Below are 68445 nucleotides of genomic sequence, written 5' to 3'. Positions count from 1 at the left end.
TAAAAAAATACGCCTCAATGTATGCAATCGGAACGACAACGTGTATTCGTTCGGAGGCGGCTAGTGTTGTGCATAGTAAATCTTTTGAGAAGAGTTATTAGCGAGGAGTCATTCGAATCCGGAATCGACTCTTAAAAGATTCAAGAACCATCAGAGCAGTTGTGAACCGAGGAGGGCGGGAAGTTCAGCGGTGGACAATCTTCATGGAGATCATCAATCTTGGATGATTCATGAATCCTCTAAGATTCATTCTGTAATTAATTCGGAGATTCTTTGGAATTCAAATTCACTCATTCAAAGATTAATTCAGAGTCATGAATTTGAATCAGATTTACCCAACACTGGAAGTGTCAAAAGGCAATTAAAAAAACCACAGAAAGGCACCGATCCGAAGATGCAGCAGGACTCCGAAGACTTACAAATATTATGAAAGTCCAACTGCTTCTTCAAGATCAAAAAGCATTATCATAATCAGCTGCTGTTAAAAAAAAAGAAATCGTTTTGATTAGCAAGTCGATGCAAAACATTTAGGATAACGAAACCCTTTAAAGGAAATCCAAAGTACGTATCATAAAGGAACAATTTATAACAATATTCCACAAATTGGAGAATATTCCAATCATGTTCCTTTAGTATCGATCCCGGATCCATCATCTCCAATCGATCCTTAATGGTTCGTTTAGCATCAATCCTTCGCCTTCTACAGCGTGCGCCATCATCGCCACCCACAAAACGTGGTCTTGCGTGGAGGCGTCACAATCGATGAGAAGAAGCGGAAACCCGATCGATAATGTCTAAATTTCACACTTCACACGCTCGCACACTCATACACGCCCCGTCTTCTGTGAGAAAAAAAAAACCACTAGAAGAAACATAAAATACAATCTTGCCCTGCTTGTTTCGTTCTGGTTCGGTCCCTTCGTCAAAATAGTAGAGCCTTCGAAAGGGAAAAGGCAATCATAAAACCTTCGACCGAGAGCTGTTAAAAATCTCAAGGTGGAACCGAACGAGGGGTGACCGGGGGGACGTTTGGTGGTGGAGAGACGGCAGAAGTAGCCGAGGAGACAGTAAAAAGCGGCGCCTTCGCAGGGAAATTCCCTCACATACCAACCACAACGACGTGTGCATAACGAAATGCAGACACAATTTGGCTTCGAGCGGAGGTGGACGAAGCCAATGTAAAGGATGGAACGGGCGGAGGTGCCAAACCAAAGGGCGATACATCTTTGAGAAGATGCAACACATAAAAGCCGGGCAGAATGCAATCGCGATGGAAGGCAGAAGATTATTTACTCCTTGCCCGGCCCACCTCCCAACAGTGCCCCCTTCCTTTTCCAGTATTTCAGAAAGAAATGGGTAGAAAAGGGGGAAACAAATCGTACAAACAACAACAAAACCTTCGCCCTGGCTCCTCGCACGTTTTTTCTTATCGATCTTCGTGGTCCAAGATGTCGCTCGAAGTTAAGGCTCCGGGGCTGCGTCACTAAAGTCACCCTTTATCTCCCTCGAACGCACTCGAGAGAGCCTTCCATTGTTTGAGCGCACGTCACATTGGCCGCTCACGAGGAGCTAATCATAAATTTTTATGCATTCCCATAAACCGTCCAACGATTTGATGAACGCGTCCGCCGGCCGTAGGCTTTCTGTCGGTGCTGTGGTGTTGTGGGGCGTTATATGTGAGCCCGGTTTATGACGGGTGCCGTGGGTGGGCTGTTTATGGACGCCGGTGAGCTGAAGGAATGCGTGCCTTTTGCCGGTAAACGATGACATCCTGCCGACCGTACTCTCCAATTTCGATTTGTCTGCGGGCTATTTTCGATAACAGGTACGAGCGACAGAAGACAGATGGACACATGGAACGAATATATAACCCGGGATAATCCCAACACTGTATGCACAGAACTTTGTATAATATTGCATTTAAGATAGGTCGATCGATAAAATCGATAACAAACCGGAGCTGGTTCTGAACGAATTCAAAACATTTCAAACCCAGTTCCGGAAAGTAGGTTCAATTAGAACTGTTGGAACCGCCTGTGAACGCTCTTTTGGAATCGGTCGGAATCATCGAAATTGTCTGGAATCGCTGGAATCGACTTAAAGTGATTATCGATCAATTTCGATCGAAATGCCGATGATTTATTCGATTCTCTAGTCGATTGAGAAGTAGAGATGGGAAATTAAATTCTTTTTAAGGATTTAAACACGAATTAAAGAGTTAGAATGAGATGGGGAGGGGGGTTTGTTGCTGCCTTCGTATCATGATTTAATTCTTCACAGCAACCTTTAACTCACGATTTAAATCGCGAGTTAACTGGAAGTTTACCAATTCTTTGAGAATGAGTTAAATCGCAAAGAGTTCAAAATACTCTTGTTCAAGATTAGAATTAACTCACTCCCTAAAAAGTGTCAAGCCATTCATTCATTCTGAATCATTGTGCACATCACTATTGCGAAGATTCTAACGGTTCTGGTCAACTCCAAGAGGTCCTGGGCGATTCCGACAATTCCGGACAATTCCGGACGATTCCAGACGATTCCAGACGATTCCGGACGATTCCAGACGATTCCACATTTTTCCAGGCGCAACTGGCAGTTCGTTTTCTCCGGAATTGGAACCAGATTCACGCTAGCTGGAACAGGATCGGAACCATTTGGAGGATGGAACCATTAGCTGGAACCATTTGTTCATTTTTTTACAATATCTCCGAACTTCCAATGCCGTGCCCCCAATCGGTTTGATACGATTATTAAAATATTTGTCTGATTTTGGTAAGGAAACCATTATCGGGCAGTTATATGGGTTGTTGACACTGCTACGCATTTGATAAGATTTGACAGGACTTATGTTATGTACTATAAACCAAAAATATAAACTGATATGGTATATCAAAGAGCAGTGTTATGACTTTCGAAAAGTATTTAAGCTGCTCGTAGTAACCTGTTCGTTTACGAAAAAAGCATCCGAATTTCGATGCATTGTTCCCCATATATGCATTCTCAGCCCCAAGTTACGCCACTCTCGGACTACGTGCCCGTTTGCACACATCTTCACCGAAGCTTTCCTATGCGCAAGTGAAAGACCCGCTGGTAGAGTCGCAAGAATTCAAGATGAACAGATCTCGAACGAGAGAATGCGATCGAGGAAAGGCAGCACACCACAGGAGGAACAACACGGGGCTGGAAAAAAGTAAACAAAATATCTTAAAATATTCCAACGTCTTGATACGTTCCCCGCTCGAGAGGCGAACAGTGCGTTGGCGAACGAAGCTGTGAGGCTGCGGCAAACGATGTGCACAGTGGAACAGGCAAAGCCAATGGCAATCCACCCAGAACCGCCAGACAGATTTCCAGGAAGGACAGATTTAGCTTTGGCCGCGGTGGCGGCAGCGGCATCCGCTTTGGAGAGGCCACTTTATCACCGTCATGTGTGCGCCCCCTTCTGCAGCACTCGTTCTCGGCGAGTCCTTTTACGCTTACGTCTTCCTGTCTGGCCGACTGCCGATCCTCCGCTCCGGTGTCTCTCCCGGCAGCAGTGTCCTGTAAAGCCTAGCGGGCGCGCAAGAGTAACACACACACAAACGGCAACAACTGCTGCTGCTTATGTTCGCACCGGTTTTCCCTTATGCCCTTGTCCTTCGGCCCACTGCTTTTTTTTGTCTCATTTTCCTCCCGTCCGGTCACTAAGCGGAGAGAATACGGTGCGAGATGTGAAACGAGAATCAAACATCGCGGCAGGTACACAACAAGATGATGCTGCACACACGTTCCTCTTCCTTTCTCATCTGTTTTCGGTCTGCTGCTTCGTCTGGAGAGGTTTCTCCCTATCGCCATCTCGCCTTTTTACTGCTCGGCCTAACCGAGTCAATCGTGGATGGTGAAGGTGAACGGAGGCCCGTGCATGCTCCTGTGTCCGCAGCGCCATTTTTTTCCCACCGAATCAACACATACCGCCGCCACACAGCAAGACTGTAAATATGCCCAACATTTCTCATGCGAAACGGTGGCGAGACGGCGGAGCGGGGCGTGCTGGACGGGATGGTGAGTTTATACAGTGCATTCCAAAAAACCAGTTACCTTGCCCGTGTGCTTTCGCCGGGCCAGAAGCGTTGAGCATGGTTCTGCTTCTGGGAGTTCCCAAAACCGGTGCGCCTTCTTCCCGTGTCGACTGTGCCTCAGTGAAACGTGCCTCAGCATATTCTGGCATCAAACGAAGGTAAGGAACCTACTTCAGGTTTCGGTAAGAAGTGAATTCCATTTTCCTTTTTTCAAAAGTTGAGAACCCCCGAATTTTCTATGTAATGCTATTTTCGATAAATTAGACTCAGTAATTGCATTAATAAATTAACAACATTTATCAGAGTAGAGTGTTGTTAGAGTATAAGAAATGGGTGTCCAGTGCTTTTAAAACCATAAAAGCCTACACCTTAGATAACCTCCTAGTATATACTATTACTACAGGAAGTAAAAGGCACTGAAATGTCCATCAGCTAGTAGCTAAAAATAAATCCCTTGTTCGAATACACCTTTACCTCACGACATCACCACCCATCGCTTGAAGGACATTAATCTTCATCTCCAGACGCGAGATAGAAGCACACATCAAACGCCAACCGGCCGCCACCTTCAAGCGACCGGGAGGACGTGTAGGGACGATGAAGAATAAGCCACCATCGTCATCCCACAAACAATAAACCCCAGGGTCAGTGAAGAGAGACAGAAAGACAGCGGCAAACGAACGAAACAGGCCGGTCAAAATATCGATCAACAGATCAGCAGTATTCGATCGAAAACGATCATAAAAACTTGAACCTTAACCGGCGATTAAGGCATCCCCCTCCTCCCCCCACACTTCCAACGTCCAGGGCACAAAAGGTACATGGACTGCTTGTTGGTAGAGAAAACACCTCTAAAAGGGCGTGCTGCGATCGGTAATGGATCATCGGATTTCGTTGCGATAAATCGAACCGTCTTTCACGTTTGTGACTGTTCGCTGGGTAGCCTATACACGGCGTTCTAGGGTGATGCAGTTTTTTTTCTCCTTCGCTCTCTCCAGCCCGGAATTTCCCGGCGTAGTGATCGATAAATGGTCACTGTTCCAAGAATCTGGATGGTGGCCACCCGAACCAACACATTCTTTTACCGCTTTTATCGCATCTGACGAATGACCCGGGAAAAGATCATCAATCGATCGTAAAATAAGCGATCGAAGGGTGAGGAGTAATTAACCGGAGAATTCCCATTCTGACGTTTATCGGCGGAACTTCTCCTATGTCTAGAGGGGGGGGCTGCTATTGTGGAAATCGCCTACAGGGGAACAACAATCTGGAAAGGTTTCCTCTTTTATGGACGGGCAAAAGGGTTTCTGAAGAAACATTCTGATAAGAATGCATTTAACGATTCATGGAATGAGAATTCTCCCTGCATCGTGTTACGATTCCTACGACATCACAATAAACTTGCACCGGCTTGCAATTAATGGCTCAATTTAAAGTATAAAAATCCCTTCGTTTATATTCGTTTTAATGCTCAGATTTCCATCGTACAAGCAGCATCCTCATACAAGCAGCTACACCTGACCTGATCGTTTGCAGAAAAAAAGGCTATATTCTTGCCTGAACCTGAACGAAATTCAGGTCTCCTAACGGATCATCCGTTCGAGTTTCGGCATTGCAAACGGCCTGCCTGCACACACCGCTCGACACATCGTCGTTTGCCCCAATATAGAAGAATGCTTCGAACACACACGATCGAGGTGACATTTAATGCAATCTGTGTGTTTGTTTTTGTATCCTTTACTGTTTCTTTGCAATGCAATGCCTTGTGCGCATTCGCTTCCTCTGCAAGTTAACCACTTTTTCATCTTTTATCCAATATTCCGACCGATCGCCGATGAACGGGAAACGACGCGAATGGCGATCGCGATTCGTACGCAGCGCGCGAATCGCTCGGTGCACATGCACTTGGCAGACCGCTTCCAGTGACGGTTACTTGTTTGCCTCTCTTACGCCCCGAAGTGCCTTGTTGGCGCATGATCTTTCCAAGAAACGCGGCGTGTTTTGCTATGCAATTTTTTTTTTTTTTGTAAAGGGTACTCGAGCAGGGGGTTTTCCCTTCTATTTTATACACGGCCACCATTTGAAAGCGGAAAGCGATGAAATCAATTGATAAATTGCAATCCAGCACAATTGCATGAATAAATAAATATTAACGATCAAAATACGATCGGTATTTTTGCGGCGGAGAAAGGAAAAACATTCAATTCCACCCGGCCTGCAGGGACCGTGGGGTGGGAAAACGAGATGATCCAACCGATTCATTTTGTTCGGAGGTGGATCCTACACGGGAGTGAATCACAAAACGACAGCAACGATCAGCAATTCTCCTTCCGCGGCATGGCAACAAAAAATTGTTTACGGCGCGAAAAATGACGATGAGATCATCTTCTCTTCTTCTCTCTCATTCGCAAGTGTTCGGTTTGAAACGTGATGATGTATTTACGCGCCACAAACTGATGGCGCAGTTACGTGCGTTTTGTTCGAAAAAAAAAACAGCTTTTGTGAAACACAAAGTAAAACAATGTCCCAAGTGCAGCAGGCTAACCATTCGTTCCCATTTGCCGCACATTCTGATGGCGCCTGGCGTTTATGCAATTTATGCAGCATAAACTAACATTTTACTAAGCCCAAACACGCTGTAGCATCATCGAAAGCGTTCTTCATTAGCCGAACAAAAAAAAAACCCCATTGATTGTGGAGCATTTTTACACGACCTCAATCATTAAACGATTCCACCGTGAACTGTTAGTAAACAACGTGTGAGCGAACGAACACAACCACACCGAGGCAAACAGAACCATCGTCACGTCATATTTTGATTGCCTGACGCAATTATCACATTCCTTCGGACTGTTGTTCTCCACACACCACTAAGGGCTAAGGAAGCTTTTCCAAATGACGGTGTGTTTGGGGAGGCGGTATGTGGAAAATTAACAGGGAAAAAAAATCTAGCAATGGAATGTGCCACGCGTTGTCACGATTGGTGTGCGGTGCGTATGTGTGCCTGTACTGTGCGCGGGCCATACCCCAAAAAGTAATGTTTGTGAGTGGAGTGGGTCGCACAACCACCAGCAAACGGTTGTTCGCCATTCAAACACTGGCTTGCACGAATACTGAATCAATGAAATGCGCTGTTGCGTGCGGATCTCGCCCTGTTTCGCGGGCCTCCCCACTTCCAGGCGTCTTCAATTTGTGTCCAGTATAAGACAGCGGGTGGTTCGTTCGTTCCACGGCTTGGCGACTGCTGTTGGTGTTTGCGCCAGAGCACGATCGAGTATAGAACCAGATGACCTGGCATACTCCCCCGCTCTTTCCATTGCTGGCTTCCAGCGTGTCCGTTTTTGCACATGTCTACCAGATTTAAACCATCCACAGCGACGTAATTCCCATCCAGATTGTATAGCCCATTGTATAGCAGAAAAAGCACTAAAATGTTTATAAACAAATGTTACTAATTAGGAAAATCATGAACAAGTACATTTCATTGCAATAAAAACATAAAAAGCTAAACATCTGTTAATTCACACAAAGACAATGAAATTAAAATGGTAGATAAAGTTCGCCGTCTGGTCTTCAGCTGTTGGGATAAGAATGTGTAAACTCCTGACAGTTGTTTCGACAAGAATCGATTATCGATTATCAATTAGAAAATAGATAAACAATAATGTCAATCGCGAATCAAGCTTCGGAAATTCTTGAGGAAAATCTCCATGAGCAATACTAACTAACTATTCAACTGGGACAATAATGGGCAAGTGAAGTCACAGATGGTTATTAGCCCATCAGCAGAATCACCATCAGACCACCGCCACAAAACTTATTTTATGACAGTTTTTACCAACATCACCAAGAAAAACAAAAAGAGTCTCTCGGTTAAGTAATAGGGTTTCCCGGCGATATAGCCCACCAAGATGCCAACGCTTCCCCAGACGCTTGTGGGCGAAAGGTTGGATCTCACACACCCACGAGGTGTATCGTTGCACAAAGCACAGTTTTACGGCGGCACCGTTCGCATCGTTAGGGCAATCCCTTTTCGAGTCATCTGTCTCCTTAAGCCTCGCGTACAAAGCCTACCCCAGAGAGACAAGGAGAGACAGCGCCCTGCACCATTGCATGATGCCGATGCTCCGGTTTGCTTGCAGAGCTCCACAACGTTGAAAAAAGGGTTACAGATGTGACAGGAGAGCCCCGGCGGGGGTGAACAGCGACCAACGGATGTTTCTTTTTTTTTAACCCTGCCTACGGATGACGGGGAACGGGAGATGGCCGGGACCACCAGAAAATGGTAATCGAACGCCAAACGAAGAGGTCCTGTGCCGTTGGTGTTCGGAAAGGCAAGAAAAGTCAATTTCCAGAGAAATAATAACAGTCGGCAAGTAGAAACGATGCGCCCTTTCGTGCCCTGTGGACTGTGCGGACCACACACTGTAGACGGACGGGCCGGGCCTGTCGGCTGGGGGCAGTTTGCCCAAGAAAACATGGCCACCCATATCATGCCGATTGGCTTGGACGCAGAACAATAATCGCCAATTATACGAACAATTTTGCACCGCTAGTAAAGGAAACTGTTAGTTGAAACAACTGCGCTACTAAAATTGCAACAGTTGTAGTGATAAATATTAAAACATTTAAGCAATACAGCATTGAGCTGCTTTCTCTTTAGTGCAGATCACACTTCTGACCTTTTATGCAATCTCGTGGGCTCGTCGTGGTTGGAAATCGTGTGCACCGCCACGAACGCCACACACAAGGGCCCAATATACAACACTTCGCCCGCAGCAGAAATTCCACCGGAGAGGACATGAAAGAAGCCCAAAAGCAACGTACAAGAAGCGGCAAAATAAAAACCTCCCGTCGACATTAACGTAAGGAGTGGGTACTCCGTGGGTTTCGGAACAACGACCCAAAAGCCAGGAGGAACTGGAGCAAATAGGAGGGTGGGGGCGCTTATGCTTTTTATGCTGCTGTACGTGTATAACCGTACTAGCCGCGGAGCTCGGTGGATGCTGGATGCTGCACATAGCCAGGCACCCGGTGCACGAAATCGAGACCGTGAGAACGTTGGAATCTGTCTCGTTTGCAAAAGCATGTCCCTTCTGTTACTACCCCCGCCGCGGTTTGTGTATCTTTTCGGTCAATGTTTTTGCCCCTTTTCACACACACACACACAGACAGACTGCCCGGGGTTGCATTTGGTGGGCTTCGCGCGTTGGATTTTCACTTTAAGGGCTCCAACTTAAGATGTGGCGAGATCGCCAGGACGAGTTCCCAGTCGGGCCATTACCAAGCGATGGTATGAAAAAAAACCGAGTACGAGTGCTGCTCGTTGGTAAAAGGCATAAGCCATCTTTGTGCGTATCTTTTGCTCATGTTTTTTCAGTGCGCCTACGGGTGTAACCTTTTTCCATTTCCATACAATACCGCGCCTGTGTATTGATAGTTTTGCGGGGGACATCAGACAGCCGCGTGAATGACTCAAATGTTGTTCGCCAAAAGGGGCTACACTTGTGACGGCAGCAAGCAAATTAACATTGAAGCGAGCAGCGAAATATTGCCACAGCGATCCGCGATCGTAGGTTGCCAGACTTTGCCAGGCTTTGTATGTATCTGTCATCGTTGTAAGCCTTCTCTTTCCGTGAATGTTTGTCGTGGAGATATTCGATTCTCGAAGGTGGATCTAAAATTTGCTCAAAAAATTAACAACTTTTTCATCATTACGATATGCATTTTGAGAAATAAAATTAAAGCTTTGTGAGCAAAAGTCACAAAACAACAAATCCTAGACTTTGTACCATTGGTTCATTAAAGCAGAAGAGAAAGCGTGCACAACACAGTAGATATTGAACTTTCCCCAGTACAAGCTTCTATTTTGTTGATATTGAAAAATGCATTTTCGAAATTGCCTAACAATATAATTCCACAATCAACTCGTAGCTTCGAGAATAGCAGGCCTCAAAATTACGAATGCAAAAACCGAGTTAAAATATGCAAAAATCCGAGCAAAAATTTGCAACAACAAAACAAACAACAAATGTTTACTGTAAATCATTGGTCTTATGGCTGAGCACACACGGGACGTCCACGTCCTGCCCACGTCCACACCAACTTCGTGCAAAGCCGAACATAAACGCCTATCCTTTACCGTACGCACGAGCGAGACACAATAGTCGCACGATCAGCCCGTATGCTCCGGCTGGGCTGGGCACACACGTACGTCCACTGGACGTCCAAAATCCACGAAGTCATACAAAAATTCAAAAAAAAAAACGAGCGAGACACAATAGTCGCACGATCAGCCCGTATGCTCCGGCTGGGCTGGGCACACACGTACGTCCACTGGACGTCCAAAATCCACGAAGTCATACAAAAATTCAAAAAAATTATTGGTATTTATTGGTTATTGGTAATTATTGGTATATTGGTTCACTGTATACAACATTTTATTGCAATACTTTTCTCCCCATATGTTCAAATTGAAGGTACCATGAGCGTAATAGAAAGGAATTCTTTAATAAGCCGCCAGGCTGATTTTTACTACGTTACTCACGTTAGGACTTTACGACACGCTAGCAAAACCGGTTCGTTAAGTTCAAACGACCTTAAGCGATACTACATCGCAACTGCCACACACACACACGCGCATGCGAGACGATATGAGTTGGTATGCGAACTGATCGTGTGTGGTCATGCTGGTTGATCATGCTTTATTCCCGGAAATAGCAGACGCTCTCGGTCATCGATTTTCGTACTTGCGAACCCTCCAGTCTGAACGTACATAACAATTGGCTAATATGTGCTACTTTTATGCTGGACTTTTGTAACAAAAATGCAAAAAATCAACGGGACGATGAGAACATCAACCCACTCTTTATTGTGGTTGCCTCTGGGTGGATTGAAAGGGTGAGAAACTGTACTCTCCCACTTGTGTTATCTTTGATCACATAACCATATCAGCAATTCTACGAACAAAGGCGGTACTAGCTGCAATGGGGAATTATTCTACCAAATAGTAGAGTGATTGCCTTTTGCAACAAATTTCAATGCGAGAACTTATGAAACAAACCAAAAACAGTCACTCATAGTTTGCAAGGTTTCTCTTTTTTTCCTAAAGTAGGTAAGAAAAGGTCTTACATACCACCACCACATGGATAAATAAACGACTTACCTTCGGTATTGTAGTTCAACCAAACAGCAAAGCTGTTAGCAAACCCCAAGATGGCATCGTTCCACAACTATTTCCATTTTGTAGAAATACAATTTTAACTTCACTGAGCAGAAACGAAACAATTTAGCACAGTTTCACCACCGATTACACTTTTGCGCACGTTGGAAATCCCTGGCTACAAAAATGCACCTCGGTTTTGACACAACGTACCACTCACTCGGTTATACCTCGCAGTTGAGCGATTCAATTTTTCCCGTTTCGTTCAAAGTTCCTTGCCATCACCTCACAGGCTGTTCAACCCATCCATTTAGAATAAATGGAAAAAAGTAAACGGAAAATAAGACCAAAAGTGAACATTCTAAAAACGGTTTATTTCAGTTGTCTCATGAAGCGCATTTTGGTTTACTCAAATGTTATACGTTTATTCACCGGTTCCACATTTAACGAAATTTTTAACGCTGGTTTGCCGTAAACTTGCTTATTGCGGAACTTGGTAGGATTTATTCCGAACGCCCGCAACCGCTGATCGGCTGCGTTTTCCACCTGCTTTGGACCACCAGCACCATTTCCTCGACCTTTACGGTCACCACCAGAACCTGTATGGTCAAAGCGAGCCTTTTTCGAACCATTCCAATTCCCGTTCTGTTTGCTGTTGTGGGTTCCTTCTCCGCGTTGTTCCCATTTCCGCTTATGGTGGGGATTATTTTGTAATTTAGTTTTATTGTTAGAGTTGTCTAGCTTTTTCTCTAAATTGGGTTTAGTTTTCATCTCTTTCATGTGGCTAGAACTGGTTGCTTCTTCCGGTGCAATGTTTCCACTAGTTTCCTTGTTCTTTTTCTTCTTTTTCTTAGGACCGGAACTACTCTCTGCTTTTGTTTCGGTTTTAATGCTTGTTCCTGTGTCTTGTGCATTAGACACTGATTTCGCCTTAGGCGTATGTTTCTTATCATCTTCATTAGCGGATAATTTTTCTTTTTTAATTTTCGTTTTTTTCGATGGACTATTGGTTGCCGCTTTTGGTTCACAGTCGCTGTGGTTTTCCGTCCCCGCATTATCCTTTTCGCCTTTTATCGTAACGATTTTCTCTTTTTTGATCATTACGCCATTACCATTCTTCTCCGCAACCTTTTTCTTGCGGTTCTGAATTTCTTCATCCATCTGCTCGTCTTCTTCTTCTTCGGCATAAAGGCTAGGCAATATTTTTCGCTTCATAAACTCATTTGCAGCTTTGCGACGGTACATCTCTATTTCGTTCAGCTCCACATGCTTCGGACGGAATTGGACCGCCTTCTTCACGCTTGCCCACTTGTTGAGATCTCTCGTATTTGCCGTCAGTATTTCCTCTATAGACAAACCAAAATCATTGGGTACGGTTTCGACGTACCGGAAGCGGCATGGCACATCGCCGATTTTGTCCTCGTAGTCTAGCTTGTAGTACTCATCGATGTACTCGCCGTACGTTTTCTCATCTTCCGGGTCGAACAACGGTTTCTCGGCCTTTAACACCTCGCGGAATTTTGACTGCCGACGACCCTTTTTCTTACCCTTCCCTGTGGAATCCAATAGTTCCTGCTGAAGCGATTCTTTTGCACTCTTACCGGATTGCATCTTTTCCTCGTAGTCACAATCCATCACGAAATCGTCATCCTCACAATGGGGGCCAGCGTAGTCGTCTGCTTTATCGTCATCCAACCGCTCGATGTCATAGTTTTCCACACCTAGCTCTTCATCCAAATCCGGGAATTCGGGCTTTTGATCACCTTCATCAATCCCATAGTACTCGTCGTTGAACATATCCTTCATGCGTCGATCGTGTTCCTCCGGATCAAACTCTGATTCCAAATCTGCTTCGTTCATGGCCAATTTTTCAGTCGCTGCTATTTCCTTTAGGCGTTGAATTTTCTCACGAATTTCCCTTAACTTTATCGCCTTCAGTTCCTCGAGTTCTTGCTTTTGTTGCTCTTTTTCTTTCTGTTTTCGTTCCTTCAGCGCTTGCCGGGTTTCCTTGCGTTTGTTGCGTTCCACGCGGACAGAATCTTCAACTACGCGTGGAAATTGCTTGATGAAATCGGAATCAGGTTCTTCAAACCGGAAATTATACTTTCGCTCGTAATCCTCCTGCTTTTCCAGCTCCTCTTCATCTTCAGAAGTAGCCACTATATCATCGTAAGTCGGCACTTCGCCACTGTTCTGAACAAACCGTTTGTTGAGAATATAATCCTTAAGGAAAGCGTCTTCTTTAGACAGCTTTTCATTGCTCCAAAAGTTTTTCAACGGTTCCAGCACCTTTACTTCCTCGCTCGGTGGTTCCTTGGCTTTCTTATCCGCCAACCATTGAATGAAGTCCGACTGTTCCTTCTCTGTTTCGGCGACGGTTTTCTTCCGGTGCTTCAGCAAACCTCCCCCCTTTCCTTGTTGCAATTCCTCATTATCACTTTCCTCATCACCTAGTTTGTTCAGCGCTTGCTTAATTTCGTCTTTAATTTTCATTTCTTCCTCCACTAATGTTGGGGAATCGGACCGGGGTTGCGGACGTTCGTCATCTTCATCCTCAAACATGCCCCCCTTTTCCAGCATCACCTTCCGCTCGTAATCCTTTACGGTCATTGGTTTTTCTTTGTGATGACGCTTCACCAGCGCCACTTCCTCGATAGGCTTCACATTTTCGAAGAATGTCTGCTTTTCGGTGTATTTGTTTTTGTCTTTACGCTTCAAAAAGGCCAGAGTCCGAAAGAACTCCTTGTCGAAATCCGGATCAACTATCTCTTCATCAGTGGTCTCATCATCGCTCGAATCCGACGAACCAATTTCTTCCTTTAAGTTTTTCACTAAAATACGCAAAAGTGGAATGAATCGATCGAACAGGTTTGTAGACAGGTTCCGGTGAGCACTTACATTGGCCAAGTATCTCTTTCTTTCGAAACTCATCGTAATGCTTGGCGTAGCTTTTGTTGGTTCGGAATTCAAGCTCATTTATCTCTGCTTCTTGGTCAGATTCATCGAACAATATCTTTTTATCACCCATTTTACCTAAAATTGTGCGAAAATGCACCACACGAAACAAACACGCGCTACCAACGTGTTTTTGTTATTCCCTGCACGACGTCATTACTGTCAAAAATGCACTGAAACCAGTGTTGCCAGACGCGTAACCTACGGGAAATTGATTGTAAACAAAGACCACCATTCGCAATTTTCACTGCAATTTGATAAGGTTTTTGGTGAAAAGAAGCTCCGGCCCCAACAACATACGAAAAACGATGGCAGAAGAACCGGAAACGGCCGGTATCGATAACAGCAACGATAAAGATTTGGCGACAAATGTGGAAAATCTTTCTCTAGCGGGCCAAAAGGTTGAAAAACAGGAAGCAAAGAAAAGTGTGTATCCCTATCGCGAATCCTGCTTCAGGTGGTGCTAATGATTATCACCCTCCATTTCAGTTGATATTGTACTTCATGCCACCGGTAGCGCTCCAATTTTGAAGCAAAAGAAATGGGCAGTAGATCAGGAAAAGCCCATCAGTGCTATTGTAAAATTTATACATAAGTATCTTAAGCTGGATCCCGAAGAACGATTGGTATGTCTATGGCAGTATATCCCAAGAACCGTATGATTGTATTCATCATTATTCTCCGCAGTTTCTCTACATCAATCAAACGTTTGCACCATCTCCGGATCAGATAATTAAAAATTTGTACGAATGTTATGGAACAAACGGTAAATTGATTCTTCATTACGCCAAAACCCAAGCCTGGGGTTAGAGTGGACACGCTCCAGAATCCCTTCAACTTTGGCTTCATTCCGTCATATATATGCTACCACCAACATTTTAGCTCTTAATCGATTTCTTGTAAGCTTATTCTGAACGGGAATAAAAATACGCCATAATTCGCTTCGCACCATACGTCTATTTAGACAACATATTCTACATCGTTACGGGTCGTGTTTTAATCACCGCGCAGCGCCTCCAGATTTTCGGCAGCTTCCTTTGCCACCCGATGGTACTTGCCGATAGCCGGACGGTAATAGTACGACTGGTAATCGTTTCGTTCGGCCATTTTTTCGCGAACATCCTTCTCTAGCGCACGGATCTGTGCCTTTTCGTTTTCTTCGTAAATATGGTGCAGAATCTTTTCGTACTCTTGCTGAGGGTTGGGCAGAATGTACCTAGCGATGAAACGCGTGATCGGATGCCGATGGTACTCCCAGTGCTTTGGCGTGTAATCATCCGGCGTTTCGGTGAGCGTCGCTGGGCCAACAAAAACGTTCGCATAGAAAACAACAGCACCGACCGGGATCAGTCCAACCATCACGTAATAGTGGAACATATCCTTGAACTTGTGCCACTGGAAGCGGGATGGCGTGATGGTGAAGTTCTTCGGTCCATGGCCACCAGACATTGGGCGCGTACCGGTGAGGGCTACAAAAAACGCACATAAATCGCATGGAAATCATTTGTTTTTAAGTTGCATAACACACCATAGGCCAAGGGAAAGTTTACTTTTGCGAGTTTTACAAACCAAGAAATACATTCAACTCACTGAATGCTACAGTTAACAGTCTCTTACCATGTTTTCTAGCCTGCAACAATGCTGGATTGTTCACAAGGGCTCCGAAACGAGCCGAATTTTGCCCTGAACGAGCCAAGCAGCTGAAAATTGCCATCTTGTTTGGTATGTTTTCGACTGATCGATTTTGACAGCATACCAAGGTGGTTACAGATGTGGTTTCCTCGGTTTGACATATGGATCCCAACACAAATCGTTTTGAGCACACAGAGTTGGAAAGCGTTGTGAATTCTTTGTTGTTAATCATTCGATGAAAAGAAAGACCAATAACTGATTAAAAAGGAACCATACAGACGTTTTAATTACGCATTTCGGTTTTTAGTTCGTAGGGAATCGAAACCCAAAAAGCGTTGAATCTGGAGGTGATGCCACAATATTTATTGGATGTCAAATCGAATTTGATTCTGACAGTAGCTGACCCACTACATTTACAATTCTGTGCAATTATTATTACTTTAGATAATATTTGTCATGATAAAAATGATGTTTTTTTTTTTTTAGTTGGTCATTATTATTACTCAATTAAACTGCTTCGCGAAAAATTAACATTAAAAACTTAATTTTGAAAAACGTTCCCAGCCGTTGCTGTCAAAATGGAACGCCATTGTACTAACCCGCTCTACAGTCACATCGGTTCGCTCGCTCGTCGCGTTCCAAGGTTTGTTTGGTTGATTCACACGCAGAAAGAAACTGGCCAAAAGCGAATCATTTCAGCTGCTGTGGGCCGCCCGTTTCCAGCGCGAGTGAGTGCCTCTAGTGCACAAGATTGCACCCCGTCCGTGATGCGTTGTGCATAAAGATTTCGGGTGTGATAAACGTTTTGTGTGTGTGTGTGTTATCTTGATTGTTGTCCGCTTTTTTTTGCTTATTAACACCAACCCTTCGTCAGAATCGGTCGAACCCCCCCGCCATCAGGCGTGCAGGACAGTGCTAAAGGTGAAAAGGGCCGGAAGGGCAAAGAATGCGTGGGCCTGCACGCACAATATGTGATTATCACGCAATTACGATAACGCGCCATCGGGCCAAATCCGTTGGAAAGATTGTGTCGAACGAAGACAGGGAAAGCACCGTACTGAGGAAAAAGTTTTACCCATGCGTGGGGCGTTTTCTCAACCGGGAATCAACAATCGACACAATAAGAAAGAAGGATAAGAACCAACAAAATAAAGCAGTTTTGTGGTTATAATATATTTCTAATTTAATTGCCTAGCAGTGAAGTTATTGGAATAAAGAGTTTTATACCGTTGTACTATTGCGTCCCTTAACGAAGTACTCCCAAAAGGATAACGATCCTGGGGCAAAGTTTATCTACCTTTCTCGAGCAAGACAACATTTTGCACGTAAATTTTTATTATTCTAGATTAAACATGTAAAATTTCTCTTAAAATACACCGTGTGGTCTGTGATTCTGTGGGATTCGTTCGTATCGGTGAAGAAGCAAAAAAAAACCATCCTCATCTTACCTTCCACCGCAGCATCGATTAATCGACCTTTTAATCTAACCAAATCTCCAGTCTCTTGCCTTGTTCTGCGAACCAGACGACCTTGCGTACATTCGCGCTGTTTGTGTATGCGTATCCGCTGTACGTGTGTTTCGCGTTAAAAGTGCATGTCGCGGGATTCTGTGTGGTCGATGTTTACTACCAACGGTTAAGATGGTATTTACCAAAAAAGGCAACCTGTCAGCGCTGCAACGGGTGGGGCAACGAGTGAAATAGGGTCGGAGTGGGAATGGTACGGTGGGGGATTTTTTGTTTTCAATATAAACATTCTTCACGCGACCCTTCACAAGGGAACGAGTGCACTGTGCTTGTGTTTTTGTGTTTGTATGAGTGTGTCTTTACCCATCCCACATGCTTCATTTGTTTCTTTGTTGATCTTTGTTTGCAGCACTAATCAAAACAAGGATGTGAAGTGTTATCACAATGAGCGATCATTGTTGAATGGAAAAGTCTTCAATGTGCTGCGTAATATGTTCCAAAGGGTCTGAGTGTTGTGTGGCTGTGTGTGTGTTTTTTTCCCTATGTGTGTACCGTTCGGTCTCCCTTTCCCACATTTGAGCTTGCGTACGATCAGTGCATGATCCATGGTTCTCGTACATCGCAAAGGTTTTACCCGTCAGTGTGTGATTTGATAGGACACGTTCTTATCAACTGGAAGTCGTAGTGTTCGCGGCAGTGCAGAATACATTTGTCCGTGGTTTCGGATCGCCCAACAAACCCGAACCGGGCACACATTCACCATGGACACCACCGTCGTCGATCAAAAAGGCAACGCTGGTCTAGCAATGAAGCTGCCAGGTGAGTTGAAAATCCACTTCCAAACCGGATTGACACGCGGACCACGACCAGGGAAAAAAACCCATTTTGTCCTGTTGTTGTTCGACACAGAGAGAGAGAGAGATTTGCATTACAAAATGTTTTGTTCGGTGTGTGTGTGTGCGTGATTATGGTTTATTGAAGAAAGAAATTGAATTCCCGTGCTGTAATCGAACTCACGATCGTGTATGGTTCCTTTCACATGCACACTGCGCGCACACTGGCCACACTGCTTGGCAAATAGATCGGGCGAATGTAAACAAATTTTACTATCGAACGAACGCTCCGCCATTGCCCATGATCAGATTAAATCTTGCTCGTCCAAACGGAGACACTTTTGATGACGTATCCTGTTCGTGAGAACCCGCACACGCGGCACAGATGACGAAGATGCGAATGATCATAATGATGATCGTGTCATGCGCTGCGCAGGCCGTTTGTTGACGAGGCACACGTTTTGCAAATCGTCAGTGTCAATTGTGTAAACAACACGCTCCACCCCATCCGGGCGAACGATCGTTTACCACTGTCTCTTTTCTTTAGGAATGTTTATTCACAAAACGGAATATTTCATCCGTAGTAAAAAACAGTCACCACCGACCAAAATAATCAAACATGGTTTTAAAATGTTATGTTTCATATGCAGCAACATCTAAACTTTAATTGTAATAATAATCTACATTTATATTGTGAAAAGTTAAGAAGATTTTCAAATCGAAATCAAGAAGAAATAGGCTTTATCTTATAACAAAAAAATCTATTAGAAATGCTCAAGCTTAGAGCAGTTCGACATAAAACCGCCGCCCAGCACGTCCTGGCGAACATATTTTGCGGTTGCATTGTTCCATGCCTTGGCAACATTCCCGGCAAATCTTTGCAGCCCCGAGAGGTGTAGTGGTAGAAAAAGGGCTAATCGCTTAACAACACTTATAATTCATGCCAAACGGCGCATTGCGGAATGTTTGTGTTTTAGTTTTTGCAAAAAACCACTGCGAGAGGGCAGAAATTGTAGTACATCGGCAGTGCTTTGCTGTCTAACCATCGCGGTACAAGCAGTGGGCCGGATGGACAAGCTGACTTTGGTCTAAATTGAGTGGCTTAGTAAAATACATTCAACGAATAGTAACAAACGGGTTAGGTGATGAGAAAAAAAGGGACTGATTTCGAAATTCGTTGAAGAAAACAACCAATTAGGATCATTAAGGGCAACAAAGTATGGTAGAATTCTAGAGGTTAATAAGCCAGGCAGTACGGCAGTCGCACCAGCTTGCCGGAACTTAAGCAAAGGGTTACCAAAGCATGACTGTTTGTTTGTAGTTCAACATCTTTGAAGTCTTGGTGATCGACCATCTCTTGGAGAGATTGGATGAGATGCGTTGTTCCAATGATGAGATCCTTGAAGTTCTACTAACTGCAACTTATACAGTTCCAGAACTCACATACCCCTCTGAGACATGGACTTTGTCCAAAGCTGATGAAACCCTCTTAGACGGCGTTCGAGGGGAAGATGCTCAGAAGGATTTTTGGTCTCGTATGTGTGGAAGGACAATGGAGGGGCGACTACAATTATGATCGCTCCACAGGCTGTGCGACGAACTCCTTGTCATATTAGCGGATTAGATTCGCCAGGTCTCGGATTAGGATTAGGGTCATGTCATGAGAATGACACCGGACGACCCAGGCCTCATAGTCCTTCTAGATCATCCACATGGACAGAGGAGGTGTGGTAGGCCTAGATTGAGATGGAATGATGGTCTTGATGCGTCCGCCTGAAAGGCACTCGACCGTGAGCGATTTAGAGGACTGCTGCAGCAGACCAAGACCGTGGCTTCTGATAAAAGGCACAGGTTTGAGAAGACACTTTGTGATTATATCCCAAGTCGTAAACCGCAATTCCAGCAGGGTAGAAAAATTTCCTTTTTTGATGATCACAAACACGACAACGACCTTCGTTTTGAGCATGGAGTGATCAGTGTTTAGCTTTATGGTGAAGGACGTAATGCACCTTGCTCAGGAAGATCTCGGCTTCAAGCTACCATCCGCTACTTCTACACGATTAATGCCAGTTCAGATGGCCCAGACTGACTCTTTCAGCTAACAATGTCTATTTTGTCCAAGTATTAATTCCTCACATTTTGGAGGTAGACTCGGTATCCTCACACTGTCTCTGCTGCACTTTATGGTCTTTGTGGTGGACTTTACGTGGTCAGCAACTCGTCTAAACGATCGCTAAAATCAGCCCAATTCTTTGATGCATACATTATGCAAATAGATCGGCACGTCCCTAATTTTCCCGGCGAAGCTCGCTTCGCAATGCGCTATATTGCCAGCTCATCTGGCAACCCCTTAATCATCGGCCAACATCGCCTTCACCCCCCCAGCTCTCTGTTGCGCGTATTTGCCACTGTTAGATTAGTGTATCGTGTGTGATCTATCGCTCCCCGGTTGGCCCAACCTTATTTTCCGAAAACCCGAACCCATTCGTTACGGTTACGGCTCCGCTCCCAAGATAACTTTATGACCGATTGGTACGAACTATCGCTCCATCGTGCTTCACGCTTTAAACTTTTCTCCATCCCGGTCGTCATCCAACTCTCCCCCCCTCACCCCCGGGTGGGGACGTTCAAAAGCAGAAGAAAGCGTTTCCACTAGAGTAGCTTGAGGTCTACTTTTAGCCCTCCGCCGCCTTACCTTTTGGCAGGTTGCACTTGGGGGGGCCACATTGGAGTTCCCTGTTTCCACCTTCCATTGTGGACGAAGGTGGCGAAGGTGAAATCGCTAATAGATAAGGTAGTCGGTAGCAACCTTAATTGAAACGACGAACGACGCTGAAGACGGTGGTGCGCTATTGTGCCATTGCGGCAATGGGGAAACCAACGGTAGTAGAAGAGACACGGTGTGTTTGCTGCTGGATGCACCTGACATTGTACCCACAAACTCCCCCCCAAAAAAAAAACGGCCATGAGATTGTGGTAATCGGTTGCATTTGGAGAGTTTTGTTCACCGCGATAGATGAAGTTCCCGTGACCATTTTGCTTAACTTTCCTTCCAGACGGGGGAGGGGTTTAAACATTTTATTATTTTTTCAATTATTATTGATTTATCTCAGACTGCAAGAGGCCCGTGAAAACCGGTAGCAGTTTGTTGGTGGTTTTTTTTTATCGCGCTTTGAATTATTACACCTTTTTGCTGGAGATTGCAGCTAAACAAAAAACAGTAATAATCATCTTACTAATGAGCGAAAGTTTGTTGTGCAGTTTATTAAATTTTTTAATAACATTAGCAAGTTGACTTAGCTCGAATTCAGATTTGCTTCTCATAATGTGCTCCCCCTCTTGGAAATGTCACCACCGTTAGTCATTTCTGTTAAAGAATTTCATTCTGGCGCCTACGAATTGGCTTGCGCGAGGGCCGAACATGAGTCACCTTACCTTCGCATTCGTCACAAACGCTAAATTGGGGTTGTTCCCTTTTGCTGTTCATACGCACAACTAGTCCGTTTCGATGATTTCCTGTACCGATGTGCTGTTGTTTAGTTTAATTTAGTAAAATTTATTCAATGATTCATGAGGGGTTGCCAATAAATGCCGGTTGGTGGTGGGGGAGTGTGGATGAATCAATGAAGGGAACTCACCTTCTTCGCGCACCTTTTGGAATTAAAAATGCACATTTAAATGTTTTGACAAAAATTAAATTAAATACGGCGGGAAGGTTCGGTATGATGGTTAAATATAACGCCTGAGCCAACGCTGTGCGGGGAGAAGTGGGAAGGAGGAGAGGGGTTTAAATGTGTGTCAGGGAATCCATTTTCCCCTGAAAGCTTCTGGCGTGTCGAAGGTTAACAGGCGGCTGATCATTTATTACCAGGGTTCGGCAAAGTGCGACCTCACAAACATCACAAGATCTCACCAGCACGATACAAACCAAACAAATTGGTTGAAACATCATCGACATCAAATGTGTCATATTTGTCCATCTTTTTCTATTAAACTTGTTTGATTGTCTTTTCCCAATCAATTAATTCTTGGCCGATCTGACAGCTTACTAAAGTTGCTTCAACTTGAAATTAAGAATGCATGCGGAAATTAAGAATGCATAATGGAGCCAATTTTGTTTACGAGTTGTTCCACGCACAAATCGTAACCTAATGTCTCAAAAAAACGACCATTGGGTAGCATGTAATTTGTAATATGTTTATTTAATGTCATCCGGCAAATGATGCGTAAACAACAATACATTTCCAAAATATCTTAAACAAAAAATATATAAAATACTTGGATAAATGGAAAAATATATAAAAATGTATACATAAACAAACAAAAGAACATTAAAGAACTGTCAAAAAAGTTGTCTTAAACAATTTCTTATTTGGTTGTTCGTCATGTGGAAATCAACTGCAAAACCTAATGCGTTACATGAGACCATCGTTTGCAAAACTGGGTCGCTAGTACAATATTTTTCTACATCTAAAGTCTAGTCGTAGGAGTTCTCTGACTCCTAATGTTCTACCTGTATTTATTAAGAATTGTTAAGAAATGACTTCATGTGTCTTAAACCTCGTTTGAAGTGTTTGGCCCGCGGTTACAGAATTGTTTCTACTATCTGCCGCCATTCGTGAAAGGTGTGCCGACCCCTGACTTATACCATTGCTGAGGGTTAAAGGTTGCACCGGAACCGGTACCACACTAAAACCCCCCCACCTCCTCTTTCCACCCCCGATGGTTTGGACAGGTGGTGAACCAGTTTCATTGGTTCGCCTTCTTATCGTCGCGGAAACTCTCGCGTGTGAACCGTATAAAAAGACGGTATCGCTTACTGCAGTGTGTGTGCAGCGTTGTGTGCCGATGCAGAAATGCGGTACAAAGCGGTCCGGTAATGTCTCGAGACGGATAAGCAATTATGATAGCTGCAACTTCGTTGGGGAAATGGAAACAGACTTGGAATTAAAAAGCAAGAAAAAAGAGAACACACTTCCCTCTTTTCTTACCCCGTTGATCACATGTACAGAAGAAAGATAATGAATTCTTCTTGCATGCGTTCCATCTAACACACGCGAAACACGGGAAGAAATCCATCCGATCGGTGGGAGGAGGCTAATTTGCCATCCGAACACACTAAACCGGTAGGGGACAGAATAGGCAAGGCAACAGCAACAACAAAAAAAAGGAATGACACTTCGTTTATTTCCTGCCGTACCGAATTCCAGAAGCGCGGTACACATAGCGAAGACACCTCTTCCTACGGGACCGGCTGATTACCGTTGGGTTTTGATGCTTTTTTATGCTTTTTCTTCAGTACGAACAAACAAAAAAAAAAAACACTCCCGTCGAATAACACACACCAACTGTCAACCGAGATAGAGGGGGCTGTTGGGGATGGTGGCCAACCGGAACGGTGCAAATTTCTTACTATATTGAAGACAAGTAGATTTTATGTGCTTGTTACTATGGGGGGGGGGGGGAAGATCTACGTGGAATTGATACGGGGAGGTAGGAGGGTGGAAAACGAGTGACACACATACGCACAACGACGTGACCGCTTTGTGTTTCTGGAAATGGAGGCCAAGACACGTGTGTGCGCGGAGTGCCGTTTAATGCAAATTAATCTGTAAAGTTAAACTATAAAGCAGGACTGAGATGATAACCACCTTTGAGAGGAAAGCTCATATCAGAAATATAATAATCGATCAAGAACTCTCCTCCTCTTCTCCCTTTTTCTCAATCCTAACAAAGTTATCTCTCAATCCTGATTGGGATTCGAACTCACGCCCTCGCTTGCGCTTCCCTATGAATAAATGCGTTGTCCTATTGAAGCAAACTGAACGTATCACGTTAAAATTTGATCATGTTCAACGGAAAATTTTGTGAATCATACATAAATCCATTTAAAATACATATTTTTATCGGAACTCTATTGCGTGTTGAGTGTAAAATATTAATTGCTAAAGAAAATCTTGATAATAACGCTAACCTCAACTACAAGTGCGTGTAATACCACCCCGCTAGAAACATGAGTAAAAGTGAAATGTACAAGGTTACACACACGTCATAAAATAAATGCTCACCATGCTCCTGCCCCGTTTGGTTCCACCCGATACCGGGAGCTGGTTGCGTTCCTTCCCACCCAGAAGGTCAGATATGTTAATCGTCGCACAGTTTTTGGTTAACCTTGGCCACCTTCTGTTTTCCTACACCTCCAGCAGCGCTGCTCTAAAACAGTTACAGTGCGCCTCAGCAAAGTTCGACTAGCGACATAATAAGACGGGCGGGGTTTTCTCTTTCCCCGCAGTTTTCGTTTGTGGTAGTTATTGTTTGACAAAGCAAAAAAAAAAAACTCGATATTAGGGTTAGAAATACCTGCCGGCAAACTCGATGCGCTAATGGAGCCGACGACGATCCGCCGGTGGATTTTTGATGGAGATCGATAAAGTTTCCGTTTCGTGTGTGCTGGAAAGCTACTTTTGCCGCTGGTGAAAGGTTATTTGGTGCGAGACACTCGTTTATAAGTTGAGTTTTTCAAGTCTCTTGTTGTTGTCAAATTTAATTGAATTGTTTGGTATTATTTTTCCCCTGCCACGGAAGAAGTTCCCAAGCATTGCTTTTGCAAATGGGTACTGTTAGCGTGAAGTAGTTATGTTCGCGTTGGCGAAACGTGTTCAATGCGCAAGCTGATTTTATTTATAATGGTTTTGTGCGGGAACAAGATTAAATACCAGCAAAAAAAAAAAAACACCTCCCGAATATTTCGTTCCGAGCGTTACGCGTTGTCATAAATATGCAACAGCTTGTTGTACGGGAGGATACAAACAAAAAAAAAACACATGTGAAGTTGTGCTATTCCACCATCTGTACGCTACCGGGTTTTGATGCGAACGTGTCAATCCGTCGACAGGCAGCTTTGAATTCTTGCTCGGAACCTTTCCGAAGCAGCTTCATTACGGCGGCACGTTATGTGCCATTAGGAAGGAAGTTTTTGTGCGGTAAAAGAATAGTTTGGTGAATAGGTACAAATGAGATACGCCATTTGCTAGCAGTGGATGGATTTAGAGGCACGGTGGATTTACTTTATGTATTTATGCTTGCGTTTAGTTGGTTTAAATTTTGTATTCCAACAAGCTCCAGATGATCTTCCTAAGGTGGATGATAAATTAGAGTTGACGGTTGGCGAATAAGTAAATAAATTAGCAGTCCAGCGGGTTACTCAACGAAGCAAATAATTATTTCCTCAAATGTGTAATGTTGACCAAAAAAAAAAAACCAACCACAAATGATTATTTCATACGTGAGTGCGACTTTCATACGGGAATATTCTCCCATGTGATTCGTCGGAACACACGAATGCGTTTCTGTGCGAAGATGATCAACATAATGATTGGAATTTAATTTTCCAACATCACCTGCACCGTACCGGATGTCCACCAGATATCCGCACCTTCGTTTCCTAATCGATCGATCCGTGGAAACTGGACAGCACCTCCGCAGCAGGAAGATGATCCACCTTAAAAAAAAAACCGCCACGAGCGGAGCGGAGGGAACCGCCAATGTGCCCCATCATTGCACCGTGGAACTTCCAGCCGGAAATGAATGCTTACATGACGATTCGCTTTCGTTTGTGCTTCGCAACGAGAGCAGTCTGTTAGTTCGCAAGTTAGTACCCAAGGCATGGGAAAGAAGACACCGGACAAAGAATATACGTCGTCCGGCGGGGAAATAATACCGAGCCGGATGAGATGAGATGCAGGATGGTTTCTTTATTCTACATGCGTTTGGTGGAAAAATGGAAAATGGAATGGAATTGTTGTCATTACGGCGCTATGGTCAACATCATCAAGGCCCCGTTGGATGTGTAACCGCGACAGAGTGACACTTGAGAAAATGGATTTGTGACGCTTCCGACTGTGTCGGTTATCTGGTACCGTTCGCCAACGTGATTATCATCATTAGCATCATATTATGCTCATGTCTCGGTTGTGCGGCGTAGAAAGGCGCTTCGTTTATGGTCACATGATGCGGACCGATGGTTTGCGTTTTGATATCAAAGAAGTAGCAGTAGGTCATGTAGTTCATACTACAAGACGGTCTCAAAAGTACATTAATGTGGTATGGCAACACAAACCTGTATTACTTTGAACAGCTTGTCGCTGAAGTCTAAATCAGGTTGGAAAATTGATTTAACTCCAGTCTTGATCTTCATATCGCCCCCGGGGGAATCGAAACGATTACCAAATGTACGTTTTGTGCCCTGCACCCTGTACGAATATCCCATAGACTGGGAGAGGGATTTGCCGCACACAATCCCCTTAATTTCGCTTTCGCTCAAGGGTTGCTTGAAAAACGTTCTATTTTTCCCAGTTCCCACTGTCCCCTCGGGTACAACTTTTCAACTGCTCTGCGTGTGCAAATGCAACATTTCATACAATCGGAGAAAAGATAAATGGACGTTGGTTTTTTCTTCTACTCCTAACTTTATGTAACAACTAGCTACAAACGCGTGTACTCATGGTGTAAATTAAGGGGTTTTTTTTTTGGCACACGCATTTCCAGCAGAGAACAACGTAATATATGAAAAAGCCGTTGTTGGGTGCCACCACGAGCCATGTTATTAGGTTAGGTAAAAATAAATAAATAATTTAATCACTTTGCTTGCGCAATGCTGGAAGTGAACGAACCCTCCGATATAACCCCACCGATCTGAAGAATCAATGTGCGAATGCTCCATTACTGGTATTGAGGTGGGATTTGTCTGACCTCTTTGGGGAGTGGTGACGAATTCGCCGAGGGTCGTGTGTTAGGTTTGCAGCACTACCTTTTTCTGTGAATGCGTTAACCCGTTCCAGTACAATGGACGATTGCATCTTTTCAATTCTAGCTTGATGTTCATGGGGTCTAAATTTGAAGATGATTTTAATATGTCTAAGAATGACAGTAGGTCCTAATTCGAAGATGTCGTCCTATTAAAGAAAGATGTCTAAGCTTGGAGAATTTTATATTTTGTTTTAAAGAGAGCTATATAACAAGTGTCAGACGTTAAAAAATCAAGGAAGATTAGCTACAATTCCAAGATGTCCATAGACCTAAAGGTGGAGTTCAGTTGGCTAATGTATTCCACAAAATTTGGCGTTCAACTGATCTCATTAAATTAAAGGCTGCAATTTTAGCGTACTCTTTGGGAAATTGAGACGTCTGATGTACTCGAACATCTAAAACTAGAAGGAGTTGTCGTCATTATCTCCTCTGTTTGTCATAAATATTGGTTGACTTGAGACAGCAAGCCCTGCATACATCTTTAGAGAGTACAGCATGCAACTGCCATTACGCAATAGTGTATAGCAAATGTGTCAATAATGGCACCCAACCACTATTTCTCACACCACATGGCGATTCTTGATGAACTGTTTGAACTGAAAAACCAGCTCCCTGTGCTTTGTGGACGAGTTTGAATTTGACTCAGTTTGCCTATCAAAAACAGTCGGGGGGAACAATCTCAGCAGCTCCAGAACCTAACTGTGATCCCTGCTAATGGATGTACGGAAATGTCAAGAGAGAAAGCACTCGAAAGCGAACTTTAGTCCCCCCCTAAATGTAATAGTTGTGGCGAACGATGCACGAAGTTTCAAGTGGATTTGGTGTCGATGGACATTCAAGATATGATGACGTCGGTATTTGGACGATGAATGCTATTGAACGATGATGATGATGATGATGAAGTGTCACGCCAAGGTTCGTCCCCAAGTGCTTCCTCCCCAATGCAAACGCACCTCGTCACTTGATAAGTGATGGATGGCCTTTGCTGATGTGAAAATGACGTGACATTGGCATTTAGCATTTGACCCTGGGAAGATCTCAGCGGGAGAGGATCGTTGTTGAGCGGGGCGCGAAGCTAGTGCATTTTTGTATATTTTTCACAAACTTTCCCACCGTTGGCAGGTTCCGAAGTACAGTGGGCTGCAACAGCACTCACCGTAGGTCGTCCGGAAGGTTAACCACCCGCATTTGTCTGCTGATCGTGGAGGCTAGCGGACTGCAAACTCCACCGAACAACAGGGTGTAAATCTGTCCCCAGCAATCGGCACTGTTTGCTTTCCTTGACTCCTGAGTCGATTCCGTGTCGTAGACGACCACGTCGTTCGTGATTTTGGTGGATGTGTTTACCGTGTCGATGTGGTGTGGAAACCCAAACAGGTTGTTGTTTGCACGACACGGCTAGAATCACAACACAAATGCAACAGATGCCCAAGAGAGGGTGTGTGTGTGTGTGTGTGCCCCTTGAAGATAAACATTCTCACCCTTGTTGTTGTTGTTTTATTTGCTCCCCTCTCCCCACCCCCTTGTGTGACACAATAAACCGTCATAACAACACATTGCAGTAACGCGAGCCGCGCACCCGTCACGATCATCAACATTCGCGCACGCACATTAGTGTCATCAGGTGTTTCAGGGGGGGGCGTCTTCGTTTATTATTAGCCAGGCGGGAGAATGGTTATGTGATGCTTCTGTTTCAACCACGAACGCAATATCTTCCCCCTTCGGAAGGTGCAAACGTTGGGCGTCCATTAATGGTTACAAAGAAGTAAATCCGAAGCCCCCGCAGCAACAACAACAGTAACACAACAACAAAAAGAAATGGTTGCATTTTTTGTTTGCAACCGCGCACACGTCACTTTGGATCTCTGGTGCAGCTTATTTCCGCATTGTTTCACCGGTGCGAACATACAGCTTTGAACAGGTCGTGCAGAAGCGGCACCACACACGGCAAGATATAGAGCGGTCTGTGCATAATTAACGTGCGCAGCACCCCCTCCCGTGCATCGTCCGTGGCCAGTGGGTTAAGTAATTGTTATTATACATGGTTTACGTTTTGCAGGAAGGGTTCGTTCTTTTGCTACTGAAATCAGTATCCGAACAGAATTTTAATACACCTTGCATTTTGTTATCAAAATTAAAGTTTTCTAATTATATAATAACATAATTCTAATTACGTTACATTGTCAAGAATTTTAAATGTAAAACAGTTCAACACTTAACTATCCAGTGGGTTAAATTTCTTTTAATTAACCTTAATTTTACCGAGTAATTTAAGGGTAAGTTAAGGGGAAAATAGCAGTCGTTATTTGACCCTTTCGAGCAGTTTTGACATGTTTACATTGGTTTATTGACGCATGGTGATTTCCCCTTCATTTATCGCCTAATTAAACGGTATTTTAAGGGAAAATCCATCACAGAGCATATGCACCACTGCAAGTCTAGATGTTATGTTTTAAAGCCATTTTAAAAACATAAATTTGATAAAAAAAACACTGTAATAAGTGATGTACCAAGTGAGACAAAGTTCGTTAAATTACCTTTAAATTACCCTTAATTTTACTAAGTTTTTTAATATTAAAAATCTAAGGGAAAATTAGCAGTCGTTAATTGAACCTTTTTGAGGAGTTTTGACATGTTTACATTGTTTATTTGACGCATGTTGATTTTCCCTTCATTTATCGCTTAATTAAACGGTAAATTAAGGGAAAATCTTTCACTGAGCTTGTACCATGGATAGAGCAAATGTTGTGAAATGTTTTCAACCCATTTTATGGCATAAATATCATAATAAACACTGTTTTAATTGATACATTTTTGGTCATCATCACACTGCCTCTACAGTACACGAGCGACTCGACTGCTCGAATGGGTAAATTAACAGCGCGCTGTCTGACTGGGTTTCTAAACACTGGAAAACTCCTACCAGAAGTTAACGTTATATATATGCAGCGTATTATAATTCTTACGAAAAAAAACATTAAAAAGTGTAACAAACCCTTTAGCTTCGTAATGTAAATCCATAACTTAATCGAAATTCAAACACACATATCCCTTTGTAGTGGACCAAATGCATGAAACGTGCATGCAGCCAACCTTCCCGCCGGAGCATGTTGCAGCGAACAATTATGCAACGGCGGTGGAACAACCCCAATATACCCCCAGACGCCCCAGAAGCGCTTCTTTTAAAACAGCTGCCCAGCTGCATGTAACTAATGGTAGCTAATGGTGCAGCTCCCCACCCCCACCCCGGAGGCACCCACGGCCAATTTGCGATGGGCGATAATACGTGGGTAATCCACCGAGGGGCTCGCGGCCCGAACCCGTAAAAGCAAGTGTGCACAAACCGATGCACTTTCCCTTGCTCGATCGCAACCGGGTGGTGCCCACACGACGGCCTTGCGCGCGGTTTCGAACATGACGCAGCGCGCCCACTGTATCCCGTGTTTTACATGATGTTTCTATTAACGCCCACGGATGCAGGGTGTGACGACGATGCAGGAAGTCCATAGAACGATCCAATATGGGGGGTGGGGGAGCTTTGTGGGCTTTTTACCTTCGTTTTTTTTTATCTTCAATTTTTTCATTAACAAATTAAGTCATCTAATTTATGCTCTTTAGGACAAGTCGTAGCAAATAGACATCCTTTATCCACCGGATTCCTTAATAATGTCGATAGATGCGCGATAAAGGACGTTACTTCCTTACCGTACCGCACGAATGAAAGGAGGAAAAGTCTCGAAGGCACCATCACTCCACCTAACTCCGGGTGGTTTAGTAGTAATTGCAGCAAGCAAAGAACACCACGACATTTCAAGGTTTTGTGTCGTGGGGCGTGGACCCACAGCAAGCACGCTTAAGATAAGGCAACACCGTACGATGTAGGTCAATTCGTCCCGTTTGATCCACGGGCGGTGGCAAGATTATCACATTCGATTGGAAACACTTTAGCCCGGCCGTGCGGTAGTTAATGATATCGGAACTTAATTATGTGCAACATGAAAGCACGACATAATGGGGCCGGCGTGGATTCATGCCGGGCGGACGGTACAACATTGGGGCAGATCGTACCCCAAGTTAGAAAGCTTAAGCTTTTTGCCTGTATCAGCCAAATAATCCTGGTATCGGGCTGTATCATACGGTACAGATTCGTAAAGGACATAGCGTTTTGACATAAAGAATGACACAAGGGAAACTACAAGTTGAGAAAAATCGACTAAAGCTTAGAAATTCAATTTTAATTTCAATTCATTTGAAATAATATACAAATTTGATTATTAAAATAATCCTTTTTCAGTTGTTTTCGTTAAAACTAATTGTTTACATTTCTCGCACACGAGAAACATGGCCTAACCTGGCTCAGATCTGCTTGCAAAATTCTTTATTATGACATTTGTCGAGCTTGGGTTAGCTACTTTCATTGGGAAACCAATCTAATCCTTCTTTCCTAGGCCTAACATGGCTTGCTATTTGCATGGGGAGCTGTAAGCGGATAAGCCTGGAAACGTCAAAATGCATACAAAAAAACTGGCTTATAGTACGATTCCTGGCCATTATTTGACAAGCGATCTAAGTGTTGGTTTGATGCAGTGGCAAGGTTTGGTAGTGGCAAGGATCGATGCTAAAAGCTTTCTATAAATAGTCGGTGCTATTGATTTTGTTGGGAAAACAGAAGAAAAAAATACCGAGGAGCATCAAGTTTTGGTGACGTTGGAAATTCAATCCTGGCTTAATTTTTGTTTGCCCGTGTGTCCGTCAACAGTTGCACTAATCGAATTAACTTATTTGGTAAATTATTTGGTGCCAAGTTCACTGTTTAATGGATGGTTATTATTGAATTAGGGAGGTGTTTTCGGGGATAAGATTTGGTTATTTTTGAGCTGTAAAACATCTGAAAATGATATAATTATTACGCTCTTTTAACTAATTGAGGATTGTTGTTCTTAACACCAACCCTTTAGCAATTGATTGTCTTTTTAAATGTGAAATTTTAACTATTTTTTGGGATTCTCTCATACTTCTGTTTGATTTACGAATTGTTTCCTTGTTTGCTGTATATCACAAACAAAGCAAACATCCACGAAAAACACGAAAGTCGTAGCTTTATAAATCAAACTCACTCAACAATTTTTCCCCAAACCCAATTACCTTTCACCGGCACTGTTAGACATCGTACGGTCCTTCCTAAAACGATGCCGACGGAAGAGCACGAATGGTTGGGGTCGTAAAGCAGGCAAATAACAAACATATAAATCTACCAGTTGCTGACTCTCGAACAGGCGAAGACGAACACCCCGCGAGCATTCGTTCGTTCGTTCGTGGCAGCAGTGCGTTTTATGTTATGCTCCAGCTTTTTTACATAAAGCGTGTGCGGTTGTGGGACATGACATAAAAATCCCACCCACTATGATGAGAGACCACCATTTTCGGTGGTCGTGTGCCGTTGGGAAATAGTACAAGCCACCAACGATGAAAGGAATTCTAACACCTTCGCCTTCGGTTAAAATCGTGCCGTGGTCATTCATTGGCTTGGACTTCATTACGATGGCGGATGGGGGATGGGAGTGCGAGCTAAGGGCGTCTCCCATACCCCGGAGTGACTAACGACAAGTGTTGAGCAAATCTGATTCAGATGTTTGAATCTGAATGAATCTCATTCTTTATTTTAAAAAATCAAGGGGTCGGTTATCAAGTTCTGCTTCGCTGTTACAGGAGTCTTCTAACCCTCTTACGGTCAAGCGCCGTCGTTATCCAATCTGTTATCCTGCCGACCTAGAGGACGCATCAATGCCTTCACTCGATCTCAATTTGGGCCTTTTCAAGTCTCCTCTGTCCATTTGGACGACCTAAAAGAACTATACGGACTGGGTCGTCCGGTGTCATTCTCATGACATGATCATCCCACATGAGCCTGTCGATTCTGAACCGCTGTACGACATTGATTTCGTCGTACAGCTCGTAGTCCTTCTACACATAAGGAGCCAAAAGTCCTTCTGAACATCTTCCACTCGAGAAGATGGTTTCGTCGATTCCTGAATTAAAAGACTTCTCACTAATGATTCCCCTGATGAATGATGAAGATGAATGACCCATTATTTAAATATTCGTTAAGCATAACACAACTAACGAACGTTTCTTTCCCGCTTCTTTCAGGTGCACCATTGAATCCACCGATGATCGATTCAACCGAGGATCCACATCCGAGCCTGTCCGATTGGCACGACTACGAACCGAACCTGGAGTTTGATGACACCGAACTGTCCCACCCATCGCCAGAACCGGGGGCGACAACCGTGTTCGATGATATCAACTATTCCGGTAAGAGCTCGGTGCAGTTTCAGGTTGGAACGTCGAAGAACCTCGGAACTGCCGCTCCAGATAACATCGGAATGGTTTCGTTTTTGGCAATCGTTCCGAGCTGTCAATTTAATGGCGTCGGTGGTTATACAGCGGACAAACGTCATTCAGAATGAAAAAAATTTCTCCCAATGGAAGAGCTTCCTATAGTTTCCTTCGTACAGCAAACCTGTTGATATCGTTGTAGCAGAGTAGATCACCAACATGAGCTGATACGCAGACAAGTTTTTCTCCCTTCTCGGTCTTTAGGTGGCAGTGTGGCTTATGCTTAATAATTCACCAGTTGGCACCCGTTCAAATGACAAATTATGTGCTGTTATGCTGCACGGCGTGGAAGGTATTCTGTATCGAAAATCTCACGCAAAAACCACTCTAGCACTATATGTGTACGAGGGTGATGCTGAGTTCTATCCTATGGCGAGTGAGATTTTTGATGCCAGGAGAGTTTGCCACCGAAAGTGGTAACCTCGTTTTTGTCGATGCGATGATTTTAATTAGCCAATTTTTGTTCTTTTGCTCTTTTTTTCTAGGGAGATAAATTAGCTTTTTTTAAATAATAACTTTAACAATAACAGGGTGTCCCACATGAAATTGCATCACGGTTGAAACGCTGTAGAAAATTAACTAGTTGACCGATCCTTTTCAAACTTTCGGGCGATAAAATATAAGCCTTAAGCAAGCTGTTGGCATTTTTGTTACATTAATCTCATTTATCATAACCGAACGCTAGAGCCTTCTACTTAACACACCTCTCATTTGGTTACACACCGTATACAACAGCAGTTTTCTTGTACTTAAACTAACGTTTCTTAATGTTTGCTTCGGATTTGACCTTCTTGGGATGGTTCCTTAGTGCTTGCCTCATAATAGCATAATATGTTTCAATGGGCCTTTGTTCTGGTGCGTTTGGGGGGTTCATGTCCTTTAGTTGGAAAGTGAGCCACTTGGCCTATAGTGGAATAGTGGTATGAATCTAAATCAAGCCAAAAGATCGTAGGGCCCTCGTGTTGCTACAGAGGAAACAGACGCGACTGTAGACATCAATCCTAGAGGTAATTCCACCCGTTTACAGTGTCTGTGGTTGGGCACATAAGCAGATCGCTTGCCAAATCATGTACTTCTTGGCAAACTTTGTAGGGTTCTGTTACTTTAATTCCTCTGGAGACTAAGTTTGCCCTTCGCGTCGAAGAACATTAGCCACGGATCCATGATGGGACAAATGAAGCTTCGCCAGCATTTGGTGCTCAAGCGATTTTCCACAAGTTTTGCACAAATTCTTTTCGTGGCGTTATTTTTTTTTTAATTAGAGGTCACTTTTTCTATAGTTGTCTAGAGCGTTTCCTCCTCGAGCGTGCATTTTGATGTGGGACACCCTTTACTAATGTACAAGCTACTCACAAGCCTCTGTCTGTTAACAGTCCTCAGTCAATCGATACAATCACCCGGTTGTTATCTTTTCGGTTACAACAACTTTCGTGCGTTGTCCGCGTACTTCACCCGTCTTGCTTGCTTACTGATAAGAAACCCCCCGAGCGTCCGTTCCAACAAAAACCCTGACAACACCGCTGTGTAATGATGATGTCAACTCGATACCAGTGTCGTGTCATCGACGCATCGTCGACAGACCTTCCCGGACCTTCACCGGCTGCGGTACTAATTATTTTCGTGTAATTTTACCTTTCCAGCCGAATTCGAAATCCCTTCAGAGGACGAAATCATCAAAACCACTCTCGAGGCGGACAACTACGAGGAACAGCTGACGATGGTTGGGGTAAGTGTGTGTGTGAACTGCGCTAATGTATGATATACTTCGCCCGTGTACTAATATCCATGTGACATCTTTCCAGCACGACGAGAACGCCATCCGGAAGGATTTCAAGCGACGAAAATTCATCGAATTCATCGGCACGGATAAGCAGGGCCAGCCGATCATAGCGATCTACGCCTGCCGGTTGCCGGAACGGAAAGATCTGAACTCGAATATTTTTATTGAGTGAGTAGTCGTTCGTCGCCAAGGGTTCGAAAAGATGCGAACTAGCCGCCAGATGTGTTGTAGGCCGTAGCGTAAAAGAGCAACGATGAGTGGGGACTCGCGGCACCATATGGTTATCGTGAAAGCGTGACTCAATATGCCGGTCCCGCATTTTAACCGATGGTTGCTAAATCCATCGCGGGCAACGCCGTTACAAATAGGTTGCTTCCTATCGATCAGTTCAGAAGTGCTGTGACTGTGCCCTGGTACGGTACACCACGATGATGTAATGAGTGTCACACGGAGCGATGTCATGGGATATAATTATAAGCAACAACACGTCGAATGAACGAATGAAGGAGGAAGTAGAACCGGGAACATTGGACTTATACACCGAATAATGGTTTTCTCCTGTCGAATGTGTTAGGGGCGCCCGTTTGGGGTGATTTGTAAATTTGACCACTGTTTTGAAAAGAGAGCAACACGTGTTGGCCAAATGTGTGTGTTCTGTTGCGCCTGTATTTACCAGCCGGGTGGATGTTTTCTTGCAATGGGGTTGAGAATTTTATTTTATTTTCTCGATTCTTAAGAGCGGAACCGATTGTTTATTTTCCTTCGTTTCGTCCTATCCGATCACATGACACTTCTTCGGGAAATCCTCGCGATTTGACCCAAAATCATTAAATTAAAGTTCACCAGAAAGTAGTAAAAATTAACCGTTTTTCGCTGTACCTTGACCTAATTTTTTCGCACTGTGGACTATTTTGGAGTAAGAACAATTTTCCGGCCGTCGTTGCGTCTCGCGAATTCTCCGAACACAACGTTTTCTCGGGGAAGAAATAAACTTCCTTTTTTTTTCTTTAAATTCAAAGAAAATCGTACAGACGACGCAGAAAATGATATATTGCTCCGCGAAACTCCGGTCCACGGACACAAGACGCAAAAGAGACGGCTGTCTGACCCCATCAGATCGTTCTGGGAAAGTGGCGTGAAAACTCACTCATCGAAATAGATGTGTTCGGTTCGGAAAAAGCGTTTCAAGTAATGTGTGTTTTTTTTAATGTCCCTTCTAAACGATGGGATCTCTATCCTGGAAAGTGAGTGAAAGATAAACATTGCCGATCGCGCTGATTGGGTCGACGGGAATGTAACGCGGTCGTGTGGACGAAAATAAAATCCCTCGGGGTAATCCCGTTTGGTGGTGATGTCGTAATAGCCGAGGGAGACATCAAAGTTAGAGCAGGGCCCAGAGCGCATGCAGGTGACGAAAAACCGTTCTTCCCAAAACTATCGGCGAAAGGGCGCGCGCTACCGGGCATCCCGATCAATTAGCAACATTAGCTAAAAGACGACCTCCACCGAGCGTCTGCCTCACGGCTTAACTGCTCAAATTTCTTTCTCCGAGGGTCGAGGTATGGCAATTCCTTCGGTACACGCGATGTCCATGCTCTGTGCCGTGAGTGTTAACATCTTGTTTACATGTGCGGTTGCAGCGGGAAAAAAGCAACACATTTCCGAGAGTTTGTTGCGCCACCAGATGGCCCCGAAGCGGGTAGGGTGACGATGGTGCGGCATTTCGGAGGACGCCTATGACGTCCGATTCCGTGATGTTGCTGTTTTCGCGAGACACATTGTGCCTCGCCCTTTCGCTCTCGGTGCAACGATAAATCTGTATCGCGTGTGGAGGAGAGGACTCCCGGGTCCCATACCGCCGGGACCCTGCTTCCCGGGAGGTAATGTTTCGTCCCGATTCTCACCCACACGGCGCACTTGAGACTTTGCCGTTGCTTATTTTTATTTGGTGCGCTTGGCTTCACTTCTCTCCCGCCGAGAATTACGGGTACGCGGGACCATTCGTTTCTTCGGCGCATCCGCTCATTATCCGTTGATGAGCGATTCGATCTCGTGTCTGTCTGAGGTCGTTAAACAAAATCACCCAGCAGCGCAGCAGTACATTAGAACGAACGCTAGCGTGAAGACGTGCACCAACGTTTGACGGCCGGACCGTTAAAGAGTTGGGCAATAGTGGTGGCACTGTGAAGGGTTGCATAGTGATAGAAAGATATAAGTGAATAAGACTTTTTGCATGTAAAACTTATCTTTGCGTGGTGAATTATATACCATTGTGAGTTTAAAACCTTTCCACATCGGGCTAAATTGAAGTGTTGTGACAGTGATAGATACTTATATTAGTTCAATTTGCTTCGCTGTTACAGTTTTATTATCAAATCGATGGAAGAATTCGTCCAGAATGACTACATCATCGCGTACTTCCACCAGGGCATGAAGGATAACAGCAAACCAGCGCTCCAGTTCCTGTGGAATTCCTACAAAGAGCTCGATCGAAGCTTTAAGAAGAATTTAAAGAAACTTTACGTGGTATGTAGTGGTCCAAAGGTTGTTGCACTTTCTGTACGCATTCATCAGTTGATTGGTAATTGTTATCCTCTTTAAACCCAGGTCCATCCAACCACATTCATCAGAATGGTTTGGTTCTTCTTCAAACCGATCATCAGTGAAAAATTCAAGAGCAAACTTATCTACACCAGCAGTCTGGACGAGCTGAAGCAATCGCTCGGGCTGAACACACTGAAGGTGCCGGATCCCGTGCGAGAGTAAGTAATGCCGTACTGTACAACCACAGCTGGAAGTCTAATCGGAAATGGGTTCTGTTTTCTTTCTCTCCCCCGCTCTTCCTCTTTTCGGTTGGACAGATTCGACGAAAAGATCAACAACGGCACCCGTTACACGCTGCGGGGCAGTAAATCTAGTCTGAAGAGTAGCCGGTCACTCGAGAACCTGCCCAAGTCGGCACAGTTCGGTGTGTCGCTGCGGTTCATCATCGAAAATAGCGCCTGCCTCAACTGTATACCGCCGATCGTGCGAAAATGCGTCGACCATCTGTCACTACCGGACGGTAAGATGCGTTGTAATTGTCGGATAGTTTATTCGCAACGCGCGATGAAAACGTGCATTAATTAGAGCTTGTGAGTAATGGCGCACGTATTGGGAAAGATTGGATGACGGTGACAGTCAGTTTGTTGGCGGCATAATTTTAAAAGATGAGTTATACATTGTGTAAATGAGCTGATTCACGAACGTGTCTCTAGCGACATTAAGAAGTTCAGCCAAAAAAAAAAAGCTTAGCAGTTTAATAGACACCCTTGCGTATAAATGATCTTTAGGTTACTTCTGCGCGCTTTCTTAAACCCTTCTAGCATCTAATCCATTCTCCCGTTGCGCTTCCAGTGGTCGAAACGGAAGGTATTTTCCGCCGGTCCGGCAACTACGCACGAATAAAAGAGCTCCGCGCCAAGATCAACGCAGGCGAAGAGGTGCAACTATCCAACGAAGACACGCACGTCGTGGCCTCGCTGCTGAAAACGTTCCTGCGCGAGCTCGAAGAGCCACTGCTCACCTACGAGCTGTACGAAGACATCACCCAGTTCAGCGAGTGGAAAACGGAGGAGCAACGGTCACGCAACGTGAAGCAGCTGTTGCGCGAACGGCTACCGGAGGAAAACTACGAGCTGTTCAAGTACATCGTCGAGTTTCTGGGCAAAATAATGGAGCGCAAAGATTTCAACAAAATGACCTCCTCCAATCTCGCGATCGTGTTCGGCCCGAACCTAATCTGGCCAAAGCAGGAACAGATGTCGCTGGACGAGATTGGCCCGATCAATGCGTTCATTGATTACGTGCTGCAGCACCAGGACGACATCTACTTTGTGGATATCAACAAAAAGGATCGTGGTGCGTACGATTAACAGCGGCTGATCTAAGACGGCTCTCGCGGGAACCATCTTATGGCGGACGAGGCGAAAACGCCACAAAACAAAACAACACCCACACACAAACACTGGAACGGAAACATTCTATTTCACAAGCGATAAATACCAAGTATATCATAGCTGTTTTTTTTAATGTGTAGAGAGGTGTGGCGTTGTGAGAGTGACCTTGCTCGCAGAGGAAACGCTCCAAGCCAGTTTATCTAGCGTTGGTCAACTAATAAGTAGTGCAGAATGTGTTAGCTTTAAGGGATTCTTGAAGGGGAAGAATGAGACTGTGTATAGCCGAGATTGTGTTTGATATAGTTGTAGCGCGGAAAAGAAACACGAGAAAGCAAGAAGGGAAAGATCGTACGGAAAGGCTCGAAACTAAAGGGAAGCTCCTTGGTGTAGGTGGTTTCCTTTTCGTTTTCATTCTTTTCCTTCTATTTGCTCTAGTTGTTTAAGATGATTTTAAATGCAATTGAAACAGAGAGAGAGAAACAGAGTGTGTAATACAGTTAGGTAGCTAGTGTGTAATGGGGTTCGGTTGGAATTGAGGTTACGCAGGGGAGGGCAGAACACAGCAGTATCGTTCTGGGTCTGCTGTTCCACTGTGGTATTTGTGCAAGTTTGTGGTAAGATAATGGTAACATGTATAAAGTAGCACGTTGGTAGCGTATATTGGCAAGAGCGATAGTCAGAGAAATATGAATTGTTGATCATTTATTATTATTATTTTTTTAGCGGAATAAATTCTAACGAACAGAGCAAGGAAATGGCAGAGGAAAATAGTGAAGTTTGAAAAAAAAAGTTAACCATAACAAAACCCAGCGTGTCTGATTTTAGCACCAGATGCATATCCTCGAAGAGGGACTACCAAAGAAACAAAACACGGTAAACACAAAACTCAAGATAACCAGCACAAAACTTAGGGGAATTCATTTCCTCCCGTCCGTACAACGCCAACATTTGTAGTAGGTCCATAGCGAGAAGTCAGCTAAAATAGCGTCACGTTTCCATTACTAACTCATTAGTGCAAAATTCAGCAATAGTAGCGAGCAAACACCTCGATAGCAAGAAAGGGAAAATAACTGACGAAGGCCAAACCACAATTTTAATCGAGAATTTTAATATAATATAAATAACAGTAATGTGAGTGGGGAAAAGGGAAAGCAAGCGACACTGTGTTTTGGTTTGTGCCGGATGCTGTTACACAACGCAATGCTTCAAAGTTTGTTTCTTTGGCACTTTGAGTCGTGTAGCAACACCCAGCATAGGCGATCGGGCGATCATTCAAGTACGGAATTAAGGATTCGTTAATGTCCGGGACACCCATACTAAAATACACGTGAAGGAAAAAAAATAATACAAGTATTAACACTCAAATCAATTATGCAATGATAGTGGGCGCAAAACGTTATCAAAAACCATCCAATCGATCAAGTAAAATATACTATTCGCTACCCCTCGAACATACGCGCGGGGGTGGTATGCCCTGGCGGCACATTTCCCCGGAGGATCATGAAGTGTAACAAAATCATGTGAGATTCAAAACAACAACAAAAAAATCAATAAATTTACACGTGTAATAAAAATAGTTTTTCGGGGATTGTTTTTCTCGTCACTGTACCATCAGCTTGGTATCGTTATTGTCAGCAAGCGAAGACTCGTCTGCTGAATCCGAAAGGACTTACAGGCAATTTCGTAGAAGTGAGCTGAGTGAGGAGTTTCTGGACTGTTTCATCTTTCAAATGGATATTCTTAAAGGACCTTGTGGATTAGATTCTGATTTCGATATCATTCTCATGACATGCCCAGGCCAATTCTATGATTCTTTCAACTATCAAAAACTATTTACACCACCGTTACCCCAAGACGGATAAGAACAACCCTTTTATCGTTTATAATCAATATATATTTTTCCATCCGACAATCTTTACTCTTACACTGCGCTGCTGCTTTCGTTTAGCATGTTTTCGTTTGTTGTTTTTCTCTCTTTGCATCATACTCTTTTATCGTATTGGTTTCTTGTTCTTTTTTTTTGTATGTTCGGTAAGTCGTGTTTTTTTTTGTTTTTGCGTGTGTTACCTGCTAATTAATCGTCACTGTTAATTCCTGCCGTTTGTGTTTTTACGTTCTATTGTGTGCTGAGCGTTGCTGCTCTTTAAAAGGGGGCCTCTGGAGTACTTATCTATTGTTTTATGGAAAAGGGGGGGGAGTAATGGGGGCGGATGATGGTATATATTCACAATGATGATTTTACTGCCCTTTCAGCATCTCACAACAAGTGGCTGGCTGTATGTGTCTCCATTTTGAATAAGATCGTCCGATAACTTAAAGCCAAATTGTCGCAATGTTTAGTATGAGCTCTGTTGCGTAAGCTTGAGTTGATCCGGTTGAGTTAATCTGGACCCGATCGGAGAAATCGTTCAATAGACGTTTACTTTTGTTTTACAACTTAATCACCACACGAGTTCCTCCTCAGAAGGGTCCTTTCCTTAAGAGGAGACAGCCGAATGGAAATGGTTAAAAATTATTGCAAAATTGTATTCGTCTTCATGTTGTGTGAGTTCTTCCTTCTTTCGCTCAAATCATTCCGGAACGCAAAGATTGTAAGTTTCACTGTACTGCACAACATGCTGTTCGGTATAAACGAAGCTTTTCATAATGGATAATGTTGGTTTCCAATTGTTTGACACTTCTATTAACACAATAATAATTGATTTTATACTTTTTTTTTGTGTGTGCGTGTGCGATTGTGACATTTTATTGTTGCCCTTTTTACCGTACTATCGCACCAATCCGCTTATGTTGGCTTGATGTCCTCCGCGTATCTTCAATCGAGTGCCTTGCCCGCTTAGAAAAAAGGCCACCGATTACATCATACGTCTTAGGGCAGATTACTAATGTTGCTTCAATTATAAACAAAAGCCAATCGATTCGTGTTCCACCATATCCTGGCTGTACCGTCGCGTGCGTTTCCCCTTTCCCGCATTCCCCCCATAATTAAACAACCACAAAAATAGGAAAAAATTAAATATCGAGCCTAGTACAGTAGTCTCTTTTCTCGCCAAGAAACTCTTCTCCGCGATGTGGGACTATCTACAGAACTTGCCCCTCCGGCATCGCGGTAGACAGAGTTGGGATCAATATATCACAGTTGGATCCAGAACTAAGCAGGGACGTGGTGTGCAACCGAGTGCGCCCTCACTACTTCTGTTCAAAATTTTACGTCGGAAGTCGCCACGAGTGTTTCGGACTAAGTCAACGCTACGATTTGGCGGGTTTTGCGCTTCCTAATCGCCCTCCTACTTCCCATCCAATGCGAGGAACAAACGATCGTATGATGTGCATTGTTGCCAGGCGTTGGTCATGATTTTTGAAGGCGCGGCGAAACATTCGGACATATCGCATTTACGCGACTTTCAACAAATATGTAAATAACAGTTACGCACAGTACACCTTCGTATATATGCTAGAAGCAGCTGTATATTGGTGCTGGTAATAAGTTTCTCGATGCTAAACCACGACGACAGAATAATGATAGCAACAGCTCTATCGCTACGCAGGTTTAGCATTACGTGTGCAATGGTTTGGCTTGCTACTGGAAACGAATTGCATTAATTAAATGCCTGCCTCGGGAATATAAGACATCCCTGGTCTTTGCCCCGCTTCCTGATGCGCTGTTCGAATCGATCGAGTGAAACTTTGCTAGCGTTCGCCCCATCCTATCCTACTTCCACAAACACACACGCACACTTGTTTTCGCCGTGTAGATACAATATAATTGGTAAATGTTGATACCGTCGAGATAAAGCATTCCAGGCGGGAATCAATATCGGATGTTTGGCTGCGCCCGGATAGTAAACAAAGTTGATAGAACAAAACATAGATCATTATAAGCGTACTAATATGCATACACGCACACAAAAAAAAACCGGGCTTCGCCTTTCCTTCGCCTCCAGTTTACCTGTTACGCGGGCAGGCGGAGTTGAAGGAGAGGACATTGGGATAGAATGAGATGAGAGAACCAGTCACTGAGTGAAGAAACAAGCGAGAATCGACGGTGATTGACCACGAATCTCGTATGCATCAAAATGAGGTGTGTTTGTTGCCGCTTTGCTTAAGCGGATGGTAGCTGTAGTAGTAGTAGTAGTAGTAGTAGTAGTGGTAGCAGTAGTAGTTATAGCGATTACTGTAAGCACTAGTAGCACATGTTGAATGCATCGACTAGAGCGTGCACAACACCGGTTTGGCTAATGCATTTCTTCGCTACCAAAGCTCCATTACTGTTGTTGCTGTCCCGTAAAGCTAAAGCTGGTTGGTATCTGATGCTGCGTGAACTGATAACCTAAAACAAAACCGAAAAACAAGACATCGTGGTTATGATCCGACGCATACGTATCTGGTTGTGATGGTTTTTTACCTCCACTCTTTTCAATTTCTTTCGAGCGCTTTGTTTCCTTTTTCTGACCGGCCAACACCAACACTTCTTGCAGGTTCTTTCGCTCGGATGCATTCAAATTTCTGGTAAGCATCGTATACCAGTTCGGGTCAGTGCTGGGAAGATCTACAGCAAGGTGAGAAAGTAGGTGTTAGCTAACTACCCAGTTGAATGTAGCTGTGCGGCAACTTACTGTTCATAATGTCTTGGAACATAATGTACTCATCCACCGTGTTGGGATTTTCCTCATCGTCCAGTGGTGTTGTATAGCTTTCCAGTGCAGTTTCATCGATTTCATCACCATCGTCATCATCATCGTCGTCGTCATCGTCGTCTTCATCGGAATCAGCATCCTACAAGCACACGCAAGCAAAAAAAATAGTACTTCTCTTGCACTTCCGGGTTAACCTTTACCACGTACCTGAATCGATGCAGTTACTTCGAAACCAGCCTCTGCTCCTCGTTCCTGCACCATCTTCGACATGTTCTTGAAGTATGGGTTAATTTCATCCACATCATCCTCATCGCTCGACAATCCATCTTCCAGATCTTCGCTTTCGTCCTCACTCTCCTCCTCTTCGCCCTCGGCTGCACGGGCGGCATAGGCACGCTTCAGTCCGTCGAAAACCATCAGCATCGTTGGAATGATTTTGTCCGGCAGCTCGCTCAGTACAGTCGGTTTGCGTTCGCCCAGCGACAGCAACGTGCACAGGCCAATAATGCACAGCTTACGATCGTGAATGCTGGAGGGAAAAGTTCGAGGACATTATTAGTACACAGTTTCATTCGGTCCAGATGAACCCGACTCGCCAGCGATCCATACCCAAGGAAACAATCGTAATCGTGTAGCCATTGTCGGATGAAGTGAGCGGTAATACACGAATCGGGGACCGGTATGGGAATTTTTTCCAAAATGTCTAACAGGAGGGTAGGATTGTAATAGATAGCTGCAATAACCACCTGCAATATAAAGTTTACAATTAGCAATATTCTCTTCTCTTACTTGTTTTAACTTGCAACCAACCTGTAAGCACATGGTTCGCAGCTCGGACGTTTTCACCTCTCTAGTCAACCGCATTAATGCCAGCTCCACGAAGCTCGGTATGAATTCATCGATGAGGCCCTTGCACTGTAGGATAATTACTTCTAGCAATTTGGCAGCACTACACTCCGACTCTTCCGTAGCGGTACTGGTGAGGATCTTTTGAAGATAAAAACTTACAATTAGTATTCGCTTGGATTTGATATAGTAAGCTTCGCCGTTAGAAAATAACCCATTCTTACCGACTTGCACATGTTGTACATCGCGATGACGTGATTCGGATTTGAAAGAAAAGCGCGCGTATCGACCGTTATGTAGTTGTGCAGGGCTGGCATCATATCGACAAAGTATTCGGCTCCATTTTTCTGGAAAAGCTACACGAACAAAGCATAATTAGTAAATTTCCGAAAATAACATTCAGCAATATTCCCATGCCATTTACCTCATAAATGATTTGCAGCATCTTCCACATGTCCGGCGAGATACTCTTGGATGTCAAATCGCACACCAGCCCGAACGCTTCCTCGTAAAACTCGACCACATTCTGCTGCAGCACATGCCCGATCACCTGCAGCACGATCGGATGCAGTGCTGCCAGAACCTGCGGATGTTCTTCCATTACGGCCAACAGTGTTTCCATCGTACTCAGCAGTCCCATCGCAGTAATTGCCTTCTCATCATTGTTTTCCTCCGTTTCCAACACCTGGCTAAACGTGGTGGCCAAATGCTGACAGATGTCAAGCGCTATCGGGGGCAGCTGATCTGAGTACGTGCAAACGATCTTTTGCAAAACGGTCGTCAGTTCTTCGTTCTCCGTCTCGCGAATGATCCTTAGCAACTCCATCGTGATATCCTTTATCTGGCTCTCCAGGAACGGTGCGGCATCGTCCTGCGAGATGAGGAACATCTGCATAGACATGGCCGCTTCCACCTTCACCGGGAGATCTTTGTCGGTGAGTAGCGCGTTGCTCAAGTTACGCATGATCTGCTCCAGCACCTGCGGGTTCTTGAGCTTGATATCGCTGAAATAATGCATCACCCAGCAGGCCCGCGCACGCAGATGCCCGTGCGGACTGGCAAACTCCGGAAAGACGTACTGCATCAACAGCTGCTCGACTTGCTCCTTGAAGATTTTCTTCCTCAGCAGTACTTCTGCCAGCGAACCAACCATATGCAAAGCGCCGTCCTTCTCCTTGTGGTCCAGCCCGGGCGTGTTGATGATTTGCATAATGATTTGCATCACCTGCGTCAGGATGCCTTTGCGCGTTTTGCAGCAGTTGTGCAGTAGCGTTTCGGCCGACTGTACCGGCGACACGAAATCATCAAACACGTCGAACTTCTTGCGGATGTACTCGATCGGGTCGTTCTCCCACAGCTCCTCGTCCGCGTCGGTGTACGACATCAGCGGGAAGATCACGTCCCGGATGATTTCAATCATGTGCGGTTTCAGCATCTTCCACGAGAACGCGTGCGAAACGGCCGTCTTGATGTAGTCGAGCGTGTTCGTCATGACGCGCGGCGACACGTAGATCTTGTTGCGATACTGGTCCAGAATCTTCAGCAACACCATCAGCAGACCGCTGGTGAACGTTTGCAGGAACCAGGTGGAAAATTCTTTGTACTCCTTCGAGATGACGGAGCCGGGACTGCCGTACCGTTCGAACATTCGCAGAATGATATGAGAGGCCCACTTTTTCGTTTTCCACGCAGGATGCTGTGGCCGTTCCTCTTCCTCAATGTGCGACGCATCCGGAGCCGGACGTTCCAGAACCTGGCGGCAGATTTCCATCCAGCACGAAAACACATCTTTCGTGATCACCTCCAGCGGTAACGAGTACTGCGTGAGCGCGTAGAATATCTTCAGTATTTGCTTCTGCAACAGCACACTCTGCTCCGACGGTTCGTTGATCACGTTCATCATGATGGTGTAGATCTGTGGCAGCAGCAGATTCATCGCCTCGGTAAGCGGGCCACGTTCCGCTGACTTCTTGTATTCGTAGTGTTTCACCAGCTGGTACATGCAGAGTAGCGCACCGTGCCACGCGTTCGGGTCGCTGTTTTGCAGGCAGAGGCTCACCTTGTCCACTACCTGCGTCCACCGGCCCGGAAAATCGTTCTTGATGATGTGGCTCAGGCAGAAGCACAGCTGCACCTTGATCACCTCAGCCGGCACGTGCACGATCGCTTCCACGACCGTGTCACGGATCATGGCCCGATCCTGCTCGTGAATGGCAAACGGGATCGGATTGCCACATTCCGCCTCGCGGTCCTGCCAGCTGCTGTTGATCAGGTTCTTCATGTAGATGGCACCCGCCAATCGGACCGGTATTTCCAGCTCATTTTGCATAATCACCTGCATCAGGCTGGGCAGGAAACCGATGATCTTGTGTACCTACATGTGCAACACATGCGCGTAAAGTTATGAACCGTGCGCATGGTGGAAGATAGGAAGAACAAACGAAACCATGAGTCAGCATGCTAATTTCGAACTTACCGCTACCGTGGACTCTAGGAACATCGCGATTCTGATGTGTATTGGTAAATCATTTATATTGTTCCGTGCCGTGATCAAAATCTGAAATTTGGAATGCGTGTCACAGCTGCAGATTGATTCATGTCAAATGCTAGAACTCCTGCTAACCAAGTGATTCTATTAGCTTGTTATTGTTTATCGATATATATAAATTGCAATTTGAAACAATCAATTTCTGATCCATAAAGTATTTTACTAAAACTGATTCTTATGTTTTTTATTAACATTACTTCCGTAGGAGTTATATTTACACTGCTACCATAAATTTTACAGTTTCATTTATGATAACTGGGCGAATCTGGGGAATTGGATTTCATTGCTTTCATTTGTTGTGCCAGGGGCTGTAAAACCGAATGAAACATTCATCCAATATTTGCACAGATTTCATCATTATTCTCACAATTCCATACGGCTAGAAGACAGCTAGATTCTAGAAGAAAAATATACCTTCAAACGCCCAATGACTAAGGCATTTCGTTTGCTAAACATTTGCTCCTATTTTTATATAAATGAAACAAGGTTAAAGATATCTCTCTTGCTGGAACGAGCACCGAGCATAATCCAACAGAACCGCCTCGTCGTACAATGTACAGTTCCGAACGGTGGGATTTATTTTAACTTGAGTCGTTGTAATGGCAACATCCATGGTATGAGGAGCTTTAAGTGTTTGGTCAATGAATTCGTGCTCATCCACAGGTAGGAGCAGCTGCCCCGGTGGGTGGTAACCGTTCGAATGGGAGAGTGGTTTCATAAATACACCACACCACGTTGACTGTGCTGAGCTACCGCGATAGAGCACATTTTAGTGAAGTTTGATTTTTCAAGGGTAATCCAAGGGTTAATCATTTTTAGTCCAATTTGTTTACAACGATACGAACTTGTGCTGCGGCCGTCGTTCCTTGACATTGGAATAAAAACATAATAATTGCAACCGACTACGGCCCGCTCCAGTGTTATGCACTTGTAAATATTTTCCTCCGCCGATGCGGCCTCTCTCCGCCGTTCGATCTCCGCATCCACGTCGCGGACACCGCGTCATAGATGCTCGAAACGGCACGAATCTTCCAGATTACGATAGTTTTCATGTGCGTTCTGTTTCGAACGGGGATTGTTTCGCATTATCACCTGATTTAGCTGCTCCTCGGCCTGCAATCGTTGCGTTGGGTCGATGGTAGCACGAAGCAATTCGCTTATCTTGACGGTATCCATGTTCGGGGCGGATTACGGATGCAATGCACAGGTGTACCACAGACGAAGACCGCTTCCTTCAATCACACTTTCACTAAACAGCAACGCTCCAGCAAGACACTTTGTGACGGCAGCTGCGATTGGCGGGTCGCAGCCGATGCACTCAGATTTACGTATTTCCCGGCCGGTAAAAAGATTTTGCAATAGCAGCACAAATGGAATTCACCGCAATTTGCAGACACGCGGTTTTAGCGCCGATCGTCGAAACGTCAAAAGCTTCTTAACGAATGTCAGCGGTATTTTTTAACGAAACTCCTGTCGGCCAATTTGCTTGATTTCAAGGTTTGCATAAGTTATTTTCTTGCAAATCTTATTCGTTATGAAAGACCTGTGAAATATATTATATATTTGGGACTATATTTGGGATAAGAAGTAGATATAGTATATTTTGTAGCGTCGCAGACAGTTGAATTTTTAATATCCTTGAACGTTAACGCATGTACAACATTAAGGTACTCTCGCGTTTTCGCCGGCTCAAAAGATCTTCTGGAATTGGGGTAATCAATGTCATTCTCATGACGTGACTAATTTGGGATTTATTGGACCTACCTGAGACACTGTTCAGGGCTTATTGCTCAGAGTTGTTAGGAGCATACGAAGAGAAACGGAATATCCTGCCGTGTAGGTCCGATAAAAGGGCCATGTCTAAATGCGGGTTTGCATATATGAATACTGAGACAATTAAAGTTCCCCAAAGTCTCTAGCATTAGTTCCAACAAACTTTGGAATTATATATCTGATTTTTACCAACTAGCCACAACAGATGTACCTGTAGTTTACCATAACGAGCTGCGGTCAGACAATGTAGCATAAACAGTAGTGGCAAAGCCGATCGTTACTTAAAAACACATAGGAATTTTATTTACAAACATGCTACAACACGACAAATTAAAAAGCAGTCTACGCTGTTTACAAACCACCAACCGTCGGACACGCGTGCTCACCGTTCCCAATGCACGCTGCATAGCCTATCAAGTGTGGTATTACATTCTGTTCGTACATTCCGACAAACAGGTGCGACCAGGGTCCGTACGCAAACAGCGCCACATCGTCACCGCCGTGCGTTTCGTACTTCATCGGGACCACCTTCGGGAACTGGAACTCCTGGTCCTTTATCATCGATTCGGTAATGTTTGGTCTCTGGCCCTTGGGACCCGGTTGTGGCCCTCCCGGTCCATTCGCGTACGTTAGCGTCGTGTACGGTTTCTGGTCACCATCGCTGATCTGGCTGTTGAGGCCGAGAATATCGTTACCACGTGCCGCATAGCCCGATAGTGTCATCGTATGCGAATGGTCCGCCGTCACAACGAGCAGTGTGTCATCCGGGCTGGTGAGCTGACGTGCCACCTGCACCGCTTCGGACAGCTGCACCGTCTCATCCAGCGATTTACGTGCCTTGGTAAAATGATGTGCCAGATCAATTTTGCCTCCCTCCACAAACAACACATAACCCTCGGGGTACTTCTGCAGCGTTCTTATCGCGGCATATGTTAAGTCGCCCAGCGTTGGATCCACTTCCGGGCGGGCGTCTAGATGGAACTTCAGGTGGTCCGCACTGAACAGCCCTAGCAGATAGTCGACCTCGGTGAAGTTGAGAGCCATCAGGTCCTGCCTGTTTGACACGTACCTTGCGGTACCGAGTGGTTTTCCGTAATACCACTGAGATATCAGATTGGCCCCATCTTGCCTCTGGCCGCGGTAACCTTCTTCATCCTTCATGGTGCGTGGAAGAAACTTACGACGGCCACCACCAAGAATGACGCGCAGGTTTTTGCCCGTATCGCCGAAGATCAGTTGCGACGCTATGTCTGGGCACTGGGCCGGATCACCACCAGTCCGTGCTACATCGGCATCGCACTCCCAATCACGACTGGCCGTGTGTGCGTAGGTGCCGGCGGGACTAGCGTGCGTTACACGTGTTGTCGTTACGATACCGGTCGCTTTCCCTGCTGCCTGCGCCCAGGCCATGATCGATTGGACGTGGTTGCGCGGATCATTGCTGGCGGCACAGTTACCATAGTTGACGGCTGCCGTTACACCGATCGTTGCATAGTTGGCCTTCACGCCACACAAATAAGCCGTCGCGGTGCAAGCCGAATCCGCCACCTGCTTGTCCACACAGTAGGTCTTGTAAAGAAAAGTAACATAATCCAACAGGTTACACATCAGCAATGTAAATTTGTATTTTTTGTCACGTTCGAGTTGTCGTACACTTGTTTTCGATCTGAAGATCAGTTGTATGATCAACTCCATTTTTCCTTCTTGCATGGATACTTCTATCCTCATTAATTTGAAATAAACCTCCAGTACAAAAAATATTGTACAGTATCATAACAACATTATTTGCAATTCCACCTAAATCGTGCTCACCTTCACAAGACCAACGTCGGGAAACTCTTCAAACGACAGTTGGCTTTCCTCGCCCGTATGGCCTTGCTGTTGCCCGAGATACATACGACTGGCAGCAAGGGTCGGTATCGACATACCATCGCCGAGAAAGAAGATCACATTTTTGGCAATGTTTAGGTTAGGCTGCCTCATTACATGTTCCTTTAGCTTCAACTGTGCGCCTATGTTCCAGTACTGAGCCGTTTGCTCATATTCACCCGCCGATATAAGACGCTTCTGTCGATGCCGTGCTTCATTGGTGGCTTCATCGTTTGCTTCCGGGGTGGAACGTTCCCCGCCAAAGGTTGCTGCCGGTGGCGGATGAACTGCAATGAGCAAACACCCAACATGATCATTTGTTACCGATCGCATTGATCGCTTCACTTATAATGAGATCAAACCCCAATCGTACGCACTGCCGCATCTGCTAAATTGCCCGTCATGCTAATGGAAACCACACCATCGCCCATACGTACCACTTTCACTTTCAGTAACATTTGCACTGGCGGCAATTGGCTGTAAGTGAAGAGAATCCGCTTGTTCGAGAAGTTCCAGTGCGATCGAATGATGAAGCTGGTGTGCGCACACGATCACGATTAGTACCGCAAGGGTATTAATGTACACAAATCGCCCCCTCATAGTAGACTAGAACAATATGGCAGGATGTTTTCAATCGAACAACAAACAGAAAAGCCCAACCGCAAAGATCACGAAGGTCTGGGGAAGGATCACTGGCGCAATTAAACAGCGTATCGCGAATTGTTAAAGTGACCACTAGACTTGGCTAAACAACAACGTGCTCGACGGTTGGCTTCGCGAATACAAATTACGCTACGGCTGTGATCAGCTAGCTGCTGCGGTCCATCCGCTACCCACTATGCTCCCGTAATGATATCGATTCGTCAGCCAGAAGGCACGTATATATGCAGAGCTGCGTGCGGTTGCGCCGAGTAGTGATGCTACAATTTAAAGGATCAGGGAAGTATGTGAGGGAAATTCCTTGAACTAGATGCAAGACTTAACCCATACCAGCATATTTGATGAATTTAAAGCAGTTGCCGAAATTGAAATGGAATTGGTTATTTCGCTCAAGGTTCCTTTGGCAATGACTATATGGGGAAAGCTTTACCATTATTCATGTACTTAATTTGATACTACGGCTTATCAACATTTCGAAATTATCGTAATCGGTTTACAAAGAACCAAGCAGTGAAAAATACAAAACGAATAACGTTCTGAACGTATATTTTGCGGAATTTTGAAAAGTTTGTCCAGTTGATTTTATTTTCGCCCACTATGGCACAGTTTGACAGATGACAGTTGTGGGGGAAACTTGGTTTTGTTTTGAATAAAACAAACTCGTGGTTTTGTAAAATACACGCGAAAAACACTTGTATTGAAGCAGTATATAACATAACGTGGTTAAAATACATCATTGGGGGTAAGTATTGAACATTTAAAAGTTAAAGAGCACGTTAAACTCGATGCGATACGCTATTCAAGGTACCGAAACGGCTGCAAAGTGTATTTGGTTCATTCGTATAAAAGAAGTGAAACCCCCTGCTATTTTCTTCAACAAATGTATTATAATTTTATTCATAGATTAATATCATCATACAAAGTGAATTGCGGTGTATTAAAACAATGTTAATATTAGTTTTGCTTCATTCGGATATGTGTACTGCACCGTACCGGTACGCGCTTTTCTTCCGGCAGAAAACATAAACAATTAACCCTTAAAGAACCAACAACACCAAACATTCATACATAAGACAATTTATTTGAAGTGCTTGCAATACACAAAACATTACATCTAAATTTGTGGCGTAAAGCATGCCGTGGGATTTCTTCTGGGATATTTTCGTTATTCGAGTGGCACGCCGTTGAAAATTGATTTCGTCATGGTCAGGAAGGAATACAACTTACGTGCTAAACTTTTCCACGACGGGAAGATTCTATGCTACATTCTGCCTAGCGTTTAGTATAAAATAAATAATACTTGTTTTCAGTCGGTACGGCATCGTTACCGTACCAGGCATCTTCTGTCCTCTATCATCGATGAAAGGTAAATGCTTGCCAAAAACCCATGGCGGCACACACAGCGCGACCGTTCCCGATTGAATCACGGTCTATCACAACTGTTTAATATTCGAGCAACTTTTCGACTTGGTTGGTCTCGGATCCGGTTCATGCGGCTGATGTCCGTGCAGCCGACTGTACCCGTTGTCTTTAGCGCATGATCGCTTGACCGAATCGCATCGGTTGATGGTCGTGCCTGTACTTCCTTCCGTCGCCTCCCCATCCGGAGACTCATCAGCAGAGGAGGACGAAGTGGGCGGGGACGTGCGGGAAATGCAGGAGTTTGCTCGGCTTAGTCAATTGCTGGCCTCGTCCGTGCTGTCTGTGTCGTACGTGTCGTTCGAACTTCGCTCACCGTTCATCCTCGAGGCGCGCTGTAAACTCTCCAGGATGTCATCGGTGTCGATGATGACGATCGGTGTGCATCCGTCCGTAAGTTGAGAGCTGGCCGTATAAAAAACACAAATAATTAGTGCTCAGCTTTACTTTTGTAGAGTTCAATCCACAATCCACTTACCGGCTGTTTTGTCGTTCGAAAATCTCCCGTGAAACACTGCGCGTGAAGGAGAATCGCGTGGACATGCTGCGGGTAAGCTTCTTCGGCGGCTTTTTCGTCGCTGGAACAGGCTCACTGATTTCTTCCGGACATTCGGCAGCCAGCGTTTCTTCGGCGTAATTTTTAATTTCCTCCCATGCGTAATCTGTTGCCAGTAACGGAAATGACGCGGTAGGATGAGTATTTATCGTAAACAGAGCGACATAATTTCTACCGTCGCGCGTTATCATTAAAGGGTGTTACTTTGGCTGATAACATCGCTTCGGTACGATTGCATCATGCGAAGGGATTCCTTCGGAGTTAACGCTAACGAACACCTTTACAATCGCTTATCGCGAAACGGGCAAAAATCAATATCGAACAATTATGCTAATAGTGGGTGCAACAGTACGGAAACGACATCACGTCTCTGTACGGATAAGGCATACAACTGGCAGACACGTGTTGCTACTACCACACCGTGCGATTGTTCATCCCTAACCCTTCGCCAAACTTACCTATATGCTCCTCGGTCGCGTGTTCGTATGTTACACAGAAACGAATTATGTATTTGCCCCGCACCATCGCGGGAGTCATGTGGAATTTGCCTGACTGGTTAATCCTCGCCAGTAGATCCCGGTTGATGCGATCCTGTTGTCTGGAGGGTGGAAGGAGTACGGTTAAGATGGGATTATGGGAAAACACGGCGACAAACTTCTTACTTTAGTCGGAAACAGACGAGTCCCAGATTTACGTCGTTGCGCACCTCAAACCGATCGTCCGAGCTAACCAGGGACTCGAAGCGCTTTGCCAGCGCTATGTGGTTGCGAATGTATTTCTGCAGCCCAACGATACCGTACGAGCGGAACACGAACCACAACTTCAATGCCCGGAAGCGTCTGCTGAGAGGAATTCCATAGTGCCGGTAGTCGATCGCACTGCTATGATCATGCTGCAGATAAAGCGGATCCACGGCCAGTGCTGTCGTGAGTGATTTGACGTCCTTCACCCACATGGCCGAACAGTCGAAGTTTGTCAGCAGCAGCTTGTTTGGGTTGGTGTTGAACGAATCGGCATACTCCAGACCCTCCTTGAAGCGGCGCATCTCGGGCAGGATGAAGGAATTGCCCGCATACGCACCATCCACGTGGAACCAGATGCTACGCACCTCGCGACACACCTGCCCGATCTCGACGAGATTGTCGAAGACGCATGCGGACGTGGTACCGACGGTTGCAACCACGAAGAACGGTGTCAATCCTTGCGCCAAATCTTCCTGGATCGCTTGGCGGAGTGTATCGCCCCGGAACACACCCCGGCTGTCGGTGTCCAGTGCGCGCAACTTCACGATCGCCATCTTGGCCGCCTTCTCGATCGATGAGTGCGCCTCCTTGGAGGCGTACGCGACCAGCTGCGGCAGATAGACGCTGTCGTGCACATCGACGTGATTTCCCTTCAGCTCTTTGATGGCGCGGGCCCGTGCTGCCATCATGCAGACGAGTGCACACTCGGACGCCGATCCTTGCAGTACGCCACCGCCCCGCGAACCTTTCGCGTCGCTACGGAAGAAGCACGGCAGATCGAGTGCTTTCGCGTACCAATCGAGGACGATCGTTTCGAGCTCGGTTGCGGCCGGGCTGGATGCCTGATGGTGGGAAGAAACCACAACAAAACATGCACGATGAATGACCGATTGACAACGCAGCGACACGCTTGGTGAGAGCTGGGTAAATAGTGCGCGTACGATGCTTACGAATGAGGCGTAATTTTCCACTTACCCAGGAGAAACCTATTGACCCGATGGCACTGCTCAGCATGTCACCGAGAATCGAAGGATACGAGTTGCCGGCCGGAAAGTAGGCGAAAAAGCGCGGATGATTCCAGTGCACCATATTGGGCATGATCTTCGTCTCGACGTCATCTAGCATGCGCTTGAAATCTTCACCCTTCTGCGGCGCTTCGTCTGTTCGGGAAAAGAGGCAACGGTGCAACCCAGCACGAACGTGAATTCACGCACGGACCGGCCATCACCGAGACGATGATCTTTCGTTAGTGAGGCGTAATTAACGACGCTTGTATGTTTACACCCGGATCGGATCGGATTGTAATTTTAGCTGTTGTATGTTATAGCAGGCGTACGTATCGGACACCACGAAATGGGGGAATGGTGCGCCGCAAGGAACAAACCTTTAAGGGACTTGGTTGTTGTTGTTTTGGTATCGATGCATAAAACCGTACTCGGGGGTATTAGTTTTGCCCAGCGGAATTTGACTTTTGACCACTTTTACCAGTTTATGTGTTTTGGCACCCGCGTTTGCGGTAGTAACCATGGCAGGTCCGTTAAACTCAAATGATATTTCGATTCGCTAAACCTTAAATTTCCAACAATTCTTCCAATCAACATCAGTCTCTCAGTGCCTATAACTCTTTGCGTCTTTGCGAACAATTTTTTTACTTTAAATGCGATGTGCTAATTTGTGGCCGCCTATTAACACCACTGTATCGAGAAGAAATTGGACGTGAAATGTAAGTACAAGCAGCAGCAGGACATGATGATTCACGGTTGATTATCTCACACAGAACTCATTCATTTTAAGAAGGGCGTTGACGAAGTTGCAGAAAAAAAAAACGGTCTGAAAAATAGCGGATCGTAAATTGGCCACACATGAACCTGTCCTGTCCCGATGTGTTACTCTGCAAATATTTAGACTTCGTCGGCATCGGACGGAATGGACGCCGGGTGAATTCCCGCGCCTGTCAAGATATCCGGGACATTTCCCAGACTACGGAGCTGCTTCGTTGAAGCATTCTCGACCGTGTCACCGTCGGCACTAATCCGTAAGCGATGCAACAAAACACGACACTAATCCATTCGCTAGCTTCCCCGAAGCTCATCAACTCTACGCGCTCAAGCGTTAAATCAATAAACTATCGAGAACGCTGATGTAATCCGTCGGCTACCGTTTATCCGTCCCAGAACCGCATCCGGACAGCCGGACAGCAAACAGTCGATTTGATCAGGTAAAGGCTTGTTATTGTTTCACCTGTCGCAGGTTGCTCTCCCGCTTGCGGTGCAAAGCAAACGTGTCGGCCATTTGACCATTTCCAAACTCGGTTGCAAAATTGTCTGCCGTAAGCGTTATTTTTAACAAAACCTTGGGCGGGGAAAGACTTCACCGTTCGCTCGTGCAGCGGACACGTACGGAAGTGTCTCTGAGCTTTCCTTTCCTCGCAGGTGTCACTTTCGGCACATACGTCACGCGGTGCGGTATGTTCCGATCAGTGTTCATTGAAGGATCTGCTTAAAAAAAAATCGTTCAAGGTTGGCCGGTGTACGGGTGTGAGTCAGGCACAGTTTCGATCACGCGCGCGGCATTGTGAAACGTGACAGGTTACCGGCCGTACCGGCTTGTTGAAGCGTTGACCGGCAGGGCTCGTGGCTTGATGTTCTTTTTGTTTTCTACCCCCTCTAAAATGGATTACCATGAATGGGTTAATCTTATCCGAGTGGTTTTGCACCGGGGAGGGCTTGGACGTCATCGCCATGGACTGTACTGGATGGCACGACGTTAAACAAGAGGCCATACCAGGTCAACAGGCACTCGTGCCACAGAGACCCATGCGTAAGATGTGTCTGTGTCCCGGATGGGTGGGTAAGGCGTTCCATGTTTCGTTATTGGCTTTTTTGAAAAAAAAAACCACAAAGATCAATAGTTGGAGGACGATCACTGCAGTGCGTGACGTTAGCTTGGGTGCAGATTATCAATCACAATCATATCGTACAGATCGTGCCGCCAACCGCCACAGATCGCACGGAATCTCTCCGTTAAAATGTACGTCCATCACTGAACACTAGCAATTATCCAATTGCCGTCACAAACTTACGAAACTCAACCATCGAATCTGCCGTTGTACGTTGCCAGAGAGTTGTTAATTGAGCGTGATGTTTGTTGACATCTCATCGTGGGGACATTTCGAGCTTAAGCTTGTTAGGAGCCGTTTGTAAGGCAGGCACACTAATAACCACTAAGTATTCGGCTTCTACAGCCCGCTAATTGTGCTGTGTGGCGAAATAATGTGAACAGTTTGCCTTACCTGGCAATAGTTTACGCAGGAAGCCAGGATCCACCGTCGGGGCGACATCGCGCGTATCGATCGTCTGCCCATAGTCACAGATGTAGTCGATCATCTGTTTCCCGTACTTCCGGAACTCCTCCGTATTCATGCTGGCGATGTTTTGTTGCTGTTTGAACACAATGTTTTTTTTTCCACTGAATTCGCGCTCTTCACTATCGTAAATTGTACAATACTTCTCCTAAATTGTACAATTGATTCGTTCACTCGCACGTAAAACTCCTTCCTTCTCCTGCCTTAGCGAAAGATAATATTTAGGCAGTGACGGTACTGTTTATCAACTGCACCGCCGGGTTTGTGTTTGGATTTTGCATAAATTTGCACACTTCGCTCGCTCCGTTCGCTTGTCACACCCTGTTAAGGCACACACACACACACCCACACCCCCTCTTTGTGGTGGTGTAAATCCTTTCCACGATTGCGATACAACTGTTTTTCGCGTTCCGTCTGCGAACGTTTGAGCGTTTGGTACTCCTCTTCAGATCGCGCTTGGCGGTACGTGTTTGACGCGAGGTCCTCCTGCTTCTCCTTCTGTTTTTTTTTGTTTTAGCGGTAGCTGCGGACGCTTTCGTTTCACGATCGTGACTGACCGTGTTCGGATCTGGACGAAAGCTTTTTATCGCGTTGCGAGTGCGTCCCGCTAGGAACTCCCTCGACCGTAAATTACGAACCGGCGCGAACACTGGTGCGAGTGTGCGAACGAGAGAGCAACGGCGTGTGTGTCGGGTGCGTTTGGGGATAGCGATGACGTGAACCCGTCCGAATCGGTCCGACGAATCCGAGCGAGCCGGGAGCGGGAGGTTTGGTTTTTGACTTCGGGTTCGGCTTCCCATTGACTTGACGGGGCCCGTTCCAAAAAAAAAAAAACCCTTAAGACGAGAAAGTGAGAGGGATGGAGGGAGGGGGGGGGGGGGGGGGGGGGGGGGGGAGGGGGGGCTAAAAGAAGCTGGCAGCAACAAGAAAGGTGGAGCTGTTTGTTGTACGCATGACGCGCCCTTCTGGTAGGGGGTTGGCCGGTGGCCACACGTGCGGACGGAAGTACCCAACTCCACCCACCCGCTACGCAGCTAGTAGCTGTTGGATCGCGCGTAATTCGGTGGTCGCGTTACGCCTGTCGCGCTATCAGCAACAAGTGCGTGATCAGTTCTGTGCGGCGGGTCACATCTTTAAGTTGATTTTAACCCTGCATCTAGCCCCGGTTTTCGTGCATCAAGAAAAAGGTACGTCCACAGGGATACAACCAGCACTTGGGGTGGGGAAAGGCATGAATCGATAACGTCAGCCCCTCTCCGTGGACATCTTCTGCCGGGCGTCGTCGTCGAAGGGCAGTTTCGTGACATGGCGAAATTAAATTATTTTCCAACTACTCCAACCTATTTGTCGATCACACGGCCACGGAAAGCTGAGGCTTTATCAGGCAGGGCCGTTCATTGCAATTGATGGATGCTCGTACGTTCGACATCCATTATCAGTGCACACCGGGTTACGCCGTTGGTAGTAGATTTGGTGTGCAGATAGTTAGCATAAGGATGCAGGAAACACACCACCATCAAAAGCGAAGAATCCTTTAATGGAGTTGCTATATCCTCCAAAAAAAAAATCGCTTGGAATTCCCACGGCATCCGCATTGTCTAACTCTCCGTGCCGTGATTCACGTCCTTGCAATGACTTCATTCCAAGCGTCCTGGTTGGCCTTTTTTGGGCGCGCTTCTTAAGATCTCCACCGCCACCGATCCGTTACTCATGCCGTAGCAATTCCAGCGCAATAGTATATGTTTACATATGTCATTACATACCGCGAAAAACATGCAGCGAAACTCTATTCCCACCGTGATCTACTTCCATTCTAGGCCAATAGGTAGACATCTGTGGCCGCGCGGATGTTTGGATAACGTGTGGTTTTCGCATCCCACGCACCACAGACAAAACATGCGTATTTTTACTGGAGTTTATCTCACATTTCATTCATAAAAGTTGAATGTAAACGTTGATGGGTTCGGAATCTTTAAGTACACCATTGCCTTGCCGGCTGGGATTCCTGACATACCGCTTTTAATTGGTTCTTGTTTTGTGCGATAGCTGAAACAGATATTGCTGATAAGTATGTTGCTATCTGGCGCCTTCCATTGTCGTATCGGCGAGTGTTTCACGAATTCTAGATATGGACGAAATTCGGCAAGTACCTGATGGTGATTCCCCTTTAAAGGTAATAAAAATATTGAGCTTAAAGACATCTGTCTCAAATGTCGTACCATTTCGCCGTGTTTTGGAGCTCTCGGGGAGAGTTCCTGCACGTGGTTGTCTAACTCCGTTCGACCTGAAGTTCCATCACCTTCCTGACGGCATGACGTCATGCCGCTCCTAGTGTAGCCACTATCATCTCTCGCGAAACCACTTGTACTTTGAACGCCCGGTCAGTTTTGGGTGGTTTCTATAACGAAACGAATCATCGTATCGAATGACCAAGCAGAAAACTGTGCTCGCTCGCAAGTTCCGCGCCCTATCTGCACCTGTTGCGCTAGGGGACTCGACGCCCCAAACAAGCCACCGTTTTCGCCAATTAACACGAGCGGTCTAAAGTAAATTTCAACGGTCCCTCGCTGCTGTTGTTGTCGCCGCGGTGAGTGGCCGCATGTACCTAGCCGATCTGGTGGCTCGGTAGCTGCACTTGTGCCCAAGTGGACATCTTCATGTGTCGATGGCAACTTGAGGAATAGGGCGGTGATCAATTATGCGTTGTTTGATTTCATGTTTTTCGTTACTTTAGCGAATCACCTACGCACGAGGGCGTTTTGTTGGAGTGGCGAGAGCCGATATCTTGCCGTGACGTCGAAACGGTTGAGCATCTGTTATTTTTTACGTGGCATGCTTAGGTGCAAAGCAATTCATAAAACAAACATTCACCAGCGAGCAGCTGAGCGGGTCCGGGCCGGACCGTAAACCGGAGAGCTGTTGAAAATTTATCGTTTGTTTGACAGTATCGCAATCGAGAACGCAGTACCGCAAACGGGTGTTGCGCGATGCGGATGTTTCGCAGTGGACGACTGTCGGGAACGCGTAAAACGTCCGAATGCATTGGACGCGGGTGGAAAAACTACCGCGCCCGAGCCCGGGAATGCTGATGGAACTCGTAGGCAAAGGGTTAATATTCATTGAGCAAACCGTTTTGAAGACCACAGCCCAGATGTGTGTTTTCGACAGCGATGCGTGGGGTCCGCTGATGGATGAGAATGTTCTTGGGAAATGCACATTTGGATGGGCAAAGGCGTCCGAGCCGCTAGCTGCTCGTCGCTAGTGTGAATCATTCGTGGCTTAAACGGATGATCGGGCGTTGCTTTTTTGTTTCGTTCCGCCCAATTTATCGGCAAGCCAAACAAACACAGTAACCATTCGCTTGATACAGGTTGATAATTAGTACTCGGTTCTTATCATTTGCGCCGTTATATCACAGCAACTTATTGCTTTTATTGATAAAGTTTACAAGCAAAAGATAATTCGTTTGATTACATTAGCTTGATGTGTTATTACGTTGTGGCGTTATTGTTAACGCATTTGGACAAAAATCCGTGCCTCTTTCGGTAATGGGGACGCCTGGTACTATTGAATACAGGGTTTTTGAGATGACTGGACAACGCAAGCGCAGCACATGAAATTTCAACGGCACAATCGCAGCAGGCATAGTACAATGCAAGCACATGATATCACAATGGCAGCGCCCGGTACCACAAAACCAAAGTGGGTAAAGTCACCAGGTGAGCTCATCGCGAACGATTTGACATTTGCACATTAGAAAAATGAAACAAAAATTTGACAGCGGTGGGTTCGATCGTTTATCAGTGTATGTGTGTGCTTCATATGCTGTGTATGGTTGTGTTAGTGAAAATTTACGGATCACCATCGAATTCATAAACGTCAAAACATTTTTCAATATGGCGACCGCACCAAAGCTAGAAGCCCCTCTTGGTTACTTCACCCACTTTGCAGAAAACCCGTACGACGATATCAGTCAAGTACGATCCGACCAGTATAAACGCACTCTTGGAAGGATTTTGATAACTAAACGTTGCTTGTTTTGATCCGAAGAAATATTTATTGCATTTATCGAATTAAATGTGCTTTATTTCATGAAAAATACAGTAAATGTTACCACAAATCGTTGTCTGGCTGTGAAAATCCATCCTAGGACACGTTTATACTCCACGGATCGTACTTCTACCGTCGTATGAGTTTTGGGGTAAGGTGCGCTGCCATTTTGATATCATGTGCTTGCATTGTACTATGCCTGCTGGGTGTCTTCTAAGGCCGTAGAAATAGACGCTTGCGTTGTCCTGTCAAAAACCCTGTAATATGAAGCATTAGCTAGCTACCGTATGCAAAATCCAACTAGAACAGGAATATTCATGACCCTCGATGAGGTGAGATAAATTTGGTGTGTATGCGGCACGGTGCCTCCAAAAAAAGAGCCATGTGCAAACTTCGCAGTTGTCAACCATATATATTTCGATCGTTATCTTTCGGCTGCACGATCCACTTGCAAAGGGGTGATGTACGAACAACAACAAAAACACACAGACAGTGCCCAGAGTGACTTAAAAATGTGCTGCTTCACATAAATCCGACGCCAAAGCGTACGCGTCTACAGCTGGAGCAGATAAATGCTGCGATAAAAGTCGCGCAAACCGGTGGAACATCAATCACGAGCCCATGCAGTGATGTGAAGTGATTCATCCCTGCTCATAAATGTTCCCCCATCAGCTGCAGAATGAAGGGCTAAGGTGCGTATAAAAAGTCCACATTGATTCACACCGGCAGCCTATTTGGTCTGATCTGATGGCTTCAATGTTGATCGATGTTGGTAAGCACTACCCGCTATACCGTCTACTTCAGACTTATCGTGTCGAGGCAGGGTGAGAGAATCACCGCACCGGTGTTGATTATCCGTTTGTTGGTTTTTTGATAAAACATAATGCGTCTTCCGCACTTGGCTAGAAGTATGAAAGGGGTACGATTGTACGCCGATATTGAAGTTGAATTTCGCACCAACTAACGATGCACCGTGTGAGACGGAGCATATGTCTGTTGATATGAAAGTGTGGTGCATGATTTCGCACACTTTTGCTTTTTGCGCAGGAATCGTAATCGTGTGTTTGCTAATTGCATTTTCAACATCATTTTGTTGCGAGTTTTTTTTGTTTTCGTTCACTCATGAACTCATGAGACATACCTGCACGTGGTTTGATAAGTGATATCGATCGCAACCCGGTGGTGGAGATGAGGAGCGCTGGGTGCAATGGAAAAATGATGATGATGAACAGCGTTTTTAAATATAACTGCCAATGGTCTTCGGCTTTTGCACGTTTATCGATGTTTGGCGCTGTTTGATAACCGCTGCAAACCCGCCCACACGTTCGAGGGTTGATGTTGGGAATTTTTTTTTTACATTCCACGCATTTTACACCCCTTAGTAATAAGCAGGAATGGGTATTCCCTTTTGGGAACTCGCTGTAAAATGAAGCATTATGGGGCGGGTTCTTCGGGAGGTCATGGGAACTCCAGATGCATAGGTAGATAAAGAAAGCCATGGAGTCTCTCGTGAGTCACTTTACAGTTGAAATATTGCAAGACAGCATTTATTGGTTTGTGCAGTGGAGAACGTTTGCACCTGGGGTTGATTAGACATGACGAATTGGTGTCGCCAGAAAGGCCACTATTTGCATGGCGTCAGTGCGAGCAATTTCCGGTAGAATAGTATGAAGAAGTCCATATAGCCCGTTGCTCCACACTCGGTAATTCGGCGGGTGAAGCAGTCCCGCATGTTGTAGATGTCTCTGGAAATGGCAATTCAAGCTGTATTTGCTTTTGGCCGAAGGTTGCTGGGCAGAATTGATTGGGAGCGGTACTTACTTGCACTGCTTTTCGGTATATTGGGAGAATGGAAGACTTTCCATACTATCGGGCAGCTCGCTCGTACACTCCTCTATCATTGGCGGTAGCTCCATGGCACAAGACCGATACGCCTGTTCCGTAAATTCTGCAACAAGACGTAAAGCGGAGCATGTGATGTCTGTATCTCTGCTAAAGCCACGCTACTAGTGTTGGGAACTCCGGAGTGGCTTAATGAATCCACTCCGACTTTGACGCCCAAAAACTGGATTCAACTCCAGAAGGAAACCGCTGTTGAATCAGGAGCTACGGAATATTCTGAAGTTTAGTTTCGTCATCAGCACAACAACCTCAAGAGCTCTCTGGACCTCCCACTCCAATGTTTTTTGACATTATTTGGCTTTTTTGGTGGTATTGTCGTGTGAAGACGGGTGCCGCTACCAATACACCACCGCCCCAAAGGTTAGTCAGATAGGTCTGAAGTTTACTTCGGATTAATACTGTAGATTATTGGTCCATCTAATGTAAACGCTACTAATGATAATCTTTATCGAATCCCGACTCTACGAGAGCAGGATGTAAACTGAAGATTTGGAGACTGGTTCGAGAATTGGCTCTGATGGATGGGCAGTTGAATTGTAACCGTCGACGAGGAAGGTTATAAAAGGCTCGACTTTTATGTGCATTGGAGTTGTGCAAGTATTCTGACGCTATTGCGCTATTAGAAAGAACTCTACAAATACCGAGTCGACTCTGGAGTTGACTCCGCCCTAAACCGAAGTATACTTCAGAATATTCCGGAGCTCCCGGATAAAATGGGACTTTCCCGAACCTTACACCCCACATACTTTGCAACAAAGCGCCACTGTTGGTACACGCCATATTCAACGCCTCCGGTATGGTAGCGACGACCTGCTCCATTATCTTCACATCCTCCTCATCCAGGCAGGGTGTCAGCTTTGCCTTTACCGGTGTCAGGCAGGTTACCGATTCGTTGATCTGTTCGCAAATTCTGCAACGATCACAATAAAGCGAAGATAGCTGCAGTAAAGGTATATCGCCCGTACAGAGCCCAACTCCCGGACACACACTTTTCGAACAGTTTCTTCCTTTCGTTCTCCCCCAGCTTTGCGGTGTCCGTCTTCAGCTGATCCATATTGACGTGGGCCATGAAGCATTTGGGCAGATCGGTTGAGATGTGTTCCTTCAGCTCGTAGAACGTACGATCGTCCCCGGTCGTGTTGCGGCACTGGTAACGCAGATCCGCCAGAAACGGTGGCCCGTCGAGCGTTTCCACGTCGGTCGCTTCGGGAATGTCTTTCGGTAGTGCGCGGCAGGTGGTCACTAGCAGCAAGAAGCCACCAACAGCAGCACCACTGTATTGAAGTTTCATTTCGGACGCGGGACACACAGAGAGCAAACACCGTGCACTGTACAATCACTTCGATCGAGCGCAATGTACTGACTCTCGGCCAGAGTGACCACTCGGAATAGGTCTAAATTGATGGAAATGATGCCCAACAGCGAGCGTCGAGGAACGGTACCGAGGTAGCGATCCAGGGAAGCGTCAAGGTTTGTACCGTGATGCGTGCCCGACGTGTGGGTTTGGTCTAAGCAGGGTTTGGGACACAGTCAGGCACCATTAACGCGGCACCCAGTACGCGACAATCATTATCGAATTAAGGCAAATAACGGGCTGGCTTAACTCGATCGCAGGGGCGATGGCACGGGATTGCATTTTTTGTTGCTGTCGTTCGGAACGATGTGTGGTGCACGATCACGGGGCTGCTCCGCCTCGCTGTACGCCATCGCATCGAGTGCATTGTAGCTTGTTTGGAGATGAAGCTTTCAACAGGGCGCGAAATGTACAACAAAAACATCTAACGTAACGCTACTGGCGTTACAGGTGAGTGGCTCCATCAACGAATTCGTCGTACTCGGTGGCAGCATGACGCTTGTTCTATTGTGAGTCGAACGAAACAAATGGAGTCACTGTAGGGGGTGGAAGGTTTTATATTGCACGTAATCATTAAAGGTCGCTTTAAAGATTGGCAAGGTGATATTAAGGTTAGATGACGGTATTATAATATCGTTCAGGTAGGTGTGACACATGCTAAAATAATTGCAAAAAAATAATCATTTAATGTTAATCTGACACTCTCACCCGGAAGCATTATTCATGCTAAAGGAGTTGGAGTATACACCCAGTCATAAATTCCAAAAAATGGGGAATATGTCGAACTCTCCACAAAAAATTGTGTCCTGTCATGGCTTCCTTTCTAGTCATTATTGTGGTATTTAATGTTGCCATGCTGAAGAGACTGCTGCTGCACGAATCATACGGTGTTCTGCTAGCATTGGTATGGACACAGAAGTAGCTTCACATCCGTGTACATTCCAAAGTCCAACCGTACCACGGTTGGGCCGCGTGGATCCACCGACTGACGACAAAGTTTTGGCAAACTAACCGCACGCTAAGAAGAAGGGATGTTTGGGGTGGGGATGGGGGTGGGTTTGGGACCCTCTATAGTGCAAACAACAACCGGGATGGGAGTTTCTCTGCGACGGTACAGACAATCCAAATCGGTTACCCGTCTGCCTTGATTGAGCGGCTAACGTTTTTTGTGGTCTTAACGATTCTGTTCAAATATCCGCTACGTCATGATGGATGCGTCATTCACACCTGAACACCGGAGATCGGTCCCCGTACCCGGATGGGTATGTGTACGGCCGGGCCAGGGTACAAAGCTAAAAGATCAATTACCGCCTCTGCGAGAGCTGTTCATGCAAAAAAATCAAATAAGATGAAACGAATTGGACAGAGCGGAGGCCAGTGTTGGCGAGGCACATTCAGGAAATTCCGTAAATTACCGGGTTTTTTTTTCTCCCGCCCCCTGAAGAGGAGGATTGAGACAATCGCGTGATGGATGTTCAAATTTTGGTGGTTCACTTTTGCACGCCGTGGCCACGAAGCGATAGTACAGATTGAGTAACAGCATCGGTGAGTTTCGTCATCAACTCTGTAGGACGTGTGTGCCCTGGTCTGGTTATTGGAAACGTGCGATTCGAGAGATAGAGAGGAGACGATAAGGTATTGAGCCCGGTCCATTCTGTCTCGTGTGAACCTGACAGTGAGATGTAACTGTCGTCCGATACGATCCGCACTAGCCCCTATAGAAAAAAAAAAACCCACCTTAAGGTCATTGGCAACAGCGGTTGCCAATCAATTACCGGTTGTGGCCATTTTTTTTTTCTCTGCACAGAATTAACCGCTCCAAAGGTGTGTGATGCGTGCCGTGTTGCGAAGGCACGTGCCGTTTGGAAGGAGCTTCCAAATTGTTGTAAACCGGTTTGAGCGTGACGTGCCGATCGGAATGATCTGCCGATGAATCATGCAGTCTAAATTTCGCTACAATTTCACCATTTTCTGTCACCTTTCTTGCCCCGTGTGAGTGTCATCGGCTTCGCACGTGATGCGGCGCAGGTATGTGAAGACGTATACAAAAGGTGGGGTCCAGCTCTGGGAAAGGGGGGGCAAACATTTATTTTCGTGCCGCACTCCGTACTGTGCCGTTGTAATTTTTGCACGACGTTATCTGTATGAAGTTTTCGTAGAACAGCCGCGCTCCGTTCGCAAAGACGCCACAGCTCTTCAGCTTTTCCAACAGACAATCCTTGGCGGTTGCGAGTGCACTGGAGAGTTAATGGAACAAAACGTCAGACATTGGTTGGGATCACGCCTGTACAGCAGCGGTACATACTTGCAGTTCGCTTCGGAGAGCGTTTTACGATTAACCTCCGGAGTGGCGATCAAGTTCTCCGCCGCACAGGTAATGATGTACTTATTCACCTCACGTGTGCAGGCGTCATGCTTCTCCTTATCGTACTCTTGAAAGGTAGATAAGCATATGCAAGTTATATTAGACCGATGTTCTCCACTCGAGCAAGATAAGCCGCCCGCTACCTACCAATGTTGGCGCCATTTTTCTCGCAAAGATACTCCAGAATGTCGTGGAACCAGTTGTGCAAAGCCTGGAAGATCTCAAAGCTCTCCTCGGTTACGCATCCCTTCACCATGTCCAGGAAGGGATTGAAGCACTTAACACCCTCGAACAGGTTCGGACAGTGGCTTTTGGTGTTGGAAGTAATAGATGTCATCAACAACACCTCCAAGGCTCATGGGTAAATTAACTTACCGGCCCAGAATTTCCTCCTGGTTGCCAAGATCTAGCCGCATCGAGTCTGTGTTCAGCTGCACCACATCCAGTGCGTCCTTGAGGCATCGCCGTACCGCCAACCAGGAGTGCGTGAAGGCGGTCGGTGTGATACCCTTCAGGCTGCACTGCTGCTGTGCGTAACGCCACAGCCGTGTGTAGGAGAAGTCGAGCGCATCCGGCGCATCCACTTGGGTAGGTTCTTCGGCGTGGGTTGCCGCCCCAACCGCCAGCAAGATCACAAGGATTTTCGCAACCATTTCTTCACCCTTCACAACTATAGCCTTGCAAAACCAATGCGCTGGAAAGGTACTTGGCTACTGAAACTCCCAGAACCGCGAACCGCGTTTTGATGTCGTGCGGTTATTTGTGAATCGGAAAGCAGACTGTAGCATGATAGAGTGGAGGACTCTCGATAACCTTGCCGATCGCTTGCCGTCTTTCCATTTGACCTGGTCGCGGTTGTCTCGGTGACCTTGTGTGTGATAAGACCCAGCCGTGTTAGATTTATTTGTTCATATTTTCGAAACACACCCCAAAAAATAATTTGCCAACATAATTGTGTGAGGGTCTGGCGGGGCATGATAACCGTGAGTGCCGTTTTGGTTTGCCCTGCTCGAGTGCAACATCCACAGGGGAGTCGTCGTTATCTTCAATTGCGCAGCGAGGTACAGCAACTACGCACGCGGAATGCTTTGCATTTGAAGTGCTAAATTTGGAGTTCGCTGAGGTAAACGAACGGACGAGCGGAATTCTTGCAGATCGCCACCCCAGACGCAGTACGTAGGGCCGGTAGTATGCAGCCCAAGGCTGGAAGGAAGTTTGTGTGACGCGTTTTCATTGATGCCGGGAAGAATGGACGTCTGCAAATCCTGACCTATCTCGAATGGAATGTGGAGCTTCGCTCCAGGTTTCTCCAAATCGTTGCTGGATCT

General features: G+C 45.5%; 9 protein-coding genes across 9 annotated transcripts; 2 read left to right on the top strand and 7 right to left on the bottom strand.

Moving 5' to 3' along the window:
* Positions 1–11625: 11625 nt before the first annotated feature.
* LOC128712981 (protein KRI1 homolog) lies at positions 11626–14248 on the bottom strand. The gene is made up of 2 exons (XM_053807846.1): positions 14119–14248; positions 11626–14051 (listed from the first exon to the last, which is right to left on the bottom strand). Exons 1-2 carry the CDS (start codon positions 14246–14248, stop codon positions 11626–11628), a joined length of 2556 nt encoding a protein of 851 aa, XP_053663821.1.
* A 235-nt stretch (positions 14249–14483) lies between these two features.
* LOC128711907 (autophagy protein 12-like) lies at positions 14484–14985 on the top strand. The gene is made up of 3 exons (XM_053806798.1): positions 14484–14601; positions 14665–14801; positions 14863–14985. The coding sequence occupies exons 1-3, from the start codon at positions 14484–14486 to the stop codon at positions 14983–14985; spliced, it is 378 nt and encodes a 125-aa protein (XP_053662773.1).
* Positions 14986–15171: 186 nt separating this feature from the next.
* Positions 15172–15889, bottom strand: LOC128711143 (NADH dehydrogenase [ubiquinone] 1 beta subcomplex subunit 5, mitochondrial). Its single transcript, XM_053806006.1, has 2 exons — positions 15793–15889; positions 15172–15644 (listed from the first exon to the last, which is right to left on the bottom strand). The coding sequence occupies exons 1-2, from the start codon at positions 15887–15889 to the stop codon at positions 15172–15174; spliced, it is 570 nt and encodes a 189-aa protein (XP_053661981.1).
* Positions 15890–18034: 2145 nt separating this feature from the next.
* LOC128711581 (rho GTPase-activating protein 68F) lies at positions 18035–39007 on the top strand. Its single transcript, XM_053806462.1, has 8 exons — positions 18035–18092; positions 33065–33229; positions 34954–35039; positions 35116–35261; positions 37457–37619; positions 37701–37855; positions 37955–38157; positions 38490–39007. The coding sequence occupies exons 1-8, from the start codon at positions 18035–18037 to the stop codon at positions 39005–39007; spliced, it is 1494 nt and encodes a 497-aa protein (XP_053662437.1).
* A 4289-nt stretch (positions 39008–43296) lies between these two features.
* On the bottom strand, positions 43297–48238 carry LOC128712980 (importin-7). Its single transcript, XM_053807845.1, has 9 exons — positions 48155–48238; positions 44939–46888; positions 44739–44870; positions 44479–44655; positions 44278–44414; positions 43876–44197; positions 43648–43807; positions 43437–43580; positions 43297–43361 (listed from the first exon to the last, which is right to left on the bottom strand). The coding sequence occupies exons 1-9, from the start codon at positions 48236–48238 to the stop codon at positions 43297–43299; spliced, it is 3171 nt and encodes a 1056-aa protein (XP_053663820.1).
* Positions 48239–49186: 948 nt separating this feature from the next.
* LOC128711403 (membrane-bound alkaline phosphatase-like) lies at positions 49187–51304 on the bottom strand. Its single transcript, XM_053806274.1, has 3 exons — positions 51142–51304; positions 50648–50991; positions 49187–50404 (listed from the first exon to the last, which is right to left on the bottom strand). Exons 1-3 carry the CDS (start codon positions 51302–51304, stop codon positions 49187–49189), a joined length of 1725 nt encoding a protein of 574 aa, XP_053662249.1.
* A 1736-nt stretch (positions 51305–53040) lies between these two features.
* Positions 53041–57504, bottom strand: LOC128710844 (aromatic-L-amino-acid decarboxylase). The gene is made up of 6 exons (XM_053805698.1): positions 57375–57504; positions 55058–55242; positions 54002–54924; positions 53798–53937; positions 53262–53445; positions 53041–53188 (listed from the first exon to the last, which is right to left on the bottom strand). Exons 1-6 carry the CDS (start codon positions 57502–57504, stop codon positions 53041–53043), a joined length of 1710 nt encoding a protein of 569 aa, XP_053661673.1.
* Positions 57505–63120: 5616 nt separating this feature from the next.
* Positions 63121–64689, bottom strand: LOC128714968 (uncharacterized). The gene is made up of 4 exons (XM_053809849.1): positions 64388–64689; positions 64145–64308; positions 63318–63444; positions 63121–63241 (listed from the first exon to the last, which is right to left on the bottom strand). Exons 1-4 carry the CDS (start codon positions 64687–64689, stop codon positions 63121–63123), a joined length of 714 nt encoding a protein of 237 aa, XP_053665824.1.
* Positions 64690–66838: 2149 nt separating this feature from the next.
* LOC128712979 (uncharacterized) lies at positions 66839–67911 on the bottom strand. The gene is made up of 4 exons (XM_053807844.1): positions 67493–67911; positions 67265–67425; positions 67058–67184; positions 66839–66989 (listed from the first exon to the last, which is right to left on the bottom strand). Exons 1-4 carry the CDS (start codon positions 67768–67770, stop codon positions 66839–66841), a joined length of 717 nt encoding a protein of 238 aa, XP_053663819.1. The 5' UTR covers positions 67771–67911.
* Positions 67912–68445: the final 534 nt, after the last annotated feature.

Source organism: Anopheles marshallii, chromosome 3, assembly GCF_943734725.1.
Source record: "Anopheles marshallii chromosome 3, idAnoMarsDA_429_01, whole genome shotgun sequence".
NCBI classification, from domain to species: Eukaryota; Metazoa; Arthropoda; class Insecta; order Diptera; family Culicidae; genus Anopheles; species Anopheles marshallii.
Note: the sequence above shows the minus strand (reverse complement) of the source record. Positions and strands in the feature narration are given on the sequence as shown.

What these genes read in the sequence shown, in the direction of transcription:
- LOC128712981 (XM_053807846.1), bottom strand. Translation starts at nt 14,248, where the DNA reads ATGGGTGATAAAAAGATATTGTTCGATGAATCTGACCAAGAAGCAGAG. An exon ending in GAAAGAGATACTTGGCCAAT is followed by an intron (nt 14,052 to 14,118) that starts GTAAGTGCTCAC and finishes TGCGTATTTTAG; the next exon opens with TGAAAAACTTAAAGGAAGAA.
- LOC128711581 (XM_053806462.1), top strand. Translation starts at nt 18,035, where the DNA reads ATGGACACCACCGTCGTCGATCAAAAAGGCAACGCTGGTCTAGCAATG. An exon ending in ATTTAAAGAAACTTTACGTG is followed by an intron (nt 37,620 to 37,700) that starts GTATGTAGTGGT and finishes CTTTAAACCCAG; the next exon opens with GTCCATCCAACCACATTCAT. An exon ending in CCATCTGTCACTACCGGACG is followed by an intron (nt 38,158 to 38,489) that starts GTAAGATGCGTT and finishes TTGCGCTTCCAG; the next exon opens with TGGTCGAAACGGAAGGTATT.
- LOC128712979 (XM_053807844.1), bottom strand. Translation starts at nt 67,770, where the DNA reads ATGGTTGCGAAAATCCTTGTGATCTTGCTGGCGGTTGGGGCGGCAACC. An exon ending in CAGGAGGAAATTCTGGGCCG is followed by an intron (nt 67,426 to 67,492) that starts GTAAGTTAATTT and finishes CAACACCAAAAG; the next exon opens with CCACTGTCCGAACCTGTTCG. An exon ending in CTCTCCGAAGCGAACTGCAA is followed by an intron (nt 66,990 to 67,057) that starts GTATGTACCGCT and finishes TTAACTCTCCAG; the next exon opens with TGCACTCGCAACCGCCAAGG.
- LOC128711143 (XM_053806006.1), bottom strand. Translation starts at nt 15,889, where the DNA reads ATGGCAATTTTCAGCTGCTTGGCTCGTTCAGGGCAAAATTCGGCTCGT. An exon ending in GTTGCAGGCTAGAAAACATG is followed by an intron (nt 15,645 to 15,792) that starts GTAAGAGACTGT and finishes CGTTTTTTGTAG; the next exon opens with CCCTCACCGGTACGCGCCCA.
- LOC128714968 (XM_053809849.1), bottom strand. Translation starts at nt 64,689, where the DNA reads ATGAAACTTCAATACAGTGGTGCTGCTGTTGGTGGCTTCTTGCTGCTA. An exon ending in CAGTGGCGCTTTGTTGCAAA is followed by an intron (nt 63,445 to 64,144) that starts GTATGTGGGGTG and finishes GTCTTGTTGCAG; the next exon opens with AATTTACGGAACAGGCGTAT. An exon ending in TATACCGAAAAGCAGTGCAA is followed by an intron (nt 63,242 to 63,317) that starts GTAAGTACCGCT and finishes TGCCATTTCCAG; the next exon opens with AGACATCTACAACATGCGGG.
- LOC128711403 (XM_053806274.1), bottom strand. Translation starts at nt 51,304, where the DNA reads ATGAGGGGGCGATTTGTGTACATTAATACCCTTGCGGTACTAATCGTG. An exon ending in TGTTACTGAAAGTGAAAGTG is followed by an intron (nt 50,992 to 51,141) that starts GTACGTATGGGC and finishes TGCTCATTGCAG; the next exon opens with TTCATCCGCCACCGGCAGCA. An exon ending in CCGACGTTGGTCTTGTGAAG is followed by an intron (nt 50,405 to 50,647) that starts GTGAGCACGATT and finishes TTTCTTTACAAG; the next exon opens with ACCTACTGTGTGGACAAGCA.
- LOC128711907 (XM_053806798.1), top strand. Translation starts at nt 14,484, where the DNA reads ATGGCAGAAGAACCGGAAACGGCCGGTATCGATAACAGCAACGATAAA. An exon ending in AAAACAGGAAGCAAAGAAAA is followed by an intron (nt 14,602 to 14,664) that starts GTGTGTATCCCT and finishes CCTCCATTTCAG; the next exon opens with TTGATATTGTACTTCATGCC. An exon ending in TGGATCCCGAAGAACGATTG is followed by an intron (nt 14,802 to 14,862) that starts GTATGTCTATGG and finishes TATTCTCCGCAG; the next exon opens with TTTCTCTACATCAATCAAAC.
- LOC128710844 (XM_053805698.1), bottom strand. Translation starts at nt 57,504, where the DNA reads ATGAATACGGAGGAGTTCCGGAAGTACGGGAAACAGATGATCGACTAC. An exon ending in GGTCAATAGGTTTCTCCTGG is followed by an intron (nt 54,925 to 55,057) that starts GTAAGTGGAAAA and finishes TCCCACCATCAG; the next exon opens with GCATCCAGCCCGGCCGCAAC. An exon ending in CGCGACCGAGGAGCATATAG is followed by an intron (nt 53,446 to 53,797) that starts GTAAGTTTGGCG and finishes TACTGGCAACAG; the next exon opens with ATTACGCATGGGAGGAAATT.
- LOC128712980 (XM_053807845.1), bottom strand. Translation starts at nt 48,238, where the DNA reads ATGGATACCGTCAAGATAAGCGAATTGCTTCGTGCTACCATCGACCCA. An exon ending in TGCGAACCATGTGCTTACAG is followed by an intron (nt 44,415 to 44,478) that starts GTTGGTTGCAAG and finishes TTTATATTGCAG; the next exon opens with GTGGTTATTGCAGCTATCTA. An exon ending in AGAAATTGAAAAGAGTGGAG is followed by an intron (nt 43,362 to 43,436) that starts GTAAAAAACCAT and finishes GTTTTGTTTTAG; the next exon opens with GTTATCAGTTCACGCAGCAT.